The 72089-nt window shown below is 34.6% G+C and overlaps 2 protein-coding genes and 1 long non-coding RNA gene across 3 annotated transcripts; 2 read left to right on the top strand and 1 right to left on the bottom strand.

The window, feature by feature from the left end:
* Positions 1-8273: 8273 nt before the first annotated feature.
* On the bottom strand, positions 8274-9942 carry LOC115989030. The gene is made up of 3 exons (XR_004091760.1): positions 9852-9942; positions 9621-9681; positions 8274-8514 (listed from the first exon to the last, which is right to left on the bottom strand). It is a non-coding gene; the product is annotated as an uncharacterized LOC115989030 (long non-coding RNA).
* A 12157-nt stretch (positions 9943-22099) lies between these two features.
* Positions 22100-33390, top strand: LOC115990291. Its single transcript, XM_031114139.1, has 5 exons — positions 22100-22163; positions 22260-24305; positions 24459-25006; positions 25052-25207; positions 33133-33390. The coding sequence occupies exons 1-5, from the start codon at positions 22100-22102 to the stop codon at positions 33388-33390; spliced, it is 3072 nt and encodes a 1023-aa protein (XP_030969999.1).
* Positions 33391-41846: 8456 nt separating this feature from the next.
* Positions 41847-44091, top strand: LOC115990290 (monocopper oxidase-like protein SKS1). The gene is made up of 4 exons (XM_031114137.1): positions 41847-41855; positions 43360-43469; positions 43552-43800; positions 43914-44091. Exons 1-4 carry the CDS (start codon positions 41847-41849, stop codon positions 44089-44091), a joined length of 546 nt encoding a protein of 181 aa, XP_030969997.1.
* The last annotated feature ends 27998 nt before the right edge of the window (positions 44092-72089 follow it).

Below are 72089 nucleotides of genomic sequence, written 5' to 3'. Positions count from 1 at the left end.
TGACCAAAATACCCCTAAAACCCAAAAAATGTCGAAAATACCCCCGAAACCTAAAAAATTACCAAAATAATCTCGAAGTCTAAAAATTAACCAAAATAACGCCAAAACCTAAAAATGACCAAAATACCCCCGAAACCTTAAAAATGGCCAAAATAACCCTGAAGCTTAAAAATTGACCAAAATAACCTAGAAACCAAAAAATGATCAAAATACTCTCGAAACCTAAAAAATGACCAAAGTGCCCCTGAAACCTAAATATGACCAAAATAACCCCTAAACCTTAAAGTGACCAAAATATCCTCAAAATCTAAAAAAATGACCAAAATACCCCGAAACCTATAAAATGACAAAAATGCCTCTTAAACCTATAAGTCGATAAAAATACACCCTAAACCTAAAAAAATTACCCAAATCCCTCCTAAAACTAAAAAATGACCAAAATACTCCCTAAACATAAAAAATGACCAAAATATCCCCTAAACCTAAAAATGACTAAGATAGCTCGGAAACCTAAAGAATGATTGAAATATCCCCAAAACCTAAAAAGTTATTAAACGACCTCCAAAACTTAGAAAATTACAAAAAATAATGGCCCCAAAATCTAAAAGTTAACGAAACAACCCTAAAACCTAAAAAATTAGTGACATTCCCTCAAAACCTGCAAAATGACTGAAATACTCTTAGAACCTTTAATTTAACGAAAATACCCTCGAAACATCCAAAATACCCCAAACCCCTATTTTGGTAATTTTAGAGGCTTCGGGTGTATTTTGTTCATCTTATAGGATTAGTGGTATGTTGGTCATTTTAGATATTTTGATGGGTATTTTGGTCGTTTTATAGATTTAGAGGTATTTTGGTCGTTTTAGGGGTTTCAGGGTATTTTTGGTAATTTTAGAGGTTTCAGGTTGTTTGTGGCCATTTTAGAGGTTCTGGGTTTATTTGGGTCATTTCAAAGGTTTAGGGGTATTTTTGTCACTTTATAGGTTTAAGGGTATTTTGGTCATTTTTTAAGTTTCATGGGTATTTTAGTAATTTTTTAGGTTTAGGGGGTATTTTGGTCATCTATAGTTTTAGGGGGGTATTTTGGTCATTTTCAGGTTTCTAGATTATTTGATCAATTTTTAGGCTTTGGGGTTATTTTGGCCATTTTTTAGGTTTCGAGGGTATTTTTGTCATTTTTTAGGTTTCAGGGGTATTTTAGTCATTTTATAGGTTTTGGGGTTCTTTTTGTCATTTTTTAGGCTTTGGGGGTATTTTAACCATTTTTTGGATTTCAAGGGCATTTTGGTAATTTTTAGGTTTCGGGGGAGATTTTGGTAACTTTTTGGGTGTCGGGGGTATTTTGGTCATTTTTTTGGGTTCAGGGGTATTTTGGTAATTTTTAGGTTTCGGGGGTATTTTGGTAATTATGTGTGTCAGGGGTATTTTGGTCATTTTTTGGGTTTCTGGGGTATTTTGGTAATTTTTTGGGTTTTGGGGGGGGTATTTTGGTAATTTTTAGGTTTTGGGGGTATTTTCGTCATTTTGTAGGTTTTGGGGGGTATTTTGGTAATTTTTAGATTTCGAGGGTATTTTGGTCATTTTTTGGGGTTCGGGGGTATTTTGGTCATTTTTTTGGGTTTTGGGGGGTATTTTGGTAATTTTTTGGTTTTGGGGTTATTTTGGTAATTTTTTAAGTTTAAGGGGTATTTTGGTCTTTTTTTTTTAGGTTTTAGGGGTATTTTGGTCATTTTTAGGTTTAGGTGTTATTTTAGTTATTTTTTAGGTTGAGGGGGTATTTTGGTAATTTTAGTGATTTTGGGGCATTTTAAAGTTGGGTGATTTGTAGAAATGATAATTGGATCATAATTGGGTCAATTGGGTACCCAATTAAAACCCAATAAACATTAATGTTAATTTGGTTAATACCCATTTAACCCAATTAATAATTGGGTGGGTTTAGGTCTAATTTAAGTTGGTGGGTTTGGGTGGGCAAATGAGTTTGGGTTGATTTTGCCACCCCTAATATATAGCTAATATAATATAAAACAAACAAAAACAAATTGGTGTACTTGAGAAGAAAAAAAATCCAGCTCACCAGATTGGCCAAATGTCTTGAATAAGTATGAAAGGTTTTTTAGTAGCATTAGAATGAGTCCAAGAACTTGGCTAAACCAAAATACTATTCCTAAGCCTGTTGGCTCTTTTTATATAGTTAACAGATATCTTTCAATTGATAGAGTGAGGAAAGTTGCCCCTGCACTTCACGCAATGTTATTGGATTGGCTCCTATCCATTCAACGCAGTATCATCGATGATAGATGTTTAATCCTGCACTGCAATTAAAATTGCATATTAAATTCTACTGCCATTCTGCCAACCCTTGAAGTAGCTACAGAAAATATTTAAATCATTCTCAGAGAACCCATTATTGTGTCTGAACAATTGGAACTTGGTGGAAGCACAAAATGATGGGTTATTCTATAGCAAGAGCATTATACATAATCTATTTGTTGGATATACACATACGAGTGAAGTCTTATATTAAATAATGATGAGAAAAATGAGTGGTTAATATAACATAATTGAGTACATGCTCATTAGGCTTAGGTCTTTTAAGTTAGATTGTGTGTGCCAAAAAAAAAAAGGTTTAATTAAAATTCCACCCACTACAAAAAAAAAAAAATAAATAATAATAATAATAAAGAAAAGAAAAGAAAAGAATACGTCAATAGTATTTTCAGGTTAGAAAAAATATAAGTCATTCAAATTCAACCCACTACCAAAAAAAACAAAAGTTTCATTAAAATTCCACCAACTGCCAAAAAAAAAAAAAAAAAAAAAAGTCAATAGTATATTCAGGTTAGAGAAATTAATGTGTTTCATGGGCATTTACAACTCATTCTACACACTTAATCGCGACTCCAGGATATATTTTTAGGGGATCAGTAAAAGGATACACTTTGGGTAAAAAAAAAAAAAAAAGGTGAATTTTACGGTTTACGTGACCTTTTTATTACAAAATTTTTCATAGCACGTACTAGTAAGAGAATAAAAGATGAGAAGTACTACACATACAATATTTTCATAACACTTTTCCAACAAATTTTAGGTTATAAGTTGTTATTAGTTCTAATTTAAACTCACTATTGAAATTACTTTTTTTCTCATCAGTTACAATTTGCCACGTAGGCTTTATTATGAGCGTATTATGGACATAGCGTTTCTCATATAAAATAAACTATAAGTTCATTGCATATTGTTTATTAATATGATGAAGAAAATAATTATTGTTGCTAAGATTAATCTTTAAAATCATCTATTGTTTTTAAATACAATCAACATATGAATTATTGTTGTTAAGTGAGCTCCAAGTGAGATCTAAATACAATAAACTTTTATGTATTAGTTTATTTCAAATTTGTTAAGATCTAAATGATTTTTTTTTTTTTTTTTAGATTTAGATGAACAAATTTATGCTTTTGTTGTTAGGCTTACTATTTTTTCCTCCATATTTTAGATCAAATTGGTTTTTTATTGGGGTTTTTTTTTTTTGGTTAAAAAGACCAAGATATTGTCAAGATGATCATATTAAAATTCATTTCAACTAGGCTTAAAAAAAATTTAGGTCTAGGTGGTTCAAAATTAATTTTAGGAGGGTCAAATAAAAAAAATTAAAGAATTTATATATATATATATATATATTTATATATTGGCCTAAAACCTAGAGCCGCCCTTGAACCCACTATATATATATATAATATAAATAAATTTATTAAAATTCAACCCACTAGAGAAAAAAAATGGTTTCATTAAAAATCCGGCCACTAACTACAAAAAAGAGTCAATAGTATTTTCGAGTTAGAAAAATTAATCTGTTTCATGGGCATTTTTATAACTCATTAATGAGTTTCTAAAAAAAAAAACTCATTAAAATTTCACCAACTACCAAAAAAAAAAGAAAAAAAAAGAGTCAATAGTACTTCCGGGTTAGAAAAATTAATGTCTGTTTCACGGGCATTTATATAACTATTAAAACCTCCACCTACTACCAAAAATATGTCATGTTGGTTCTCGTGCCTTGAATTTGTCCACTTAATGTCAGGATTCTAGATATAGGAGTACTTTTCTTGTAAGGCTACATATATTGGTTTATATATGAAGGCCAGTTGGTTTGCTTTGTTGAACTATAGACACCCAGAAATGGCTATGCAAGTGGTAATGCGAATTACTTTCTTTCTTCTACTGACCACCTATGAGTTAGCAGAAGTTGCAGCACCTATAGCAAAACCCAATTGAAATTACTTTTTTTCTCATAAGTAACAATTAATAACAATCTATCACTTAGGCTTTATTATGAGCGTATTATGAACATAGTGTTTTTCATATAAAATAAACTATAAGTTCATTACATATTGTTTATTAATACGATGAAGATAATAATTATTATTGCTAAGATTAATATTGAAAATCATCTATTGTTTTTAAATACAATCAACATATGAATTATTGTTGTTAACTGAACTCCAAGTGAGATCTAAATACAATAAACTTTTATGTATTAGTTTATTTCAAAATTGTTAAGATCTAAATGATTTTTTTGTTTTTTTTTAGATTTTAGATGAAGAAATTTATGCTTTTGTTGTTAGGCTTACTATTTTTTCCTCCGTATTTTAAATCAAATTTGTTTTTTAATGGGGTTTTTTTTGTGTTTAAAAAGACCAAGATATTGTCAAGACGATCATATTAAAATTCATTTCAACTAGGCTTAAAAAAAAATTGGGTCCAGGGGGTTCAAAATTAATTTTAGGAGGGTCAAATAAAAATAAATTAAAGAATTATATATATATATATATATATTTGGCTAAAACCTAGAGCCGTCCATGAACCCACTATATATATATATATATATATGTATATAAATAAATTTATTAAAATTCCACCCACTAAAGAAAAAAGAAAGTTTCATTAAAAATCCGGCCACTAACTACAAAAAAGAGTCAATAGTATTTTCGAGTTAGAAAAATTAATCTGTTTCATGGGCATTTATATAACTCATTAATGAGTTTCTAAAAAAAAAAAAAAAACTCATTAAAATTTCACCAACTACCAAAAAAAAAAAAAAAAAGTCAATAGTAACTTCCGGTTAAGAAAAATAATGTCTCATTTCACAGGCATTTATATAACTATTAAACCTCACCACTACCAAAAAATTGTCATGGTTGGTTCTTGTTGCTTGAATTTTGTCCATTAATGTCGATTCTAGACATAGGAGTCTTTTCTTGTATAGGCTCCATATATTGGTTTATATATGAAGGCCAAGCTGTTGTTTGTGAACTATAGACACCAGAAATGGCTGTGCAGGTGGTTAATGCGATATTTCTTCTTCTACTAACCTATGATCGTGAGCAGGCTGCGCACCTATAGCAAAACCCATTGAAATTACTTTTTTTCTTCATCAGTATTAATATACCAATCTGTCCTAGATTTATCTGCTGATGCGTATCTATAAACTAGTGTTTCTCATTAAAATAAACTATAAGTTCATGCATTGTTTATTAATATGCGAAGAAATAATTTATTGTTGCTAAGGATTAATCTTTAAAGATCAATCCTATTTGTTATTTAAATACATTCACATCATGTTATTGTATGTTAAGTGAGACTCCAATTTGAGACTCCTAATCAATAAATTTTTATGTATTAAGTTTTATTCAAATTTGTTAAATCTAAATGATTTTTTTTTTTTTTTAGATTTAGTGAACAAATTTATGCTTTTGTTGTTAGGCTTACTATTTTTTCCTCCATATTTTAGATCAAATTGGTTTTTTATTTGGATTTTTTTTTTTTTTGTTAAAAAGACCAAGATATTGTCAAGATGATCATATCAAAATTCATTTCAACTAGGCTTAAAAAAAATTTAGGTCTAGGTGGTTCAAAATTAATTTTAGGAGGGTCAAATAAAAAAAATTAAAGAATTATATATATATATATATATTTATATTGGCCTAAAACCTAGAGCCGCCCATGAACCCACTATATATATATATAAATAAATAAATTTATTAAAATTCAACCCACTAGAGAAAAAAATGGTTTCATTAAAAATCCGGCCACTAACTACAAAAAAGAGTCAATAGTATTTTCGAGTTAGAAAAATTACTCTGTTTCATGGGCATTTATATAACTCATTAATGAGTTTCTAAAAAAAAAAAAACTCATTAAAATTTCACCAACTACCAAAAAAAAATAAAAATAAAGAAAGAGTCAATCGTACTTCCGGGTTAGAAAAATTAATGTTTGTTTCACGGGCATTTATATAACTATTAAAACCTCCACCGACTACCTAAAATATGTCATGTTGGTTCTTGTGCCTTGAATTTGTCCACTTAATGTCAGGATTCTAGACATAGGAGTACTTTTCTTGTAAGGCTACATATATTGGTTTATATATGAAGGCCAGCTGGTTTGCTTTGTTGAACTATAGACACCCAGAAATGGCTGTGCAAGTGGTAATGCGAATTACTTTCTTTCTTCTACTGACCACCTATGAGTTAGCAGAAGCTGCAGCACCTATAGCAAAACCCAATTGAAATAAGTTTTTTTCTCATAAGTAACAATTAATAACAATCTATCACTTAGGCTTTATTATGAGCGTATTATGAACATAGTGTTTCTCATATAAAATAAACTATAAGTTCATTGCATATTGTTTATTAATACGATGAAGATAATAATTATTATTGCTAAGATTAATATTGAAAATCATCTATTGTTTTTAAATACAATCAACATATGAATTATTGTTGTTAACTGAGCTCCAAGTGAGATCTAAATACAATAAACTTTTATGTATTAGTTTATTTCAAAATTGTTAAGATCTAAATGATTTTTTTGTTTTTTTTTTTAGATTTTAGATGAACAAATTTATGCTTTTGTTGTTTGGCTTACTACTTTTTCTTCAGCATTTTAGATCAAATTGGTTTTTTAATGGGGTTTTTTTTTGTGTTTAAAAAGACCAAGATATTTTCAAGTCGATCATATTAAAATTCATTTCAACTAGGCTTAAAAAAAAATTAGGTCCAGGAGGTTCAAAATTAATTTTAGGATGGTCAAATAAAATAAAATTAAAGAATTATATATATATATATATATATATATATATATTTGGCTAAAACCTAGAGCCGCCCATGAACCCACTATATATATATATATATATATATATATATATATGTATATAAATAAATTTATTAAAATTCCACCCACTAGAGAAAAAAAATGTTTCATTAAAAATCCGGCCACTAACTACAAAAAAGAGTCAATAATATTTTCGAGCTAGAAAAATTAATCTGTTTCATGGGCATTTATATAACTCATTAATGAGTTTTTTTTTATAAAAAAAAACTCATTAAAATTTCACCAACTACCAAAAAAAGAAAAAAAAGAAAGAGTCAATAGTACTTCCGGGTTAGAAAAATTAATGTCTGTTTCAAGGGCATTTATATAACTATTAAAACCTCCACCTACTACCTAGAATATGTCATGTTGGTTCTTGTGCCTTGAATTTGTCCACTTAATGTCAGGATTCTAGATATAGGAGTACTTTTCTTGTAAGGCTACATATATTGGTTTATATATGAAGGCCAGCTGGTTTGCTTTGTTGAACTATAGACACCCAGAAATGGCTGTGCAAGTGGCACTACAAGAAATTTGGTCTTTAGCGATGGCATATAGTCGTCACTAATGCTTTAAATATCGTCGCTAATTATATTGGCGACGAAAAATGTCGTCGCTAACTTTCGTTAAACGAATTTGGTTACAAAAGAGTTTTTTAGTGATGATATTAATGTCGTCGCAAATACAATACTATTAACGACGACAAAGTCATTGCTAATAGTGACAATTGTCGTCATAAATAACTCAAGAACCCAAGACGAAATGTCGTCGCTACTAGCTCATTAGTAGTGACGAATTTTTTTGTCATCGCTAGTAGATTATTATTAACAACGACATTTTTGTTGTCGCTTATATGTCATTACTAGCGACAACGCTTGTTGTCGTCATAGATAATAATATATTACTAACCACAAACATGTCATCACTAAAATTTGCATGTTAGCGATGATATTGTTTGTCGTCACTGATGATATGATAAAATATTAGCGACGACAATGTCGTCACTAATAACATTTTACATTTTTTTTAATTTTTCTATAAAATTTACATTTTGAATTTTACATGGGTACCCGATGGAAAATAATAAATCACAATCCCACACATCACAAATTTTCAATCACAAATACTCATATAAGCATAATAATTGCTCAATCAATAACTACTAATAAGGGAAAACATACCCAAGTTCAATATCATATACATAATTTAAGTTCCAATTTATTCTCTCAAATACTAATCAAATAATAACATATTGCTCATGAAGATATGCTGCCAAGCTAAAACTTGTTGCAATGAAATGTATCTCCCCTCGACATCATATGTAAGATTGTAACCCAAGGCACGAGACATTTTAACCTGAAATAATGAGCATAAACCAATGTAAAGGTCAACTAAAATAGATGACAAAAATACTTACTAAATAGTTTTAACATTCAAGTAAAATTTTTACATTTATATTTTTCAAAAATATCATAGATGAAAAGATATGAAAGCTTTATGTATTTAACAAAACTTAATCTGCATCAAGACTCATTCTACAAAAGAAATAAGTCCAAATTAACAGTCATAACAAGGAACATATCAAAAGATATTAGGCAAAATATGATATTATGGTCAGTAACATTTTGGTAAAGTAATTTATTCAAAGTCTATACAATGATAAAGATAACTACATAAAAGATTATACTAACTACTACAAAAGTGGACTATGGGGACGAAACATATTCCCAGCATATGCAAGAAACATAGTTATCCAGACTAAGCATCTTGAACTTTTTTTGTGATGGAAGTTTTGCAACTTGGATAGCTTCAATTAGCTTATGAGAAATAGAATAGATTTACAATATATCAATTATGTATACAAGCTGACTCACAAAGCCATTTTCACTATTAGAGCTTCTCTGCCCCTAAGTTAGTCAAAATCTACCATTATTGGAGATTCTTCATATGATTTGTTACTTATAGTCCATTAGTCCTACTATTGCAGTGCCTTGTAGCTAGCTACTTAATGACATGCAAAAAATTTCACTCACTTTTATTTTAAAGAAGCGAAGATTCCGTAAGAACACAACACTTCCCTTCCCATTATTTTGCTAAATTCATATCTAATAAAATAAGCAATAGAAGTCATCTTCCTCACCATGTTAATAATAATAATAATAATAATAATAATATAGAATATTATATTATATTATAAGGACCCACAATATAAAAACTAAAACTATGGTGCCCATGTTCTTTCAAATCCAAATAACAGAGTGTACGAATAGCTTACTGTGCCCATGGCTTCAAACCCAAAAACTCACAATATCAAAATTAAAATTAAAAAAAAAAAACTGAAATAAAGAAAAGAAAGAGCTTTTAATCACAGGGTTAGTTCATGCTTTCTTAACATGAAAGTATAGATCATTGAAAATTTAAAATTTAAAAAAAAAAATCAAAATCAAAATCTCTAAAATTACCTTTGAGAGAGAACAGCAAAGAGGGAACAACGAAAGTATAGATCCAATTAATCTTTTAGAACTGAAAAGAAAAGCTTTTGTTATAGATGAACATTCAGAATTGGAAAAAAAAAAAAAAATCAATCACAATTTTCATTATGAAATTCTAGAACTACACAAGAAAGAGAGAAAATAAAAATTAGGGAATGGAGAAGAAACAAAGACTGACAATGAGAGAGAGAGAGAGCTTACCGATTTGTGGAGATTGAGTCATGAGGAGAGGAGAGAAAGAACGTGAAAAAAAAAAAAAAAAAACTGTATATTTGGGTTTGTTTACAGGTTCCAAAAAAAAGGGGGCCTGTTTACATTTTTTTTTTTTTAATTTGGGTACTTTAAAAAATTTCAATTCACGCCTAATAAGTAAAAACTAGAAGAAGAACTGAATAAGTAAAAGGAAAATGTTAGGTACACAAAAAATTTCATAATTATTGTAACAATTTGTCACATGGCAAATTGTGAAGGGTGAAGGTCAAATGGTGGGTCCAAACTTCCACCACTTATAACTCACTACATGATAAATTGTGACAAAAATTGTGAAATTATTTGTGTCCCTAACATTGCTCTAAGTAAAAACTGAGAAGCTATTAACGTGTCTGAGTGGAAAACTTAAAAAGCGGTTGGGAGAAGTGAAAAAACAGTAAAAGTAGGTTGTCATTTTTTGGGTTTTATCACCCTCTTTTTTTTTTTTTTTTTTTTTTTTTTTTTTTTTGCTGAAATCCTCTTTGACTAATTAGTTTTAAATATAGGCGAAACTACACTATTGGTCCCTGAAGTTTACCCTGTGTGCGCAATTGATCCCTCAAGTTTAAAGCGAGCACAATTAGTCCCTTACGTTTTAAAACTGAGTTGTATTGGTCTTTTTACTAACTGCTGTTAACGGTGTTACTTACGTGGTTAACGGAACAATGACTTGACATTTTTTTAAATGATGTGGCATATTTTTAATTAAAAATTAAAAAAAATAATTTCCGCGTTAGATGAAATTGAAAAATCTTATTGAATGAATTAAAAACAAATATGAAGTGTCAATCGAGTCTCAGTCTCATCAGTTTTGGTATGAAAAGTCAGACCTCTAAGTGTGTGGGTTCTATCAGTTTGTCACACACCGGCGGCTATCTAAAAAATAGACACAGTAAAAAATCAGGAAATAGAGAGGAGAAAGACTCACTAGCCTGGTATAGATTTCTCAAAAAAAAAAAAAAAAAAAAAAAAAAAAAAAGCCTAGTATAGCAAGAAGCAATTTGCAGACTGCAGAGACTTCCTTCCACGCATTTTATTCCATTATATATTCCAATCTTTTGTCATCCTTTTGTGGAATCTTTCCTTTCTAAATCTGAGAAAATGCTTTTGGAGACTGTGGGAGGGGCATGCCTTTCTCCACTGGTTCAAGTGCTGTTGGACAGGTTGGCTGTTCCCCTGATCATTAACCTTTTCCAAAACTGGGATTTCGATGAGACACTCCTGGAGAGGCTGAAAACGGTTCTGCTGACTGTTAATGCAGAGATCAGTGATGCAGAAGAGTTGGAGATCATGAATTTGGTGGTGAAAGACAGGGTCAACGAGCTCAAAGATGCTGTCTACGATGCCAATGAAAAAAAAAAATAGTTTCCACATTAGATTTGTTTTTAATCCGGCCAATGTGATTTTTCAATTTCATCTAACGTGAAAACTATTTTTTTTAATTTTTAATTAAAAACATGCCATATCATTTAAAAAAATGTCAAGTCATTGTTCTGTTAGCCATGTAAGTAACACCGTTAACAGTAGTTAGTAAAAAGATTAATACAACTCAGTTTTAAAACTTAAGGGACTAATTGTGCTCGCTTCAAACTTGTGGGACTAATTGCGCACACAGGGTAAATTTCAGGGACCAATAGTGTAGTTTCGCCTTAAATATATATATATTTAATACTATTTTGCTAACCAAGGCAAATCCCAACGTCCCTACTAACTATCTCATTTACTAATTTTAATTGATATTTTGTGGTTTTGTTTAACTTTTTAATAAAAGTTACAAGTCCTTTACTTTATTTATTATTTTTTTATTTATTTTTAACTTATAAACTTGTAAGTGTTGTAACATGTATTTGTAAAGATCCATAATAAAATATACGGTTTCTATCAAATAATTAAATCTATAAATATGAAAGTGTGTGTGTGTGTGTATATATATATATACACACTTTCAAATTTATGAATATATAATTTTTTTTAAATAGCAGTAATTCTGAAATGGTACACTGATATTGACTAGTACCAAAATATTTTGTTTCTTTGACTAAACCTTAACGGCCATGGATAATGAATTAAACTCGATGAAGAATAAGTAAAAGTGTGTTTTCACATGGTCCACAGACACACTTTTGTCAATCACAATTCATTATATAGTAAGTTGTGGTACAAAATTATGTCTATTTATGTGGTCTTAGCATAATTCCAAAATAAAATCAAATGTCTAAATGGATAAATTATAAAGAGAGAAGTGGAAGAATCCCAAAACATGTGGAGGAGAAACAACTAGAGAAAGAGTTTTTGGATTTCCATCCACAAATTTCTAATTTTTTTAATCATTTTTTTACTCCCAACGTGTCCATCAATGTATCATTTACCATTTCTTTTTTAATGTTGTCATGTCTTGTCTCATGGTCTTTTCTTTCACTTTTTTTTTTTAATTATATATATAACTTATAAGCCCGTTGGGTTAGATATAAACTAACTAGTTACTTTTTTTGCAAAATATAAACTAACTTCTTACTTTTATCATTTATAAAGATGCATAACATATTACATGGATTGTTACCAAAAATTAAATTTATAAACATTCAAATATATATATATATATATATACTATTAGATTCATTAATATTATAATTATATAATTTTTTTTGTTTAAAAATAGTGGCAATTCTAAAATGGTACACCGGTATACATGTGTGGAGAAGAAAAAAACAAGAAAAAAGAAACGTATGGATGAAAGAAAGGAAAAATAATATAAAAAATAAGAAATCACAATTGAGAAATGCTACAACAATATATGAAAAATAATTAATTTATTCTAAATCTAGTATGTATTTCAAGTTTTCAAAGACAATAAAAACACACATTTTTATTATGAGAAGTGCTACATATAGAAACTAAATTAATTTATTCTAAACCTAGAATGTATTTCAAGTTTTCGAAGACAATTAAAAAAAAAAAAAAACACACACACACACACACACACACACATTTTTTTATGACAAGTGTTACATTCACAACATTTTCGCAACAAATCATAGGTGGTTTGTTGTTATTGGTTCAAATTTGAACCTAACACTAACATTACTTTTTTGCCCTAACAATAACAATCAGTAACAACCTATCACTTAAAATTTGTTGTAAAAATGTTAATAAAATTTGAGAACAATTGATGGTCAGATTGAGAGAACATTGCCATAAAGGTACACAACACACGTCCATCACATGCCATCCTTAGATTTGAAATCTAATCGTTGGATTCAAAGAGTGTAAAGAAAGGTTAATTCTAGTAAATTATGGTCACAATCAAATGGTTGGATTTAGAGAAATACGAGGTTAAAGTTTAGTTAAAATTGGTCAAACCCGGTCAAACTTAATAGATGGTCCCAAGACCACTAGACTTTGTGAAATTCATATTCGAATCTTGATCACTAGGATTGAAAAGTATGTGACATATTGGTGTTTGTGAAATTTGAGACCAATTGGATGGTCAGATTCAGAGAACATAGCCATACAGATACACAACACATGTCCATCTCACACCATACTTAGATTTGAAATCTAACCATTGGATTTCAAGAGGGTAATGAAAGGTTAATTCTAGTAAATTATGGTCACAATCACAATCAAATGGTTGGATTTAGAGAAAGGTGCAGTCAAAGTTTAGTTAAAGTTGGTGAAACCCGGTCAAACTTAATAGATGGTCCTGAGACCACTAGATTTTATGAAATTCATATTCGAATCTGGATCATTAGGATTGAAAAGTATGGTGACATATTGGTGTTGGTGAAATTTTAGAACAATTAGATGGCCAGATTGAGAGAACATTGCTATGAAGGTACACAACACACATCCATCATACACCAACCTGAGATTTGAAATCTAATCGTTGGATTCAAAGAGTGTAATGAAAGGTTAATTCTAGTAAATTATGGTTACAATCAAATGGTTGAATTTACAAAAAGGCGCGGTCAAAGTTTAGTTAAAATTGGTCAAACCCGGTCAAACTTAATAGATGGTCCCGAGACCACTAGACTATGTGGAATTCATATTTGAATTTGGATCATTGGGATTGAAAAGTATGGTGACATATTGGTGTTGGTGAAATTTGAGAACAATTGGATGGTCAGATTGAGAGAACATTGTCGTAAAAGTACACAGCACATGTCCATCACGCACCATCCTTAGATTTGAAATCTAACCGCTGGATTCAAAAAGTGTAATGAAAGGTTAATTCTAGTAAATTATAGTTACAATCAAATGGTTGGATTTAGAGAAAGGCACGATCAAATTTAGTTAAAATTGTTCAAATCCGGTTAAACTTAATATATGGTCTCAAGACCACAAGAATTTGTGAAATACATATTCGAATTTTGATCATTGGGATTGAAAATTATGGTCACATATTGGTGTTGGTGAAATATGAGAACAATTGGATGGTCAGATTGAGAGAACATTGTCATAAAGGTACACAGCACACGTCCATCACGCGCCGTCCGTATATTTGAAATCCACCCATTGGATTCAAAGAGTGTAATAAAATGTTAATTCTAGTAAATTATGGCCACAATCAAATAGTTGGATTTAGAGAAAGGCGCGGTCAAAATTTAGTTAAAGTTGGTCAAACTCGGTCAAACCTGGTCAAATTTAATAAATGGTCCCGATACCACTAGACTTTTTGAAATTCATATTCGAATCTGGATCATTGGGATTGAAAAGTATAGTGACATATTGGTGTTGGTGAAATTTGAGAACAATTGGATAGTCAGATTGAGAGAACATTGCCGTAAAGGTACACAACACACGTCAATCATGCGCCATCCTTAGATTTGAAATCTAACCGTTGGATTCAAAGAGTGTAATGAAAGGTTAATTTTAGTAAATTATGGTTACAATCAAATGGTTGGATTTAGAGAAAGGCGCGGTCAAAGTTTAGTTAAAATTGGTCAAACCCGGTCAAACTTAATAGATGATCTCGAGACCACTAGACTTTGTGAAATTCATATTCGAATCTTAATCATTGGAATTGAAAAGTATGGTAACATATTGGTGTTGGTGAAATTTGAGAACAGTTGGATGGTTAGATTGAGAGAACATTGCCATAAAGATACACAACACACTTCCATCACGTGCCATCCTTAGATTTGAAATTTAACCGTTGGATTCAAAGAGTGCAATGAAAGGTTAATTCTAGTAAATTATGGTCACAATCAATGGTTGGATTTAGAGAAATGCATGGTCAAAGTTTAGTTAAAGTTGGTCAAACCCGGTCAAACTTAATAGATGATCCTGAGACCACTAGATTTTATGAAATTCATATTCGAATCTGGATCACTGGGATTGAAAAGTATGGTGACATATTGGTGTTGGTGAAATTTGAGAACAATTAGATGGTCAGATTAAGAGAACATTGCTATGAAGGTATACAACACACGTCCATCATGCGCCACCCTTAGATTTGAAATCTAACCGTTGAATTCAAAGAGTGTAATGAAAAGTTAATTCTAGTAAATTATGGTTACAATCAAATGGTTGGATTTAGAGAAAGGCGTGGTCAAAGTTTAGTTAAAATTGGTCAAACCCGGTCAAACTTAATAAATGGTCCCGAGACCACTAGACTTTGTGAAATTCATATTTGAATCTTGATCATTGGGATTGAAAAGTATGGTGACATATTGGTGTTGGTGAAATTTGAGAACAATTGGATGATCAGATTGAGTAAACATAGCCATAAAGGTACACAACATATGTCCATCACGCGCCATCCTTATATTTAAATTCTAACCATTGGATTCGAAGAGTGTAATGAAAGGATAATTCTAATAAATTATGGTCACAATGAAATGGTTGGATTTAGGAAAAGGCACGGTCAAAGTTTAGTTAATGTTGGTCAAACTTAATAGATGGTCCCGAGACCATTAGACTTTGTTAAATTCATATTTGAATCTTAATTAGTGGGATTGAAAAGTATGGTGACATATTGGTGTTGGTGAAATTTAAGAACAATTGGATGGTTAGATTGAGAGAATATTGTCGTAAAGGTACACAACACACATCCATCATGCACCATCTTTAGATTTGAAATCTAACCGTTGGATTCAAAGAGTGTAATGAAAGGTTAATTCTAGTAAATTATGGTCACAATCAAATGGGCGGATTTAGGGAAAGGCGCGGTCAAATTTAGTTAAAGTTGGTCAAACTCGGTCAAACTTAATAGATGGTACCGAGAACAGTAAACTTTGTGAAATTCATATTCGAATCTTGATCATTGGGATTGAAAAGTATGGTGACATATTGGTTTTGGTGAAATTTGTGACCAATTGGATGGTTAGATTAAGATAACATAGTCATACAGATACACAACACATGTCCATCTCACATCATACTTAGATTTGAAATCTAACAGTTGGATTTGAAGAGTGTAATGAAATGTTATTTCTAGTAAATTATGGTCACAATCCAACTTTTAGAAATAGAGAAAGGCACAGTCAAAGTTGGTCATACCTGGTCAAACTTAATAGATGGTTTCGAGACTACTAGACTTTGTGAAATTAGGTTCAGTGGGAAGGTCTTCAGTGGATTATTGAGTATTGGAGTAGTTGTTAGAAAAATTTAATAAATAAATAATTTTGAAAGATGATGAACGTCATGTTATCATTGACTTAGATAAAGTTGATTAGGCAAAATGATGAAAATTTTTATTATTTTCGCTCATACATCATGTATTATCACCTCTGATTTTAATTAATTTGAATATGTATGTTATAAATATATTTTAATTTGATTTATTTACTTACTTTTGGTAAATATTATTACATAATTGATGATTGAATTGGTTATTAATTGAATATATTATGAATTTATAATGAATGTACCTTTCATATTGACTAATACCTTTCTTATGACACATGATACAGAAAAATAAAAAATTGCTTCGCGATACGATTCACATTTTGATAACTATGAGAATTAGTCAGTATTTTGAGTGGAATCAGAACTTTCTCAATTTTTATTATTTTATTGATTTCAAGTTTCAGATGGGTAACATTATGATTTGAGAGTATTTTGAAGCAACAAGCCCTCCGTTATCTCATATATATATATATATATATATATATATTTTAACGGATTTGAAAGTTTTATGTTACTTTGGAGGTTTCAAGTTTATTTTGGTCATTCGATAAGTTTGGGGGTATTTTGGTCATTTTGATGAGGTTAATGGTATTTTAATCATTTCAAATATTTTAAAGGAATTTATGTGATTTTAAATATTTTAAGAGGCATTTGGAGGATTTGATAAAAAAAAAAAATCATATTTTATCAAAATTGTTTTAGCCACATATTAGTGACGACAATCTTTGTCTTCATTAAAAGATCCCTTATAGCGACGACCGAATTCGTTGCTAATATATAATCTGCTTCCCTCCAATAATTCCCACCACTTTTTGAGAGTGAAAATTTTACCCTCCATTATATTTAGGTAGATATATTTGCGATGACATGTTGTGTCATCGCTAATAGCCTTCTAATAGCGACCACTAATGTGTCATCGCTAATAAATAAAGCATATATATAATATACTTACTATATATTTTTGGCCACATATTTGTGACGAAACATAAGGTCGTCACTAAAGATGATTATTAGCGACAACAGATGTCGTTGTTAAAATAAACCTTATTTTAGCGACGTAAATGTCGTCGCAACAAAATTTATTGTCGTTGCTAAAAGTTTCCCTCCATTTTCCAAAAGTAAATAAAATTCCCTCCATGGCGTTAGTGACGACTTTTTAGCGACTACCTTAGTGTTGTCGCTACAATACATTTATTAGCGATGACCATTTATTATCGTCGCTAATGTATGCCTAATAGTGATGACTTTTTAGTCGTCGCTAAAACATTGGTCGCAAAAGACCAAAATTCTTGTAGTGCCAGCCAGCCCCAAATCCTTAATAAAGCAAAAATTTTCTCCTCTAAACTAAGCACACTTCCAGCCCAGCCTAACCCCAAATCTAGAATACCTAATCAAACAAAACAAAGGCATCTTCCATCCTCACCGTTTGAAAAAAAGAGAGAACAATTTGACTGTCATGACTACACCCGCTCGCCGTGACGCTGCAGCCTCCACTGCCTGTTGACTTGTTCATCACCTCAACCTCAAGCCCTCACCTCAATTCCTCAAGGTATCTCATTCAATCATTCTCATCTCACTTCTCTCTCTTTTTCTCAACAACTAAACTAAATATTGAAGTCTGATTAGCAGAATAGAAATATCAAATATTTGTAAGTGAATGTGTGATATCCCTTTGCCAGCACAACTATTTATGCATATTTGACTTTGTTTTTTTTTTTTTTTTTTTTTGTGTTTATTGTTATTGTATTCTTTATTCTTGACCCACTAACTCCATTGACTCTATGACTTTACCTTTTGGCTTTTGTGTTGTTTGTCTCTTGAGTGGGGGCAGGGCAGGGCTTGCATTTTGTAGTTGGGTAGTAAAGTAAGTAAATTATAAATTAAAAAAATAATAATAATCTATGGAAGGCAATTGGGATGAGGGCCATGAGTCTGTGTATTTTGTTTTCAACCATTACATTATGCAAGGTAGCAGGGCGTTGTTAATTTATTTGGTTTATGTTGTTTGTTTATACTTTTGATTGATTTGTTTATTTAATTTTTTTATCCTAAAAGGCCATTACATAATTAAATGTGTATTTATATTATAATTCATGTAAGAATGAATTTTATATGATAATTTATTATAAGTTAGTTTATCATTTTTTAAATTGATTTTTTTTTTTTTTGGATTGAAATTAGGTGCCAAATAATGAGCAAACGACAAACAATTGATGCATTCTTTAAGAAAAAAGATATTAGTCGCCAATAATATGATAGTTTATATAGAGAAGGAAATTGCAGGGAATTTCACTGTAGAGATGATAATGGATGAACTTTATTCCATGAAAAATTGTCGCCAAGCATGATTTGAGGTGAATATTCTTTTTTGTATGTCTACATTGAACTAGCTAGATAGTTTTTCATGTTCATAACGTACAAAAATATGATGATATATGAAAGTTGATAATTTTGTATTTAATAGACTTATGAATTATATTTAGTATATCTCAACTACAACCCGGCCCTCCCAAGTAATTATTCCTGGCTACACCCCTGATTGCAACCCATCACCACCCCTCCAACCCATTTCAACAATTGATAATCCACCACAAAATCAACCCAAAAGCAATAGAAAATCAAACCAAAACATCAGAAAACCCAACTCAAAATCAAGAAAAACTAAAATCCACCAAAATCCATCGAAAAGCCCAACTCGAAAACAAACCAAACCAGTTGGATTTGCCATTGCTGCTGCCAGATCTGCCGCTGTTGTTGCCGCCGAATCTTCTGTTGCTACTGCTGCCACCGTTTGTGAGTGTTGGGTTTGAGATATGAGAGAGGAAGAGAGTTAAGGGAGGTCTGGTGTGGATGTTAGATAAACTGAGAAACGGCGGTGTTGATATACTAAGAAAGAGATGTACATTTTGAGGAAAATTAAATTGCTACCTTAAATATTTGCAGTTTTTTCTCTCGTGGGCTCTCGTGCGCGAAACCTACGTAGATGAAACCTTACTGCCTATCTTCATATAGGCCTCTCTTTTCCCCACGACGGTGAAAACCCAGGATTTCTATGTCCATCCCCTCTTACCTCCCTTCCCTCTCCCCCTCTCCAGCCTTACTCTGCCTTCGAAGCCATGGAAGAACTCACAAGTAAATGGGCTCGTCTCTCACTCAACACAAGAGAGTGTCAAACGATCCCTTTGGCTCCTGGTGTGGAAAATAACAGCAAAATCTTAGTGGCCAAACTGTTCACTAAGCGACGGGTCAGCATGGAAGCATTGTCACGCACCTTGAAGAGCATGTGGCGGTCTATAAAGGATTTTGAGGTTCGCGATCTCACTTCCAACACGGTACTCATTCTTTTCTCCGACGAAGCCGATGCGGTGAAAATCATCTCTCAAGGACCATGGTCCTTTGATAAATATTTGATTGGGCTCTATAAACCAAGTGTGTCGGAATCCGTTGACGATGCCAGGTTTGACACCGCCACCTTTTGGCTTCAAATCCACAATCTTCCACTCAGTCGCATGAACAGAGCTAATGCAGAAGCCATTGGATCCTCGCTTGGTCGGGTTGAACAGGTAGACACCTCACCAAATGGGGAGTGTCGGGGCCGCTGCATTCGGATCCGAGTCACGATTGATATTACACAACCACTCTACCGTGGCCGCTTCGTGGACTTGGGGGATTCCGAACCGCTCTGGGTCTCGTTCCAATACGAGCGCATGCCGGTGTTTTGCTACTGGTGTGGGCTCATGAACCACGATGAGAAAGACTGTAAACTGTGGACGGACATCGACGAAACATTGTCCAAGGACACCCAGCAATATGGACCATGGCTGAAGGCTGCCATGATAAACCCCCAGCAACCTCAGGTTGTGCACACCAAGACCACACCCTCCACGGCTCCGCCGTCCACCCACCGCCCAACACCATCCCCTACCTTGCGACCCTCACCACTGATGGACAGTGCCCAAAACCTACCGAAAAATCCTCCATCATCCTCACCGATGGACAGTGCCCAAAACCCGCCGAAAAATCCTCCATCCTCCTCACCAATAGAAAATCTCGTGATCTCAGCCCCACACCCTGAAAACGCGCCGACAAATAAGGACATCCTATCTGACCCAAATCTCTTCCGTACACACCTTACAGAAATTGACCAAGCATTAAATTCCTTCCAAAATTTAAACAAACAAACACCACCCACCCAGCTAGCAAACACCTCTGTCACAAATATTCCAAAATCTCCATCAACTTGTCCTCCAAAGTCAACTACCACTGAAAAGGAAACCAATATTGCATTAATGACCCACCAGCCTGACACTTTATCCACCATAACTGACCATGTTACCTCTTCGGTACACAAAAATTTCAGCAACTCCACAACATCCACTTCCCTTGACCCGGTGGGCCCACAAACTGGTTCTTGGCGCAGACTTGGGCCGCCTCGGCAGATAATGGACACTAATGGGCCCAATATAGATATTTTGGGCTCAAAACGTAAAAACTCAGATGAAGTGATCATGAGGGACACTCTTGACGATAAGAAGCAAAAGATACTCGATGATGAAGCACGTACCTTGGGCAAGCTCAAGGCAGACAACTTAGGATCGGCGGTGGCTGCTTGGCAGCACCATCGGACACAATGAGTATCCTAAGCTAGAACTGTCGGGGGCTTGGGAACCTCTGTACAGTAAACGCTCTCCAGAGAAGAGAGCATTGAATAAACAAGCTCCCATTTGTGTCTTCTTAATGGAGACCAAACTCACTACTGAGCAGCTGAACAACATGAAGCAAAACTGGAAATATAACCAAGGCTTGGTGGTTTCTAATGACGGTTCCAGTGGTGGCTTAGCGCTATTATGGAAACCGGGCACTCAGGTACATGTCAAAAATTTTTCCCGTTGGTATATTGACGCCCATATAGTTTGTGATTCAACAGGTGCAAAGTGGAGACTGACCAGATTCTATGGTTACCCCGATACAAGCAAACGGGAAGAGACGTGGGCATTACTAGAATCCCTTGGGCGTTCAAATACTCTACCGTGGCTATGTGTAGGAGACTACAATGAGATACTCAGCCAAGCGGAAAAGGCAGAGGACGCCTACGACCAGCCAGGCAGATGGACCATTTTCGCATGGCAATCTCACACTGTGGCTTCCTGGATCTAGGTTATCGTGGCTCTCCATTTACATGGTCACGAAACCACCCCACTGAAGGTCGCATTCGCATACGCCTAGACAGGGCGCTTGCTACTGCTGCATGGAAATCAAAGTTTCCCGGAGCATTGGTCCAACATCTCTCCATGTCCACCTCGGACCATTCCATGATTGTTGTTAGTATGCCATCTACTAAGCCCCGCTACAAACGCCCCAGGCCACCTTTCCGCTTTGAAGCAATGTGGCTTCGTGACCCACGTTGTGCTGAAATAGTTGAAGATGCTTGGATGGAAGGACTTTACCAACCAAATGGGGCCCAGATTAGAAACTGCCTTGACAGTTGCCGAACACGTTTATCTGCATGGAATAAAACTGAATTTGGGCATGTTGGAAGGTAGATTTCTAGGTTGGAAAAAGAACTACAAATGCTAGAGCAACATCACCGACCAAATCATAAGCACATTGAGGAGGTCCGCAAAGCTCTGAACTGTTGGCTTGATGCTGAAAATACAATGTGGCACCAGAGGTCCAGGCACCTATGGATCACTGATGGCGACTGAAACACTTCTTTTTTCCATCAAAAAGCATCGAACCGCAAGGACAGAAACCTCATTAGAGGTATCACAGATCAAAATGGGGTATGGCAAGAAGATGATCAAGCCGTGGAAAGTATTGTTCTGGACTATTTCAACTCCATTTTTCGTTCCAATGACCCTACTGACACAGCACCCATAACAGCAGCAGTACGTCCTGTGGTCACTAACCAAATGAATGAGTACCTTTGTCAGACTTTCCAAGCGGATGAAGTTCACAAGGCATTGAAGCAGATGCACCCCAAAAAATCTCCAGGTCCTGATGGTATGCCTCCACTTTTCTACCAACACTTCTGGTCTCTAACGGGTGAGTGTGTTACAAAAGCTGTCCTTGATTTTTTAAATTTGGGAGTCATACCCCCTAAATTTAATGACACTCATATTATTCTCATCCCGAAGGTGAAAAATCCTACAAAGATAACACAATACAGGCCCATAAGCTTAAGCAATGTCATCTCTAGACTAGCCTCCAAAGTTATTGCAAATAGACTCAAACGCTTCCTACCGGATATCATCAGTGAAAACCAAAGTGCTTTTATGTCCACTCGCCTTATTACTGATAATGTATTGGTAGCTTTTGAAACTATACACCATCTAAATCAAAAAAGAAGCGGACGGGTTGGGGAGATGGCTTTAAAACTTGATATGAGTAAGGCATTTGATAGAGTGGAATGGGGCTGCCTTCATGATATAATGTTGAAAATGGGCTTTAGCACTAAATGGGTGAACCTCATAATGCTTTGTGTTACCTCTGTTACTTATTCCATCAGGATCAATGGTAAGCCTCATGGCCACATTACCCCCACGAGAGGCTTGCGGCAAGGAGACCCTATTTCCCCATTCCTTTTCTTGTTTTGTGCAAAAGGATTATTAGCTCTCCTCACTCAAGCCACTATGAATGGAGCTATCCAGGGTGTTGCTGCATGCCCACGAGGCCCACGGATCTCACACCTCTTTTTTGCAGATGACAGCATAATATTTTGCCGAGCCACTAGTGATGATTGTGCCCATTTGGAACAAATCTTGGAGACCTATGAACATGCAACGGGTCAACAACTCAATCGTGAAAAGACTTCCTTATTCTTCAGTCAGAACACACCTCTTGAGACTCAAGAGGACATAAAAAACCGTTTTGGGGCTGAAATTATCAGGCAACATGAAACTTACTTGGGATTACCTTCCCTTGTAGGTCGTTCAAAGAGAAATACCTTTAGGGCGCTAAAGGAAAGACTCGATAATAAGCTTTCGGGGTGGAAGGAAAAGCTGCTCTCACAAGCTGGGAAAGAAATACTCATTAAAGCCGTAGCACAAGCCATCCCCACCTATACAATGAGTGTTTTTAAACTTCCGGACACCCTCTGTGATGAGATGACAAGTATGGTCCGAAATTTTTGGTGGGGTCAAAAGGAAGGTCGGAACAAAATAGCTTGGTTGAGTTGGGATAAAATGTGCACGCCCAAAAAAGATGGTGGCTGGGGGTTTCGCGATCTCAAGGCTTTCAACAAGGCTCTCTTGGCAAAACAAGGCTGGCGCCTCCAAACCAATACACATTCCCTACTCCACCGTGTTTTCAAGGCACGTTATTTCCCTAACCATGATTTCCTTCATGCTAAACTTGGACAAAAACCCTCCTATGCTTGGAGAAGTATAATGTCCACTCAGGATGTCGTTAAAGCTGGACATAGATGGCGGGTGGGTGATGGCACTTCGATACAGATTTGGAGGGATAAATGGCTCCCAAAACCTTCTACATTCCAAGTTATCTCTCCTCAAAACACTCTGCCTGCTACTGCAACTGTTTCGGAGCTTATTGATGAAGGCACAGGAGAATGGAAGATCGACCTGGTCAAAAGTGTCTTCCTCCCTGATGATGCTCAAGCCATACTCGGCATCCCACGGAGCAATAGATGCACAAAAGACTGCATGATATGGGCTTACACACCTAAGGGTACTTTCACTGTCAATAGTGCTTACAAAGTTGCCTTATCTCTAACTCCATTGAAGACGATGGAGGGAGCCTCACACACCAAAAACCAGGGTCAGTTCTGGAGAAAAATTTGGAGCCTCAATGTCCCGAACAAGTTGAAAACCTTTGCTTGGAGAGCGTGTAGTAACATTCTCCCCACCAAGTCAAATCTATGCTCTCGCTAGGTGCTGAATGATCCCACCTGTGATGCATGTGGAGTGGCAGCTGAAACTAGCGGACATCTCTTTTGGGCATGCACATGTGCCCGAGATGTGTGGGATGCCACAGGTATCTCCTTTGACAACAACGGTGTACACTACAGGGACTTCATTGACTTACTATGGTATCTCATTTTCATGCAACACGTCAGCCAAGATGTGCTTGAGCTTGTCGTCGCTATTGCATGGTGTATGTGGTACAGTCGAAACAAAGCACGACATGGTTCTCCAAGGCAGTCCCCTAATGAAATCTTACACAAAGCTCGCACCACTCTTGAAGACTTCCAGGCAGCCCACTTCAAGCGCCCTCAACTCACAAGCCCATCAGATGCTCGTTGGGTCCCACCCTCATACCCATGGTTCAAGATTAACACTGATGTAGCTCTCTTCAACGACCTCGGAACAGTGGGCATCGGTGCTGTGATCCGTGACCATGAGGGAGCAGTCATTGCCGCCCTGAGTCAACACATGCACCTACCTTTGGGTCCCTTGGAGGCAGAAGCAAAAGCCTTGGACGTGGCTGTCTCGTTTGCATGGGATATAGGCATACGTGAGGTGATTTTTGAAACTGATTCCAACATAGTTTTTACTATTCTATAGGGCTCCACCACACCACTTGCTGCAATTGTTGACATCATGGAAAGCATTCAACAAAAGTTGCTTAACTTTAGGCACTTTCAAGTTCAACACGTGCGAAGGCAGGGGAACAAACCGGCACATGCTTTAGCACACCGTGCCAAGGGTATTCATGACTTTGTAACTTGGATAGAGGAATGTCCACAGTTTATTGAATCTTTTGTGTTTCATGATGCTATGTACCTATCCTCTTCATAAATAAAAGTTACAGTATTTCTCATAAAAAAAAAAAAAAAGAAAGAAAGAGATGTACATTAAAGAAAGATATAGATATTAATAAAATAATAATAATAAAGAATAAAAAATATTATTTAAATAAATCAAAGTGTATAATAGATAAACTGATGTGAATGTTTTGGAAAAATTATGGTGTAAAACAGAAAAAGTAGGTTTTTATGGTAAAATATACAGAATATTTTTGAAGTACTGGTGTGGATGCTCTTAGATGAAGGTTTTTTTTTTTTTTTTTTTTTTTTTTTTAGTTTTAAGATTTCATTTAGATGAGGTCTTAGTTTCACACTACGGGGTTAAAACTACCATATATTATGCTAGTAATCTAATTTTTAAGAATTGGTATGAATGACTATCATGAATTTTAATGAAAAACCAAATATTATGATAAATTTCACAACTATAAAACAATGTAATACTACTGGCTTTGATTGATTCGGTAGGAGATGAGTCAAAATAGATGAAATCAAGAATACTTGTTTTAGTGGAAAGACAAACTATAAATTTTTTTTATAAAAGTAATGACTAATTTGGATTGGTTTTCAAAAGGATCTTAAGCATTCACAATTTTCATTGTTTCCATTGCTTTTGATTAATGGTTAAGATGTATATTTTATAACTAAACTCTTAGTGAAAATTAAACATACATAAAATTTGTTCACTAGTGTTGACCATATATTGTAAAATTGTGACTTGGCTTTTGAAATTGTATTTATTTAGTTTATTAGAATTATATTACCAAATAGTTATAAATTAATGTTTAAATAAGAACAAGTGAGACAGTGAAAGATGAATTGACGAGGATGATCCTAGATTAGTGTAATTTCAAGAACAAACAAATATGAAATTTTCAAATGGGCACTTGACTAACCGGTCAAATACTATTTATGTTGAATGACTCACTTCTCTACTTGAACCGTCTTTGTTAACATGTACCTAAGGACTACCTTGTAAGGCTAAATACTCCTGACTAATTGATAGTAAGTTACCACTATGAGGGAAAGGTGATGAGAGTAAAATAAACATGAAACTGTAAGCTCCAAGTAGTAGGAAGAGCCCAAGGCTCTGATCACGTGCTTGTTGAAGAATGAGCTTGCGACTCAAAGACAATATCTTTGTTAAGGGAATCGATCAGAGTTATAGTAAAAATAAGTCTTCATAGGGCAATTGTCACTACTTATGGAATCAAAACTATTAAAAGAAAAGAGAAGATGAGATAACCAATCGAGTCTTCCACTAAGATTTCAAATAACACTTGCAGAGAACATTATATCTCATGGTTTAGAAATATCCATTGAGATAGATATGGAAACCCTCTGTGGATGGGTGAAGGAGATAAAGGAGAACCCAAAATAGCAAATATCCTAAAACCATCCTAAATCCCTTCATTAGGAAACAACTATAAGATGAGACTAATGCTTTCTATCATAATAAAGCTGGTAATAACAATGTGAAGTGAATTATTATAGATCCATCTCTTAAGGGAATTATTATATATTATAGATTATATATAGACGTAGAGTGTATGCAATAGATACCAAATATTATACTTAGTATATTTTCATAAAATCAATTTGTGAACTAGATGATGGTAAAAACTTAATAGTTTATGCAGTCTCTTTGAATACAAAGACACTTGAATGGTGTTCCATGCATTAAAAATGAAGATAAAAAAGTATTTATTAAAATATGGGCTTTAGTTAGCTCAACTGATAAAGTCTTTTATTGTCAAATACAAAATATGGGTTTAAAGACTGCATACACAAAAAATCAATTACTGTCTTGGTCTGATAATAAAATATAATTATCATAGAACAAATGCCATAGATTGATGAGAATGTTAAAAAATATAAGTGAAACTAAATAGAAAGATAAGATTCAAATGAGGAAATTTGCCTAAAATTAAGGGTGTCCCATATTGATGAAAAGATAACAGCTTGAACGGAGTCTAAAATTTCAGTTTGGTTTCGGTAATGTTTGATTTCGTTTTCAATTTCTTAAAACCAAATATTTTGGGTTTCGGTTTCGAGTTTAGAAAATAAAAATCTGAATTGAAACTGATCAATATGTATTAAATATTACTATGTACAAACTATTTCAAGATAGTACCACCAGTTTAGTGATAAGACAAGCGTCTAACAATATTTGGCCTAGGTTTGAACCATACCAGACCTATGTCATTTTATACATTAAATTAAAACAAAAAAACCATACTCTCTTCACTTGTTACTTTAGTTGCCACTTAGTCTTTCTTTTCTTCTCTGAGTTCCATGCCTCTCTCTTCTCTCTGTCACACACTCATGCCGCTCCATGCCTCTCTTTTCTCTTCTTCTCATTATCATGCCGCTTTTATTGTCAAATACAAAATATGGGTTTAAAGACTGCATACACAAAAAAGCAATTAGTGTCTTTGTCTGATAATAAAATATAATTATCATAGAATAAATGCCATAGATTGATGAGAATGTTAAAAAATATAAGTGAAACTAAATAGAAAGATAAGATTCAAATGAGGAAATTTACCTAAAATTAAGGGTGTCCCATATTGATGAAAAGATAACAGCTTGAACGGAGTCTAAAATTTCAGTTTGGTTTCAGTAATGTTTGATTTCGTTTTCAATTTCTTAAAACCAAAAATTTTGGGTTTCGATTTCGAGTTCAGAAAATAAAAATCTGAATTGAAACTGATCGATATGTATTAAATATTATGTACAAACTATTTCAAGATAGTACCACCAGTTTAGTGATAAGACAAGCGTCTAACAATATTTGGCCTAGGTTTGAACCATACCAGACCTATGTCATTTTATACATTAAATTAAAACTTTACTTTAGTTGCCACTTAGTCTTTCTTTTCTTCTCTGAGTTCCATGCCTCTCTCTTCTCTCTGTCACGCACTTATGCCGCTCCATGCCCCTCTTTTCTCTTCTTCTCATTATCATGCCGCTTCTCATTGCCGCTCCATGCCTTCATTGTTCTTGCTTTTTTTTTTCCACCTCTTTTTTGAATCTCTAATTCTCTTTTTTGTTAAAGTTCTTCATCAACTCTCTCATGGGTATGTTCTTTTGTGTTAAAGTGTGAGTTGTCTGTTTGATTTGGTTTGATTTTTGTGTTGTTTGTTTGCTGAAAAAGTGAAAATACATGATTTGAATTTTTCTTTTTTCTTTGATCTAATTGGCTAATAAGAAATTAATAGAAACCAACAGCTAACCTAATCGAATTGACTAAAATGTAGTTTGTTCGGTGTCAGTGTTCTTTCCCTAGGGTTCGGTGTCAAAGTCAAATAAGGCAAGATCGACAATTTCGGTTCGGTTGAAAAATTGCCATTCTCACCGACTGAAACCGATTGATTACACCTTTAAATTAAAACATAGAGAGAACAAAGAATATTATCAAATTACAAAGCTATTGGTAATTGAGTTTGGAACATTCAATCCAAACCTTGTCAAGATCTCATTTAATATGAAATCTTATCATAAATCAAATTTTCCCTAAAAATCAACCGCATTGATTTTGTAGTATTGCAAGCTAAAATTGGAAATGTGATTATCCTATAGATTATCCACCATTCTCGTCACAAATACTATGTAATCTCTAATTTCGCCATATGCATTAACTATTGGGTGCAAAAAATCCTGAAATTTATGTAACAACCAAAGAAATAGACCATAATATGTTACTTTTTGTAATTATAAAAAAAATCAGTTAAAGTTTTAAATGTCGTGAAAAGTTGACTAAAATATATTTACTATCAGTTACTACTTTATTATCCCCCATTTTGTGCACCGCCCAATTCATGAGGCCTCTTTATAACCGTCAGATCAGATCGATGCCACACGTAAGGATCCAATTTATTTGGGATTGAATAACGCATACCATAAATTTTGAGATAGAGACAATGAATTAGCCATTACTCTAAGCTACGTCGTCGTTTTGAGGCATGTGCTGGTCTATTTAAATTGTGTTGGCAAAAGTGGGCCAATTGGACCTATATGGGCCATATCTATCTTAATTTTTTTCCCATGCCCACAGGAATTATTTATTAATTACCATTAATCCCAATATTTTACCATAATCAAATCCACCCCAAGCTCTATATAAACACCCCCACCCTACACTCCAAGTTCATCACAAAAAAAACTATTCAGAGTACAAACTTTTCTTCTCTAGCAAACATAAATTTCCCGTCCTACACTCTTTCAAACCTTAAACTTAGACCCTTCTTCTAATTTTCCTAGAGAAACCATTTTTCTCTCTAGCCAAACACTCTAAATCCTTTTCAAACCCAATCCCAAAGTCTACAACCTTTTTTCAATTCACATTTTCTCCAAAAATCTACTTCAAATGGCTCCTAGCATCACCACCACCACTGTCACCATCGAACCTGTTAGCATGCCTAGCAAGGCCTATGTCACATTTTTGGCTAGTAACAGTGACTGTGAAAGGTGTGGTTGGCTTAGCAAAAGGCCTGAGAAAGGTCAAGACTAAGTACCCTCTTGTGGTTGCAATATTGCCTGATGTCCCTGAGGACCACCGTGAAATTTTGGTTTCACATGGGTGTATCCACCTGAGAATCAAACCCAGTTTGCCATGGCTTACTAAGTGATCAACGGAAAAAATTGGCAAATACCCTTTTTTGCACAAAAAAGTAGCATTCTGCCCTCTTTCCCAAACTAATTAGGGAAATGTCCTTCTCTTGTAACTCGATAATACGTAAGTCAAGATTCATTGAAGAACTCGATTATATTATAGTCGAGTTAGCTTCAGCTTTGTGCCACGCTGGCAAAGCAAGCGTGGCCTTTTCCAATTAAAAAATGGTTGTTTATAAACGCATAACTTGGTAAGTAGAAAATCGAGTTTGCTTTACATTTTCAAACCCAACGTATCACAACGCCTGTTCACTCTCCCTCGCTCTCTGCCATCACTTTCCCTCTACACTTTCCCTATACACTCTCCCTCGCTCTCTACGATCATGCTTCCTCACTCTCCCCCACCCTCCATCAGTCTTCCTCACCCTTTTCAATCAGTTGTCATTGCCAGTAACCTGGTGCTCTACTGTACCCTTTTCAAACCCTCACCATACCTGCTGCCGTTGATTACAGGTACGTTGCTCTGCCATTGATTACTGTTTTGTGCTGCATTTGTTTTGTGGGAAATGGATGATTATCAAAGGGGGATCTCGCATTACCAAAATCTTCAATTTTTTTCATTTGTTTTATGGGTATGACGCAGGTTCAGATTTTGCGTAGGGAAGAAAAGATGATAATAAGTGCTAGTTAAATTTTTTACTATTTGAAAATGGGTTGTATGAAAAAGTTATGTTTCATATTGCCAAAACAAATGGCTATTGTGGAAGGAGCAAAATAGCTGTATTTTTGAAGATACAAACTGATTAAAGACTCGGTTGGAATCATTGTTGATTAGAAACTGAATAAATTACCATTATTTATCATAAGACAAATGAACATGAAGTAACATGTTTTATTAATAAAATTTATTTATTAATATATGAAAGTATAATTTATATAAAGATTTTCCATTTCTGCGATAGGTGTGGACATTGAACTTCATGTTGATATCGTTTCCTGATTTCATTTATTGTAGAGTTTCTATTTGCTACAAACAGTATGAGTATATGCATTGACATCGAAAATAGAGAATATATTGCTGCTTTCATTAGAGTTCAAGCCATGACATGAATTTCATGATTTTCATCTTGTGAAGTTTCTTATATTAATCTATGCACTGACATTGAAAATAGAGACTAAATGCACATCAAAGTTTGTAACTTTTGTTTTATGATTATTAATCTTCAATTGTTTATATTAATCTTCAATGTTTTTCATTTGTTTTATGATTATCAGAGGGGGATTAATCTATCTTTGTCTTTCATTCTCTCTAAGAATGTGTGAGTTATAATATGTTGATTGTTACTTCAATCTATCTTTGCTTTTTCATTTGTTTTATGTTGACTGTGAATCATATACTTTTTATCTTTTTGTTAAATGCTGGTTCTCAAATCATCCATCATTCATTTGAATCTTGAACCAAATGAGAAAATCTCTTTTAAAATAGTAAGACAATTTGGTGATAAGATGTCTCAATGACTTTACTTTTGTTTGGTACCCTTTTGTTTGGTACCTTTTTGTTAGTTTCTGTTAATGTTAATTGAATTGCTTTTGTATTAATTCATTAGTGTGCTCTCCCACAAATTAAGATTAATCTTTCAAGTATGCTTTCTTTATTGCTAACACCAAACAATTTTCACACTTTTGTTAGTGTTTTGGAATTCTGTACCATCTTGTTTTATGTTCCTTTTATGGAGAGAGAGAGAGAGAGAGAGAGAGAGAGAGAGAGAGAGAGGAATAGAAGGATATTTTGAATGCCAAGAGTTGTCCATGTAGAGTCTTAAATTTCAATTAATAGGGTTGTTGTATTATTGGATGTCATTGAATGCGCCTAGACCTCCAAAGCTTTCTGTTCTCATAGTATTTGTAATTTGTAGTTTGTACTAGAAACTTAGGGTATACATCTTGTATACTTCATTGGATTTTGTTGTACTTGGTTTTTATTTGATGAAATTTAAGCCTTATGGTCTAATGTAGAATCCTAACTATTGCTTATAGTTAATACTGGACCTAGGTATAGTTTGGAGTCTGATAGAGTCATACTCATATAAATGGATCCAGAACTAACTCCTAAAATTTGAAAACGACTCACCAAGTAGGAAATTGAGTAGAATTAACTCCTAAAATGTTGAAAATAGACCTAACAAGTAGGGAAGTGGGCTGACTAAGTCATGGTATGCTTACATATCTAGTGAGTAGAAATGTAGAATAATTAGTATAGGTTTCTAGATATTAAGTTGAGAACTTGAGACCAAATGACCTGTAGCTATAGGGATCTTAGTGGTCCATTGTAAACGGGCGATTGCATAGGACATAAAATGGGGAGTTGTCAAGGATGACCTTATAGAGAGTGTTACTTTGTTGAAAAGACCAAGTTTGATTGAACAGTTCTAAGAACAGAATACCTAAACATTGAGTTGTTGCAATTTATATTTACTATGTCACTGCATTGGTCATAAGCCATAGAGTTGAATTTAAATGTCCTTAGGGGAAGATCACATATTGTGTGTTGCATGGTTAAATTTAATTGGAAACCTAATATATAGCTCCTAATAATTGTAATTGATATTTTCCCTGTTAAAATCACTCTCAAAGACATCATAAACCAAAAAGAACTATCACATTTAAATATTGCTCAGATGTTGAACATATAGGTATCAATCAAGTTTCTAGCACATTAATTAGTCATTTGTTTGTTTTTTTACTTCAATTACAGATAATAGAAAAAGAAAAAGTTTTTTTATGTAAAATTATGGCAAGTTCTTATTTTATTTATTTAAGCTTTAATTTGATTGCTTTTGGGTTGCATGTTAAGTAAGGGCAAGAAGTGATGTTGACAATCTTGTTGGGATCATAATATGTCTTAATGTATCCATGCTTTTATTTTATATTAATTGTGGTTTACTTGTCAGATAATTGCTAACAATCTATTTACTGTCATGTTAGATATGCAGGCACTAGATAAAGTGCAGCTTGGACCCAACGATCAGACCCAGTTGACCCGGTAGTCAAATCATCGGTCAACTCCGCTTTAGAGGCATGCCGCTGACGTGGTATGTAGTTGTATTATTAATACATGTCCGTTTTATAATTACCTCATGTACACTACCTAACACAATGCTCGTCTGTGTGCAAGAGGTGCCTGGCATCATAAAGGTTTGACGCTGTAAATGTGTATTACTGTAGGGTGGGCTAGACCCACGTATCATGCAATACATATATGCATCAAGTTTAATCGAGCTATTCAAGGTTCCTGATATAGAGGTCGACCATGCCTTAATCACAGCCTTGGTCGAGCGGTGGCGTTCGGAGACGCACACGTTCCACTTACCCCATAGAGAAATGGGTATCACCTTGCAAGATATAGAGGTGATGCTGGGGATTCTGGTGGATGTGTTGCCTGTCACTGGGAGGGCAGACCACCAATGGAACGTGGTGTGCTGAGACTTGTTGGGCCATGAAACTCCACCTGTGATACCAAACTCGAACAAGTCTACCCTTGTTGGGGCGAGGATAAAATACAAGTGGCTTGATGCACAGTTTGCTACTCCCCCAGCTGCGGACACTGGTGACGAAGTCGTGCAACAACATGCCTACTACCACCTACTTGTATGGATGGGGGCCCTATTGTTCATGGACAAGTTGGCGGACCGAGTCTTACTATTAACTCTACAGTTCTTCAACCCAACCAGCAATGCGAGATGATACAACTGGGGTAGTGCAGCATTGGCTTGGCTCTACAGGCAACTTTGTAGTGCATCGAAGAAGGATGCGATGTAGATTGGAGGAGCACTCTTGTTGGTGCAGCTATAGGCCTATTCAAGGTTCCCACGAATATGCCCTATTACGAGGCCGTCTCTACCGCCAGTGCACTCAGGCCCCCTTGCCATTAGGTACGTTCATTGAGTTCTCATTATTCAAGCTAAATGTCTCTTAGGAATAATTATTTATGTGTAATAGTATATTAGATTTTATTTGTCTCTTTGATATAATTAAAAATATGTCAAACTAACAAACAAAAGAAACTTATCAATGCTTAGTATATGGATGTGAAATAAAAAGCAAAGTTTGTTAAATGTAAAGTTCAGTAACAAGCATTTGTCAAAACCCCATGTTTGCTAGGTGAAGCGGGCCAAAGATCACCGCAAAGCATGCCACACACGTCCTTGCTGCGTACCAGACGTCGCTGGCTACATTACGGGCAGAGCAGGTATTCGGTTAATTTACGTCCTCAATTTGAGGTTTTTATTTTCGTTTCCCTCAATTGCATGACCACATTTTTATTTTTATTTTTGTTTGAATTCGTGGATTGTTGTAGGAATGAGTTGATTTAAGAATATTGGTTCCTTTCAAGGTTGGTTATGCTTTTTTTTGAAGCCTTCTGGTTTATTTAGGATCTATGCTTGGTATTGATGCTTTGTTAGATTAATTTGAATCATGGTGCTGATTGTCATCAAGTTTTGTATTGATGAATGCTGCCTTTAAATTCTACTCCTACACCCTAAATTACCTATATTAACAATAGACCAAAAAAAAAGAAAAAAAGGAAGGAATTGACTATGGTGATTCAAGGCTCTTATCCCCGATTAAGGAGTTGTATTGATGCAGAATACTACTATAGTGTTATGTTAAGAAGCTTAATACTTAAGATTAATATTAACTAGTTGTTAACCCGTGCTATGCACGGGAAAGCTATTAAGGGTCCGTTTGGATACAGTTGAAAATTGAAAACTGAAGACACTGTAGAAAAATAAATTGCAAATGTGTGAATAGTATCGTGGGCAGGGACGGAACTATGTTCAAGAAGAAGGGGGCTGTGCCCCCCCCCCCCCAAATTTTTTTAAAATATTAAATAATAGATATATATTTAAGATTTTAGAAAATAAGTCCATGAAAAATTATATTTGCCTCTCTCAAGAAAATTATATTTGCCCCCCTCGACTTCGAATCCTAGTTCCATCCCTGATCGTGGGACCCATTTTTAATGAAAAAATTGTTGAAAAGTGAAGTTTGTGGGTCTCGTGAATAGTGCACACATGTACTGTTCACGAGAGAAAAGTCAACAATCACAACTTAAAAAAATAAAAAATAAAAAGAAAAAAGAAAAAAGAGAGAGATACGCAAAACATGGACGTGGGAAGCGCAAAACGCACTTCCCAAATGCACACTAAATATGAGTTAGAAGATTATTCTAATCACGCACAAAATCTTCTCTTTTTCTTTCCCAATTTTCATACACTACCAACTCTGTCTTAGGCTTGAACTCAATATAATTTCATTTAGTTTTTTGTTGCGTAGGATTAAATGTGTTTTGTTTCCTATGTTCAACCTCCTTTGTTGCTGTTAATGTGTATTTCTAAGTTCTAACAGTTACATTGTTGTATTTCTTATATATCTCTCTAACTTTATCCATAACATGTACCACAAACTATATGATACATGAGAAAGAAATATAATTCATTGACCAAACATCCATTCAGCAAAAAAGAAAGACCAAACAAACACCTAATTAACCATGGTAGAAGCTAGTAAGGCATTTACAACAGAATGTGACTTGTGAATCATCTAAGAAACCTAAGACTTTACAAACGTAGTCCTAGTACAATACAATGGGCATTCATATTTGCTACCAACTACTAATTAATTATTACAGTATGTCAATGAGTATTTCAACACTAACTACAGTAGCAACACTTATTGATGCAGCCATAATGCTGCACTACCTCATCATTCTTTGCAATTTAGAACATGCAAATTATGAGTGGAACACACTGTGAAAGTCAAAATTAAAAGCCCACAAGTATATTAAAAACAATTAGACCTATTAGTGGTAATTTGAACTCTAGTAGAATAACCTACTACTAATTTCAGGAAATTGAATCCTAGAAGACATTTTCTAAACCTACCTGTGTTGATTGATCATTGTACTTTGGTTTCTTGATGTTTTTGCCTTTTTTGTACATTCCCTATGTACTGGGCGGAGTCTTAATGAAGTTTTTGTGTTACTTATCAAAAAAAAAAAAAAAAATAGGGAGCACAAAAAAGAAAAAGAAAAAAATAAAAACAAAAGCAATTTTGAAATTATAAGGAAAAGTTTCATGTACCTAGCATATGTTCAAGTTGTCTTTCCCACATTGGCTCTTGCATTTGCACATCCTTGAACTCACTCTAAGTTGAAACCCCTAAGCATTCCTAACCAAAAATAATATATTTTTTTACAAAATATTCAGTAAAATTGTTAACAAAATTGGAGTACAACCACCAATCCAAAAGAAGGTTCAAGTTTTGTACTCTTCTTGGCAGTAAAATACATAATAACATGGTTAGATTCAGTATAAGAGATGTTGTCACAGCAAATTTCATACCAAAAGCTCATTCTCGCATCATGTTTCAACTCATTCAAAGTTCAGTGCTAACTTAAACCAATTACAACAAAACTCAAATCTCACCATAAAACCATAACAGAACCAACCAAAAAAAAAAAAAAAAAACTAAAAACCCTAGTCTCTGATGGTGTCGCTTAGCTTTGAATGCTATGCATATGAACATGGGGTTGAAATTGGAATGTGGATCTCGGTCAACCTAGATCTTTTACTGCACATTGTGCAATTTAATGTTTGAACTGTAAATTGTTTTTTGTACAGTGGCATTAACATTACCAACACCGCGATGCACATGGGCCTGAATGCTAGTCATTGTTTTAATTGCTTATTGACTTCATTTTGTTAATATTTTGAACACAATGTTGTTGTTATTTTACTTTCTGCCCAATAATCCTTGAAGATTTTGTGTACGAATAGAAGCAAGAAATTCTATGCTTTCCATATTACATATCACAAACATAATCTTAAATTAGTATGATGTCTGACTATCACAAACATAATCCACTTATGCAGATTGTATGGGAGCCGTACACGCATACGTTGGGCTCCCTGCCTACATATTGCATCGCTGGGCAGCATATTTGAAGGGCCAAGGTGCCATTGATCTACTTTTGGATAGTTGAGGGGCATCATCCCGAGCAGGTCTTCCGTCAATTTGGGATGAAGCAACCAGTTCCACTTGTCATGGATACGTCAACTGACCTTCACAAAATATCCCTCCAAGGTAAATGGGAGAAGGATTGGGAGGCAGAACATGCAATCCATATTCAACAATAGGCCAACTGAGGGCATGAAGTTCACGCTGCCCTTCTCCTGGATGGTGATAATACGTACCTCGTTCAGTACATGAAGTAGTACAATTGCAGCACAAGGCGGTGCATAACACCAGAGTTTGCGTACTGGGAACTCATGGTGAGGCAACAATTCCTTCCCCTTTGTTGAAACCATTGTTCGATAAAATATCTTCAGCAGATTTATCATGCATGCAAAACTCCACAATAATTATTGTCGTTACATCTCTATGAGTTTATCTTTCATTATATTTTAAAGTCAAAAAATATTTTGATTTAAGTTCTTCATAAATAAGTGAATTTGTCTTGATCAAATTTGTTTGCGTGAGGAATGGTTAATTGGCAATGACAAGAAAGACCACACCTTTGTCCATATAATTACATTCAAATTTTAAAAAGGGTGGGTTGGGTTTTATTCTTTTATTTTTATTTTTTGTTTTTTTTGGTTTTTGGTTGGCTTGTAATTTCAAATGGACGGTGCAACTCTTTTTAGTAGTGATAATTAGACATTTCATGATAGTTTACAGTCACACTAGATAGCCTTACCTTCAGGACTGAAAGCTAATTACATATTTTATGATAGATATTACCTGTATAGTGCATAACTGTTTTATGGTTGTTCTCAATTTAAGGACTAAAATGTCTCAAGAAACACTGTAAAGTCCCAGTGAACTTGGAGGTTTTTGTTTTGGTATTTTCATAATTTTCTGTTGCTATAGAATTCGTCGAAAATAAATATAGTTTTGAATGTTCTTTTTGATGTTGTTTTGGTATTAAAGCATAAGAAACTTTTCACTACTAGGCCTAATTGTTTTATTATGCACATTTGAGTGAAAGTTGTCATTTATACTCTTTTATTTGTAAAATAATGAAAATATTATTTTTCCCTCACCTTTGCTTTGGAGCCAAACTCAAAGGTGCTACTTTTATGTTCTAAATTTAAGATCATATGCTCCTGTTAATATGGTTTACAAAGTGTTACCTTAGGTGGATAGGTAGGTTGTTTTGTATCTTGATATACTTGGTCCTTGGACCAAGTATGATAGTTCAATTGTTTTTAGTCTACCTTGGATTAAACCTACTGCAATAGTATGTTTTCCATAAACCTGTTAATTGCAAAAGGAGTAATTGAAAAATATTTTTTTAAGACTTGATAATTTGTGCAAATGCTTTGGAAAACATTAGAGAAAGCTGGTTGATTGACCACTCTAGTGCACTATTACCTTATATATTTCTCCTTGACTTGCCAAGCATGGCCCAATAATTTTAATCAATTGCCACATGTGTAAGTTTCTTCATAGGGCACTCTTCATCTGCAGCATTGCCTCATGCCTTAAATTAACAATAAAGTCTCGAAAATTACCATTTATGACGACTTTGTTTTGCAGGTTCAGACAATGCTTAGGTCTCTACAAAGGTGTGACGAAGGTTTTGACATGCACAATGACCTTAAGCTGACACTAGAATATGTTGATGAGCTGGGCCAACTTAAATTGGCGGTTGCACTTGCAGAAGCAGCCGACATTGGTACACAGGCCCCGGGTCATGGCGGGCGGGCAAAGTGGTGGGTCTCGAGGGGGTGGACGTCGTGGAGGTGGTCGAGCTGGTCGCGGCCATACGACCGAGCTAGATCCCATCTACGATGAAGGGGATGACTTGGGTGCAGAAGAGTCATGGCTTGGCACTGATTGGGTACTGTCTGACAACGGCAGCAGGACACTACGATGCACATCTGATGCTAGTACTAGGCCATCCCACACTGCTGGTCATAAGGACACTATTCCAGCCCATACTACGTCCCGTGGTGCTAGCACGGACTATGAGGACCCTCACCGTATGTCGCCCCTAGTTTTTAGTGGATTTGCCCATGATGGTGGATGCATATTTGTCCCCACACCAGGCATGCCCACCCCACCTCTAGTGCATGTGGAGTCCACCATGGCAACTTCATCTCCAACCCCCCACGAAGAGGCTGTACAGATTGAGCGGATACCAGCTGAGGACATTGAGCCGATGGAGGGTTTGTGGAGATCAGGACGCCCTCTTGCACATGCTCCCGATTGCAGGACCGATGATGGTATGTACTTCGTCTACACTTCCCATCTTCTTGAGCTACTTATACTATGCATTTGATTGAATATGTTAATTTAATTATGCTATTGTGTCTGATGAAACAGGTAACATTAGACCTATGAGGGCATATGGGCGGAAACGAAAAGATCATTAAATGCCTTAGTGTGTGCTTATACTTCCTGTCGATAGGTGACTAGATATTTTCGTTTCACTTTTCTTTTAAAGTTGTTTCTTTTTTTTAGTGCTCATATATAGTGGAAAAAATGGTATTACCCGTAAAAAATATTTTCAATATTTTCACAATTTATTAGAGTGAGTAGTTATAATTGGTACAATATCACTTTCTTTTGATTCCATACTAATACTATTTTTTTTTTGTACCCACTAAAATACAAGAGAGAGAAAGCATATTCATTACTTCATGGGATTTGGGAGAATGTGTGTCTATCATAATGCCATTATTGATCCTCTCTCTCTCTCTTTCTCAAACAAATTAAGAGAGGATGTTTGATATTTAATTTGGTCAAAATTGTCTCTCTAGGACCTTGGAAAGAACACTATGTTCGTCATTATATTCATGTACTCTCACACTCTCATGATCTGGGAAGAATATATGAACATTGAAGTTTTCCATTGCTTAATAAAAGCTAACAAACACACACACACACACAAAACTCACATTCTCTCATTCACTATCTAGACAGGCAGGTGATTACAAAAAAATGGGGATAAAGGCCATATAGGCTTTAGCACATTGCCTAAACCCATGTAAATTTGTTGATATTTGAGGCCTTTGTAGGGTGCTTTTTGTCTGACAGATATACCAAAAAAGAAGAAGAAGAAATTGTGGTGGTATCCCCCAAAAGCTGGTGATCAAAGTTGAATACGTTCACATAATGAATGAATGGGTTTGTTTGAGAGCTTGTGAATTTCTACGCAAGGCATGGCTGAAAACGAGTTGGCTTGTCATGCTAAAGATTCTCCCTTCCTTTGTGTTAATAATGCCACCTTCTGTAGGTGACTTAGCCTTCCAACCCATCCCCTATGTTCTTATGTTTTCATGAGGGTTGCATCTACCATATATGGTTTCAAAGGTAAAATAATAGTGCTCATGAAAGTCACAATCCATATGCATCTCTTATAGTTGAATGGATTTGAGAATAGTGTTTTTTATATAATTAACTTCGTGACAATAATGGCTACGGTAATGGGTTTATGAGGTTTAAGGCCTAAGAAGGTCCACTTAAAGTAAAATAAAGCATGATAGCACCATTGCTTATCCACGTCATTTGAATTAAAACTAAGTTCGTATGATATGAGCATGTTATTAGATAACATTTTGTATTGGGTGGATAAAAGGTCATAATGGTTTCTACTTTCTAACACTTTCTTTTCTTTGTTATAAGTGACAAAATCAGGAAATATATTTAGTGGTATTGTTACTAATTTATGGCTTTTCTTTGCAGATTCTTCATATATCAGATGTTGAAGTTAGAGAGACCAAAATGATGGGAAATTATCCTATTATTATCTTCGTAGTATGCATTATGTTTTTATTTGAACTCGATAGCAAGCATGTTTGACACATTTCTTGTGGAAAAAAACTTTGATACACATTATCTTCTTCTTGATGCAGGACAAAATTGAGGAATTTGCGTACGTGTGCTTGTGGTAGGTTCAGAGTTAGGAGAATTTATAGGTTTTGATTTATAATTGTTGAGGAGAAGGTTGTGGGGTTCTGTTAGGAATTAAAAGATAGTTTGATGAGTTTGTTGATGGCTATTTGGTAGAAGAAAGTTAGGGTTTTGATAGGTAACAGAAGGACTTAATTTGGGATTTGCATGAAAGAAGACAAAAGAGACAATATGGATATGTTTAGGGGCTGTATACTTGTACCCTTGAACAACTTATTAAAAAAAAATGTACTTATTAAAAAAAATAATGTACTTATTAAAAAAAAATAATGTACTTATCAAAAAAATAATAATAATAATGTACCCATGAACAATACCACAATAGAAAAATAAAAGAGAGAAGAGAACAGAGAAGAACAATAACGTAAATGTGCCCTACACTTTATCACTTTTTTTTTTTTTTTTTTAAAATTCTAGTTCCTTTCAATATTTATGCTATATGCATATACTCTTTTTTGTACTAATGGTAGGACTTCTATTTGGGGGTGAACTAAAAACCTAATAAAAGATTTAAATTTATTCTACTCTAAGAAATAAGCTTCGTGGTTAACAAGTAGTTAGTATGTCTGTATGTTGTGACTTATAAGGTCTTTTGTGCATTGCTTTTGCTCTTAGAAATAAGCTCCATGGTTGCAGTATGCAAGTGGTTAGCATAGATAAGACGTGTATTGCATTCTGAAAATTTCTAGAATATAAGGGCTTGAGAACATGGCAATTTCTCTACCTGGCCTAATTCTCTAAATATGTGCTATTGTTTGTGTTAATAATGCCACCTTCTGTAGGTGACTTAGCCTTCAAACCCATCCCCTATGTTTTTAGGTTTCATGAGGGTTGCATCTATCATATATGGTTTCAAAGGTAAAATATTAGTGCTCATGAAAGTCACAATCCATATGCATGTCTTATAGTTGAATGGATTTGACAATGGTGTTTTTTATATAATTAACTTTATGACAATAATGGCTACGGTAATGGGTTTATGAGGTTTAAGGCATAAGAAGGTCCACTAAAAGTAAAATAAAGCATGATAGCACCATTGCTTATCCATGTCATTTGAATTAAAACTAAGTTCGTATGATATGCGCATGTTAAAATCGCAATTTCTCTAGAATATAAAATTGCAGCTTTCTAATTTTGTAGTTTTTCTTCATGTTAGTTTTCCCTCCTGTGTTTTCAATGGCTTCTCATTGCGACAGCAATAATTAACACTGTTCCATACCACACTCTTACTTTGAACTGCTGTGACCTCACTTTAATTAGGGGAAAAAGATGTCTCATTAGTGCCCAATGTGCATTCAGGGTTAATTGTGTTGTGTGGCATGTGATGCATTTAACAATGCATTCAAACTTACCTTGTAAGAGTAACGTGGAGGGTGAGGTCGTGGGTTCAAGACCCACCGGCAGTGTATGTAACTTCAAATCAGAAAAATAATGTGTTCAAACTTTCTCTTATATTATTCATTATTTGTAATTTCATTGTTGATTGTTGCTCTTCATTACTAGCTCCTGAAGCAAATAACAATTTTACTTTAACAATCTGTGATCCGCATGTTTTGTGAGTTACTGTACAATTAACCCTATATTATTGTTTACTATTTCTGTTTATCATGGCTGCCCAAACTCTTAAATTGAAGCACATAATATTTTTCTTTAGAAATCTGTGAATGACATATTTCGTGAGTTATGGTACAATATAGATGAGACGAACTTCATACTGATAGAATAAGTTTTGAACTAGTTTCATCTTGAAACAGTTATGCGCTGTGAGTTACACTATTAGTAGGCTTAGATGCAAAATATTGACTGTAGTAATGGAGTCCCTAACTCTGAGTAATCAAATGATGAAGCATTTAGCTGTTGACTTTTTTAATTCTTCTGAATCCTTGAACCTTCTTCTATTAAAGATTTTACATCATCACTTTTCCCATGTCAAGCTCATATTACTCATTCCATTCTACAGTGGACTGCTGTTAGATGTGGAAAGTCCCATAGTTGTTCATTGAATAAGAAAATCAAACAATTATACTTGTGATGATAGATCACTTCCTTTTCCACAATGTACAAATCTCCAAAATGTTCTTCTCCATTTGGAGATTGAGGGACACCTTTGTTTGGTTGTAGTCTTCCTGCCATATGATTTGCACTATATTTATATGTCACTCATAGAGATTTATTCTTTGCCTACCCATCAATGTTTGATTCCTATTAATTTGTGTTAATGTGACTTCGGCTTCTTCATACCTGTTAATATGACAGTTAGTCTTTGGCTATGAAAATTGGAGTGGAGAGTCTTTGCTTGTCTTTTCTTCTTTGATATTGTACATTAATTTATTTTAGTATTTAACTGTCTATACATTGGTGATTTATATACCACAAAGTGCTCAAATGTCTTAGCTGCTTCCCTCCCCCAAACCTCACAGGTGGGTGGACCCACAATATCTCATGCAAATTCATTTATGCTAATAATTTCAGGTGATTGGGATCAATGGGCAATTTCCAGGACCAATTCTCAATGTTACTTCAAATTGGAATGTTGTTGTCAATGTCAAAAATGGCTGTGACGAGCCATTTCTTCTCACATGGTATATATATTTTTTATAGCAAGAATAATAAAAATAGCAAGTAGTGATTTTTTTAGTGTTAATGTTGTCTAGTTTAATGCAGGAATGGCATAGAACATAGGAAGAACTGTTTGCAAGATGGTGTTTTAGGTACAAATTGTCCCATTCCTGCTGGTTGGAATTGGACATATCAGCTTCAGGTCAAACATCAGATAGGGAATTTCTTTTACTTCCCGTCCCTTAGCTTCCAGAGAGCTGCGGGTGGATATGGGGAAATCATCATAAACAACAAAGAAGTGATTCCAGTACCCTTCGGGATGCCAGATGGAGATACAATCTTCATTAGTGACTGGTACTCTAAGAGTCATAAGGTCAATGTAAATTTTGTTTTGCTCACTGACTCTGGTGACTGGTGAATACTAGTTACCTTTTTAGGTTTCCTCGCTATTGACCAATGCTTATTAGGAAACAAGAACTAAGGCAGGATGTTGAAAAAGGAATCAATCTTGGAGTTGTTGATGGTATCCTCATTAATGGATTGTGTCCCTATCGCTTTGATGGGGCAGTTGTTCCAGATGGTACTACTTACCTGAAAATAAATGTTGAACCAAGTGAATTTTTGAAATGTATATGTTATACTTAGTTTGCTGCCCCTTCTCTTTAAACTCCATTAACTTGCTCAAATGAACTAATATTTATAACAAATATGCCTATGACTTTTCCATTGAAAATGTGTTTTGAAAGTTGTAACTAAAAAGTAATCTATATATTACTAAAAGTTGAAGCGTAGCGTTTAATGTTGCTGCTCTCACGTTGCGCCACATCAGCTGCCACGTCATTTTTTTTTTTAAATATAATTTGTCCTACAATTTTAAAATGGTTTTTACAATTTTTAGCTCTATAAATGCAGCCCACTACTTATTTATTTACTTCCACTATCACCCTATAATAAATCCAACCTACTATTTATTTATTTATTTCCATTATCACCCTATAATAAATCTATATAATTAATCCAACCCACCTCTTATTTATTTAGTTCCACTATCAAACCCAACCCAAAACTTTTTCAGTTCAATTTTAGGGTTTTGTGTGAGCCTTTTCAACTTAAAGGAGGAGGAAAAAAACAAACAAACAAACATTGAAGCCTTTCAAGCTTTAGGGTTTTTTTTTTTTTTTTTTTTTTTTTTACATTTATTTTTTTAATATTTATACTTCTCCAACCTTTTTCTCTCCTTTACCATTTCATCTCCCCACTACTTTTTCAATCTTTCTCCCTTCCTTACCTTTTCATCTCCTCATTACCCTCTAAATTAATATCATTCTTCCTCTTTCCCTTCATCTTCCTTTATTTTTGTCTCTTCTTATTCACACCCTCTTACTATAAATTTGTCACTATCTCTTTTATTCTATGCATAGTTTTCCCTTACAAAAAAATGGTTCTCTCTCTCTCTCTCTCTCTAAATTTTTTGGTGGATTTTTTTTTCTTGCAACTCTACTTTAGGTTGATAATTTTTTATATTCCTTAAAACTCTATTTTGGGTGAAATTTAGTTTTGTTTTTTAAATTGTTGTTGTTGTTTTATTTTTATTTTTTATTCTCTTTGATTGTTAAATGTTATCCTATTACAATCTAAAGAATTAAATATAACATATAAAAATATAATATTATTCTATTAAATAGCATGGTTTGGATAATTTGCTATTTATTCTTTTACATAGCATGATTTTTTTGTGATGGAAGTTTTGCAACTTGGATAGCTTCAATTAGCTTATGAGAAATAGAATAGATTTACAATATATCAATTATGTATACAAGCTGACTCACAAAGCCATTTTCACTATTAGAGCTTCTCTGCCCCTAAGTTAGTCAAAATCTACCATTATTGGAGATTCTTCATATGATTTGTTACTTATAGTCCATTAGTCCTACTATTGCAGTGCCTTGTAGCTAGCTACTTAATGACATGCAAAAAATTTCACTCACTTTTATTTTAAAGAAGCGAAGATTCCGTAAGAACACAACACTTCCCTTCCCATTATTTTGCTAAATTCATATCTAATAAAATAAGCAATAGAAGTCATCTTCCTCACCATGTTAATAATAATAATAATAATAATAATAATATAGAATATTATATTATATTATAAGGACCCACAATATAAAAACTAAAACTATGGTGCCCATGTTCTTTCAAATCCAAATAACAGAGTGTACGAATAGCTTACTGTGCCCATGGCTTCAAACCCAAAAACTCACAATATCAAAATTAAAATTAAAAAAAAAAAACTGAAATAAAGAAAAGAAAGAGCTTTTAATCACAGGGTTAGTTCATGCTTTCTTAACATGAAAGTATAGATCATTGAAAATTTAAAATTTAAAAAAAAAAATCAAAATCAAAATCTCTAAAATTACCTTTGAGAGAGAACAGCAAAGAGGGAACAACGAAAGTATAGATCCAATTAATCTTTTAGAACTGAAAAGAAAAGCTTTTGTTATAGATGAACATTCAGAATTGGAAAAAAAAAAAAAAATCAATCACAATTTTCATTATGAAATTCTAGAACTACACAAGAAAGAGAGAAAATAAAAATTAGGGAATGGAGAAGAAACAAAGACTGACAATGAGAGAGAGAGAGAGCTTACCGATTTGTGGAGATTGAGTCATGAGGAGAGGAGAGAAAGAACGTGAAAAAAAAAAAAAAAAAATGTATATTTGGGTTTGTTTACAGGTTCCAAAAAAAAGGGGGCCTGTTTACATTTTTTTTTTTTTAATTTGGGTACTTTAAAAAATTTCAATTCACGCCTAATAAGTAAAAACTAGAAGAAGAACTGAATAAGTAAAAGGAAAATGTTAGGTACACAAAAAATTTCATAATTATTGTAACAATTTGTCACATGGCAAATTGTGAAGGGTGAAGGTCAAATGGTGGGTCCAAACTTCCACCACTTATAACTCACTACATGATAAATTGTGACAAAAATTATGAAATTATTTGTGTCCCTAACATTGCTCTAAGTAAAAACTGAGAAGCTATTAACGTGTCTGAGTGGAAAACTTAAAAAGCGGTTGGGAGAAGTGAAAAAACAGTAAAAGTAGGTTGTCATTTTTTGGGTTTTATCACCCTCTTTGACTAGTTTTTTTTTTTTTTTTTTTTTGCTGAAATCCTCTTTGACTAATTAGTTTTAAATATATATATATTTAATACTATTTTGCTAACCAAGGCAAATCCCAACGTCCCTACTAACTATCTCATTTACTAATTTTAATTGATATTTTGTGGTTTTGTTTAACTTTTTAATAAAAGTTACAAGTCCTTTACTTTATTTATTATTTTTTTATTTATTTTTAACTTATAAACTTGTAAGTGTTGTAACATGTATTTGTAAAGATCCATAATAAAATATACGGTTTCTATCAAATAATTAAATCTATAAATATGAAAGTGTGTGTGTGTATATATATATATACACACTTTCAAATTTATGAATATATAATTTTTTTTAAATAGCGGTAATTCTGAAATGGTACACTGATATTGACTAGTACCAAAATATTTTGTTTCTTTGACTAAACCTTAACGGCCATGGATAATGAATTAAACTCGATGAAGAATAAGTAAAAGTGTGTTTTCACATGGTCCACAGACACACTTTTGTCAATCACAATTCATTATATAGTAAGTTGTGGTACAAAATTATGTCTATTTATGTGGTCTTAGCATAATTCCAAAATAAAATCAAATGTCTAAATGGATAAATTATAAAGAGAGAAGTGGAAGAATCCCAAAACATGTGGAGGAGAAACAACTAGAGAAAGAGTTTTTGGATTTCCATCCACAAATTTCTAATTTTTTTAATCATTTTTTTACTCCCAACGTGTCCATCAATGTATCATTTACCATTTCTTTTTTAATGTTGTCATGTCTTGTCTCATGGTCTTTTCTTTCACTTTTTTTTTTTTAATTATATATATAACTTATAAGCCCGTTGGGTTAGATATAAACTAACTAGTTACTTTTTTTGCAAAATATAAACTAACTTCTTACTTTTATCATTTATAAAGATGCATAACATATTACATGGATTGTTACCAAAAATTAAATTTATAAACATTCAAATATATATATATATATATATACTATTAGATTCATTAATATTATAATTATATAATTTTTTTTGTTTAAAAATAGTGGCAATTCTAAAATGGTACACCGGTATACATGTGTGGAGAAGAAAAAAACAAGAAAAAAGAAACGTATGGATGAAAGAAAGGAAAAATAATATAAAAAATAAGAAATCACAATTGAGAAATGCTACAACAATATATGAAAAATAATTAATTTATTCTAAATCTAGTATGTATTTCAAGTTTTCAAAGACAATAAAAACACACATTTTTATTATGAGAAGTGCTACATATAGAAACTAAATTAATTTATTCTAAACCTAGAATGTATTTCAAGTTTTCGAAGACAATTAAAAAAAAAAAAAAACACACACACACACACACACACACACATTTTTTTATGACAAGTGTTACATTCACAACATTTTCGCAACAAATCATAGGTGGTTTGTTGTTATTGGTTCAAATTTGAACCTAACACTAACATTACTTTTTTGCCCTAACAATAACAATCAGTAACAACCTATCACTTAAAATTTGTTGTAAAAATGTTAATAAAATTTGAGAACAATTGATGGTCAGATTGAGAGAACATTGCCATAAAGGTACACAACACACGTCCATCACATGCCATCCTTAGATTTGAAATCTAATCGTTGGATTCAAAGAGTGTAAAGAAAGGTTAATTCTAGTAAATTATGGTCACAATCAAATGGTTGGATTTAGAGAAATACGAGGTTAAAGTTTAGTTAAAATTGGTCAAACCCGGTCAAACTTAATAGATGGTCCCAAGACCACTAGACTTTGTGAAATTCATATTCGAATCTTGATCACTAGGATTGAAAAGTATGTGACATATTGGTGTTTGTGAAATTTGAGACCAATTGGATGGTCAGATTCAGAGAACATAGCCATACAGATACACAACACATGTCCATCTCACACCATACTTAGATTTGAAATCTAACCATTGGATTTCAAGAGGGTAATGAAAGGTTAATTCTAGTAAATTATGGTCACAATCACAATCAAATGGTTGGATTTAGAGAAAGGTGCAGTCAAAGTTTAGTTAAAGTTGGTGAAACCCGGTCAAACTTAATAGATGGTCCTGAGACCACTAGATTTTATGAAATTCATATTCGAATCTGGATCATTAGGATTGAAAAGTATGGTGACATATTGGTGTTGGTGAAATTTTAGAACAATTAGATGGCCAGATTGAGAGAACATTGCTATGAAGGTACACAACACACATCCATCATACACCAACCTGAGATTTGAAATCTAATCGTTGGATTCAAAGAGTGTAATGAAAGGTTAATTCTAGTAAATTATGGTTACAATCAAATGGTTGGATTTACAAAAAGGCGCGGTCAAAGTTTAGTTAAAATTGGTCAAACCCAGTCAAACTTAATAGATGGTCCCGAGACCACTAGACTATGTGGAATTCATATTTGAATTTGGATCATTGGGATTGAAAAGTATGGTGACATATTGGTGTTGGTGAAATTTGAGAACAATTGGATGGTCAGATTGAGAGAACATTGCCGTAAAAGTACACAGCACATGTCCATCACGCACCATCCTTAGATTTGAAATCTAACCGCTGGATTCAAAAAGTGTAATGAAAGGTTAATTCTAGTAAATTATAGTTACAATCAAATGGTTGGATTTAGAGAAAGGCACGATCAAATTTAGTTAAAATTGTTCAAATCCGGTTAAACTTAATATATGGTCTCAAGACCACAAGAATTTGTGAAATACATATTCGAATTTTGATCATTGGGATTGAAAATTATGGTCACATATTGGTGTTGGTGAAATATGAGAACAATTGGATGGTCAGATTGAGAGAACATTGTCATAAAGGTACACAGCACACGTCCATCACGCGTCGTCCGTATATTTGAAATCCACCCATTGGATTCAAAGAGTGTAATAAAATGTTAATTCTAGTAAATTATGGCCACAATCAAATAGTTGGATTTAGAGAAAGGCGCGGTCAAAATTTAGTTAAAGTTGGTCAAACTCGGTCAAACCTGGTCAAATTTAATAAATGGTCCCGATACCACTAGACTTTTTGAAATTCATATTCGAATCTGGATCATTGGGATTGAAAAGTATAGTGACATATTGGTGTTGGTGAAATTTGAGAACAATTGGATAGTCAGATTGAGAGAACATTGCCGTAAAGGTACACAACACACGTCAATCATGCGCCATCCTTAGATTTGAAATCTAACCGTTGGATTCAAAGAGTGTAATGAAAGGTTAATTTTAGTAAATTATGGTTACAATCAAATGGTTGGATTTAGAGAAAGGCGCGGTCAAAGTTTAGTTAAAATTGGTCAAACCCGGTCAAACTTAATAGATGATCCCGAGACCACTAGACTTTGTGAAATTCATATTCGAATCTTAATCATTGGAATTGAAAAGTATGGTAACATATTGGTGTTGGTGAAATTTGAGAACAGTTGGATGGTTAGATTGAGAGAACATTGCCATAAAGATACACAACACACTTCCATCACGTGCCATCCTTAGATTTGAAATTTAACCGTTGGATTCAAAGAGTGCAATGAAAGGTTAATTCTAGTAAATTATGGTCACAATCAATGGTTGGATTTAGAGAAATGCATGGTCAAAGTTTAGTTAAAGTTGGTCAAACCCGGTCAAACTTAATAGATGATCCTGAGACCACTAGATTTTATGAAATTCATATTCGAATCTGGATCACTGGGATTGAAAAGTATGGTGACATATTGGTGTTGGTGAAATTTGAGAACAATTAGATGGTCAGATTAAGAGAACATTGCTATGAAGGTATACAACACACGTCCATCATGCGCCACCCTTAGATTTGAAATCTAACCGTTGAATTCAAAGAGTGTAATGAAAAGTTAATTCTAGTAAATTATGGTTACAATCAAATGGTTGGATTTAGAGAAAGGCGTGGTCAAAGTTTAGTTAAAATTGGTCAAACCCGGTCAAACTTAATAAATGGTCCCGAGACCACTAGACTTTGTGAAATTCATATTTGAATCTTGATCATTGGGATTGAAAAGTATGGTGACATATTGGTGTTGGTGAAATTTGAGAACAATTGGATGATCAGATTGAGTAAACATAGCCATAAAGGTACACAACATATGTCCATCACGCGCCATCCTTATATTTAAATTCTAACCATTGGATTCGAAGAGTGTAACGAAAGGATAATTCTAATAAATTATGGTCACAATGAAATGGTTGGATTTAGGAAAAGGCACGGTCAAAGTTTAGTTAATGTTGGTCAAACTTAATAGATGGTCCCGAGACCATTAGACTTTGTTAAATTCATATTTGAATCTTAATTAGTGGGATTGAAAAGTATGGTGACATATTGGTGTTGGTGAAATTTAAGAACAATTGGATGGTTAGATTGAGAGAATATTGTCGTAAAGGTACACAACACACATCCATCATGCACCATCTTTAGATTTGAAATCTAACCGTTGGATTCAAAGAGTGTAATGAAAGGTTAATTCTAGTAAATTATGGTCACAATCAAATGGGCGGATTTAGGGAAAGGCGCGGTCAAATTTAGTTAAAGTTGGTCAAACTCGGTCAAACTTAATAGATGGTACCGAGAACAGTAAACTTTGTGAAATTCATATTCGAATCTTGATCATTGGGATTGAAAAGTATGGTGACATATTGGTTTTGGTGAAATTTGTGACCAATTGGATGGTTAGATTAAGATAACATAGTCATACAGATACACAACACATGTCCATCTCACATCATACTTAGATTTGAAATCTAACAGTTGGATTTGAAGAGTGTAATGAAATGTTATTTCTAGTAAATTATGGTCACAATCCAACTTTCAGAAATAGAGAAAGGCACAGTCAAAGTTGGTCATACCTGGTCAAACTTAATAGATGGTTTCGAGACTACTAGACTTTGTGAAATTAGGTTCAGTGGGAAGGTTTTCAGTGGATTATTGAGTATTGGAGTAGTTGTTAGAAAAATTTAATAAAGAAATAATTTTGAAAGATGATGAACGTCATGTTATCATTGACTTAGATAAAGTTGATTAGGCAAAATGATGAAAATTTTTATTATTTTCGCTCATACATCATGTATTATCACCTCTGATTTTAATTAATTTGAATATATATGTTATAAATATATTTTAATTTGATTTATTTACTTACTTTTGGTAAATATTATTACATAATTGATGATTGAATTGGTTATTAATTGAATATATTATGAATTTATAATGAATGTACCTTTCATATTGACTAATACCTTTCTTATGACACATGATACAGAAAAATAAAAAATTGCTTCGCGATACGATTCACATTTTGATAACTATGAGAATTAGTCAGTATTTTGAGTGGAATCAGAACTTTCTCAATTTTTATTATTTTATTGATTTCAAGTTTCAGATGGGTAACATTATGATTTGAGAGTATTTTGAAGCAACAAGCCCTCCGTTATCTCATATATATATATATATATATATATATATTTTAACGGATTTGAAAGTTTTATGTTACTTTGGAGGTTTCAAGTTTATTTTGGTCATTCGATAAGTTTGGGGGTATTTTGGTCATTTTGATGAGGTTAATGGTATTTTAATCATTTCAAATATTTTAAAGGAATTTATGTGATTTTAAATATTTTAAGAGGCATTTGGAGGATTTGATAAAAAAAAAAAATCATATTTTATCAAAATTGTTTTAGCCACATATTAGTGACGACAATCTTTGTCTTCATTAAAAGATCCCTTATAGCGACGACCGAATTCGTTGCTAATATATAATCTGCTTCCCTCCAATAATTCCCACCACTTTTTGAGAGTGAAAATTTTACCCTCCATTATATTTAGGTAGATATATTTGCGATGACATGTTGTGTCATCGCTAATAGCCTTCTAATAGCGACCACTAATGTGTCATCGCTAATAAATAAAGCATATATATAATATACTTACTATATATTTTTGGCCACATATTTGTGACGAAACATAAGGTCGTCACTAAAGATGATTATTAGCGACAACAGATGTCGTTGTTAAAATAAACCTTATTTTAGCGACGTAAATGTCGTCGCAACAAAATTTATTGTCGTTGCTAAAAGTTTCCCTCCATTTTCCAAAAGTAAATAAAATTCCCTCCATGGCGTTAGTGACGACTTTTTAGCGACTACCTTAGTGTTGTCGCTACAATACATTTATTAGCGATGACCATTTATTATCGTCGCTAATGTATGCCTAATAGTGATGACTTTTTAGTCGTCGCTAAAACATTGGTCGCAAAAGACCAAAATTCTTGTAGTGCCAGCCAGCCCCAAATCCTTAATAAAGCAAAAATTTTCTCCTCTAAACTAAGCACACTTCCAGCCCAGCCTAACCCCAAATCTAGAATACCTAATCAAACAAAACAAAGGCATCTTCCATCCTCACCGTTTGAAAAAAAGAGAGAACAATTTGACTGTCATGACTACACCCGCTCGCCGTGACGCTGCAGCCTCCACTGCCTGTTGACTTGTTCATCACCTCAACCTCAAGCCCTCACCTCAATTCCTCAAGGTATCTCATTCAATCATTCTCATCTCACTTCTCTCTCTTTTTCTCAACAACTAAACTAAATATTGAAGTCTGATTAGCAGAATAGAAATATCAAATATTTGTAAGTGAATGTGTGATATCCCTTTGCCAGCACAACTATTTATGCATATTTGACTTTGTTTTTTTTTTTTTTTTTTTTTTTTTGTTTTTATTGTTATTGTATTCTTTATTCTTGACCCACTAACTCCATTGACTCTATGACTTTACCTTTTGGCTTTTGTGTTGTTTGTCTCTTGAGTGGGGGCAGGGCAGGGCTTGCATTTTGTAGTTGGGTAGTAAAGTAAGTAAATTATAAATTAAAAAAATAATAATAATCTATGGAAGGCAATTGGGATGAGGGCCATGAGTCTGTGTATTTTGTTTTCAACCATTACATTATGCAAGGTAGCAGGGCGTTGTTAATTTATTTGGTTTATGTTGTTTGTTTATACTTTTGATTGATTTGTTTATTTAATTTTTTTATCCTAAAAGGCCATTACATAATTAAATGTGTATTTATATTATAATTCATGTAAGAATGAATTTTATATGATAATTTATTATAAGTTAGTTTATCATTTTTTAAATTGATTTTTTTTTTTTTTGGATTGAAATTAGGTGCCAAATAATGAGCAAACGACAAACAATTGATGCATTCTTTAAGAAAAAAGATATTAGTCGCCAATAATATGATAGTTTATATAGAGAAGGAAATTGCAGGGAATTTCACTGTAGAGATGATAATGGATGAACTTTATTCCATGAAAAATTGTCGCCAAGCATGATTTGAGGTGAATATTCTTTTTTGTATGTCTACATTGAACTAGCTAGATAGTTTTTCATGTTCATAACGTACAAAAATATGATGATATATGAAAGTTGATAATTTTGTATTTAATAGACTTATGAATTATATTTAGTATATCTCAACTACAACCCGGCCCTCCCAAGTAATTATTCCTGGCTACACCCCTGATTGCAACCCATCACCACCCCTCCAACCCATTTCAACAATTGATAATCCACCACAAAATCAACCCAAAAGCAATAGAAAATCAAACCAAAACATCAGAAAACCCAACTCAAAATCAAGAAAAACTAAAATCCACCAAAATCCATCGAAAAGCCCAACTCGAAAACAAACCAAACCAGTTGGATTTGCCATTGCTGCTGCCAGATCTGCCGCTGTTGTTGCCGCCGAATCTTCTGTTGCTACTGCTGCCACCGTTTGTGAGTGTTGGGTTTGAGATATGAGAGAGGAAGAGAGTTAAGGGAGGTCTGGTGTGGATGTTAGATAAACTGAGAAACGGCGGTGTTGATATACTAAGAAAGAGATGTACATTTTGAGGAAAATTAAATTGCTACCTTAAATATTTGCAGTTTTTTCTCTCGTGGGCTCTCGTGCGCGAAACCTACGTAGATGAAACCTTACTGCCTATCTTCATATAGGCCTCTCTTTTCCCCACGACGGTGAAAACCCAGGATTTCTATGTCCATCCCCTCTTACCTCCCTTCCCTCTCCCCCTCTCCAGCCTTACTTTGCCTTCGAAGCCATGGAAGAACTCACAGGTAAATGGGCTCGTCTCTCACTCAACACAAGAGAGTGTCAAACGATCCCTTTGGCTCCTGGTGTGGAAAATAACAGCAAAATCTTAGTGGCCAAACTGTTCACTAAGCGACGGGTCAGCATGGAAGCATTGTCACGCACCTTGAAGAGCATGTGGCGGTCTATAAAGGATTTTGAGGTTCGCGATCTCACTTCCAACACGGTACTCATTCTTTTCTCCGACGAAGCCGATGCGGTGAAAATCATCTCTCAAGGACCATGGTCCTTTGATAAATATTTGATTGGGCTCTATAAACCAAGTGTGTCGGAATCCGTTGACGATGCCAGGTTTGACACCACCACCTTTTGGCTTCAAATCCACAATCTTCCACTCAGTCGCATGAACAGAGCTAATGCAGAAGCCATTGGATCCTCGCTTGGTCGGGTTGAACAGGTAGACACCTCACCAAATGGGGAGTGTCGGGGCCGCTGCATTTGGATCCGAGTCACGATTGATATTACACAACCACTCTACCGTGGCCGCTTCGTGGACTTGGGGGATTCCGAACCGCTCTGGGTCTCGTTCCAATACGAGCGCATGCCGGTGTTTTGCTACTGGTGTGGGCTCATGAACCACGATGAGAAAGACTGTAAACTGTGGACGGACATCGACGAAACATTGTCCAAGGACACCCAGCAATATGGACCATGGCTGAAGGCTGCCATGATAAACCCCCAGCAACCTCAGGTTGTGCACACCAAGACCACACCCTCCACGGCTCCGCCGTCCACCCACCGCCCAACACCATCCCCTACCTTGCGACCCTCACCACTGATGGATAGTGCCCAAAACCTACCGAAAAATCCTCCATCATCCTCACCGATGGACAGTGCCCAAAACCCGCCGAAAAATCCTCCATCCTCCTCACCAATAGAAAATCTCGTGATCTCAGCCCCACACCCTGAAAACGTGCCGACAAATAAGGACATCCTATCTGACCCAAATCTCTTCCGTACACACCTTACAGAAATTGACCAAGCATTAAATTCCTTCCAAAATTTAAACAAACAAACACCACCCACCCAGCTAGCAAACACCTCTGTCACAAATATTCCAAAATCTCCATCAACTTGTCCTCCAAAGTCAACTACCACTGAAAAGGAAACCAATATTGCATTAATGACCCACCAGCCTGACACTTTATCCACCATAACTGACCATGTTACCTCTTCGGTACACAAAAATTTCAGCAACTCCACAAGATCCACTTCCCTTGACCCGGTGGGCCCACAAACTGGTTCTTGGCGCAGACTTGGGCCGCCTCGGCAGATAATGGACACTAATGGGCCCAATATAGATATTTTGGGCTCAAAACGTAAAAACTCAGATGAAGTGATCATGAGGGACACTCTTGACGATAAGAAGCAAAAGATACTCGATGATGAAGCACGTACCTTGGGCAAGCTCAAGGCAGACAACTTAGGATCGGCGGTGGCTGCTTGGCAGCACCATCGGACACAATGAGTATCCTAAGCTAGAACTGTCGGGGGCTTGGGAACCTCTGTACAGTAAACGCTCTCCAGAGAAGAGAGCATTGAATAAACAAGCTCCCATTTGTGTCTTCTTAATGGAGACCAAACTCACTACTGAGCAGCTGAACAACATGAAGCAAAACTGGAAATATAACCAAGGCTTGGTGGTTTCTAATGACGGTTCCAGTGGTGGCTTAGCGCTATTATGGAAACCGGGCACTCAGGTACATGTCAAAAAAATTTCCCGTTGGTATATTGACGCCCATATAGTTTGTGATTCAACAGGTGCAAAGTGGAGACTGACCAGATTCTATGGTTACCCCGATACAAGCAAACGGGAAGAGACGTGGGCATTACTAGAATCCCTTGGGCGTTCAAATACTCTACCGTGGCTATGTGTAGGAGACTACAATGAGATACTCAGCCAAGCGGAAAAGGCCAGAGGACGCCTACGACCAGCCAGGCAGATGGACCATTTTCGCATGGCAATCTCACACTGTGGCTTCCTGGATCTAGGTTATCGTGGCTCTCCATTTACATGGTCACGAAACCACCCCACTGAAGGTCGCATTCGCATACGCCTAGACAGGGCGCTTGCTACTGCTGCATGGAAATCAAAGTTTCCCGGAGCATTGGTCCAACATCTCTCCATGTCCACCTCGGACCATTCCATGATTGTTGTTAGTATGCCATCTACTAAGCCCCGCTACAAACGCCCCAGGCCACCTTTCCGCTTTGAAGCAATGTGGCTTCGTGACCCACGTTGTGCTGAAATAGTTGAAGATGCTTGGATGGAAGGACTTTACCAACCAAATGGGGCCCAGATTAGAAACTGCCTTGACAGTTGCCGAACACGTTTATCTGCATGGAATAAAACTGAATTTGGGCATGTTGGAAGGTAGATTTCTAGGTTGGAAAAAGAACTACAAATGCTAGAGCAACATCACCGACCAAATCATAAGCACATTGAGGAGGTCCGCAAAGCTCTGAACTGTTGGCTTGATGCTGAAAATACAATGTGGCACCAGAGGTCCAGGCACCTATAGATCACTGATGGCGACTGAAACACTTCTTTTTTCCATCAAAAAGCATCGAACCGCAAGGACAGAAACCTCATTAGAGGTATCACAGATCAAAATGGGGTATGGCAAGAAGATGATCAAGCCGTGGAAAGTATTGTTCTGGACTATTTCAACTCCATTTTTCGTTCCAATGACCCTACTGACACAGCACCCATAACAGCAGCAGTACGTCCTGTGGTCACTAACCAAATGAATGAGTACCTTTGTCAGACTTTCCAAGCGGATGAAGTTCACAAGGCATTGAAGCAGATGCACCCCAAAAAATCTCCAGGTCCTGATGGTATGCCTCCACTTTTCTACCAACACTTCTGGTCTCTAACGGGTGAGTGTGTTACAAAAGCTGTCCTTGATTTTTTAAATTTGGGAGTCATACCCCCTAAATTTAATGACACTCATATTATTCTCATCCCGAAGGTGAAAAATCCTACAAAGATAACACAATACAGGCCCATAAGCTTAAGCAATGTCATCTCTAGACTAGCCTCCAAAGTTATTGCAAATAGACTCAAACGCTTCCTACCGGATATCATCAGTGAAAACCAAAGTGCTTTTATGTCCACTCGCCTTATTACTGATAATGTATTGGTAGCTTTTGAAACTATACACCATCTAAATCAAAAAAGAAGCGGACGGGTTGGGGAGATGGCTTTAAAACTTGATATGAGTAAGGCATTTGATAGAGTGGAATGGGGCTGCCTTCATGATATAATGTTGAAAATGGGCTTTAGCACTAAATGGGTGAACCTCATAATGCTTTGTGTTACCTCTGTTACTTATTCCATCAGGATCAATGGTAAGCCTCATGGCCACATTACCCCCACGAGAGGCTTGCGGCAAGGAGACCCTATTTCCCCATTCCTTTTCTTGTTTTGTGCAAAAGGATTATTAGCTCTCCTCACTCAAGCCACTATGAATGGAGCTATCCAGGGTGTTGCTGCATGCCCACGAGGCCCACGGATCTCACACCTCTTTTTTGCAGATGACAGCATAATATTTTGCCGAGCCACTAGTGATGATTGTGCCCATTTGGAACAAATCTTGGAGACCTATGAACATGCAACGGGTCAACAACTCAATCGTGAAAAGACTTCCTTATTCTTCAGTCAGAACACACCTCTTGAGACTCAAGAGGACATAAAAAACCGTTTTGGGGCTGAAATTATCAGGCAACATGAAACTTACTTGGGATTACCTTCCCTTGTAGGTCGTTCAAAGAGAAATACCTTTAGGGCGCTAAAGGAAAGACTCGATAATAAGCTTTCGGGGTGGAAGGAAAAGCTGCTCTCACAAGCTGGGAAAGAAATACTCATTAAAGCCGTAGCACAAGCCATCCCCACCTATACAATGAGTGTTTTTAAACTTCCGGACACCCTCTGTGATGAGATGACAAGTATGGTCCGAAATTTTTGGTGGGGTCAAAAGGAAGGTCGGAACAAAATAGCTTGGTTGAGTTGGGATAAAATGTGCACGCCCAAAAAAGATGGTGGCTGGGGGTTTCGCGATCTCAAGGCTTTCAACAAGGCTCTCTTGGCAAAACAAGGCTGGCGCCTCCAAACCAATACACATTCCCTACTCCACCGTGTTTTCAAGGCACGTTATTTCCCTAACCATGATTTCCTTCATGCTAAACTTGGACAAAAACCCTCCTATGCTTGGAGAAGTATAATGTCCACTCAGGATGTCGTTAAAGCTGGACATAGATGGCGGGTGGGTGATGGCACTTCGATACAGATTTGGAGGGATAAATGGCTCCCAAAACCTTCTACATTCCAAGTTATCTCTCCTCAAAACACTCTGCCTGCTACTGCAACTGTTTCGGAGCTTATTGATGAAGGCACAGGAGAATGGAAGATCGACCTGGTCAAAAGTGTCTTCCTCCCTGATGATGCTCAAGCCATACTCGGCATCCCACGGAGCAATAGATGCACAAAAGACTGCATGATATGGGCTTACACACCTAAGGGTACTTTCACTGTCAATAGTGCTTACAAAGTTGCCTTATCTCTAACTCCATTGAAGACGATGGAGGGAGCCTCACACACCAAAAACCAGGGTCAGTTCTGGAGAAAAATTTGGAGCCTCAATGTCCCGAACAAGTTGAAAACCTTTGCTTGGAGAGCGTGTAGTAACATTCTCCCCACCAAGTCAAATCTATGCTCTCGCTAGGTGCTGAATGATCCCACCTGTGATGCATGTGGAGTGGCAGCTGAAACTAGCGGACATCTCTTTTGGGCATGCACATGTGCCCGAGATGTGTGGGATGCCACAGGTATCTCCTTTGACAACAACGGTGTACACTACAGGGACTTCATTGACTTACTATGGTATCTCATTTTCATGCAACACGTCAGCCAAGATGTGCTTGAGCTTGTCGTCGCTATTGCATGGTGTATGTGGTACAGTCGAAACAAAGCACGACATGGTTCTCCAAGGCAGTCCCCTAATGAAATCTTACACAAAGCTCGCACCACTCTTGAAGACTTCCAGGCAGCCCACTTCAAGCGCCCTCAACTCACAAGCCCATCAGATGCTCGTTGGGTCCCACCCTCATACCCATGGTTCAAGATTAACACTGATGTAGCTCTCTTCAACGACCTCGGAACAGTGGGCATCGGTGCTGTGATCCGTGACCATGAGGGAGCAGTCATTGCCGCCCTGAGTCAACACATGCACCTACCTTTGGGTCCCTTGGAGGCAGAAGCAAAAGCCTTGGACGTGGCTGTCTCGTTTGCATGGGATATAGGCATACGTGAGGTGATTTTTGAAACTGATTCCAACATAGTTTTTACTATTCTATAGGGCTCCACCACACCACTTGCTGCAATTGTTGACATCATGGAAAGCATTCAACAAAAGTTGCTTAACTTTAGGCACTTTCAAGTTCAACACGTGCGAAGGCAGGGGAACAAACCGGCACATGCTTTAGCACACCGTGCCAAGGGTATTCATGACTTTGTAACTTGGATAGAGGAATGTCCACAGTTTATTGAATCTTTTGTGTTTCATGATGCTATGTACCTATCCTCTTCATAAATAAAAATTACAGTATTTCTCATAAAAAAAAGAAAAAAGAAAGAAAGAGATGTACATTAAAGAAAGATATAGATATTAATAAAATAATAATAATAAAGAATAAAAAATATTATTTAAATAAATCAAAGTGTATAATAGATAAACTGATGTGAATGTTTTGGAAAAATTATGGTGTAAAACAGAAAAAGTAGGTTTTTATGGTAAAATATACAGAATATTTTTGAAGTACTGGTGTGGATGCTCTTAGATGAAGGTTTTTTTTTTTTTTTTTTTTTTTTTTTTTTTTGGTAGTTTTAAGATTTCATTTAGATGAGGTCTTAGTTTCACACTACGGGGTTAAAACTACCATATATTATGCTAGTAATCTAATTTTTAAGAATTGGTATGAATGACTATCATGAATTTTAATGAAAAACCAAATATTATGATAAATTTCACAACTATAAAACAATGTAATACTACTGGCTTTGATTGATTCGGTAGGAGATGAGTCAAAATAGATGAAATCAAGAATACTTGTTTTAGTGGAAAGACAAACTATAAATTTTTTTTATAAAAGTAATGACTAATTTGGATTGGTTTTCAAAAGGATCTTAAGCATTCACAATTTTCATTGTTTCCATTGCTTTTGATTAATGGTTAAGATGTATATTTTATAACTAAACTCTTAGTGAAAATTAAACATACATAAAATTTGTTCACTAGTGTTGACCATATATTGTAAAATTGTGACTTGGCTTTTGAAATTGTATTTATTTAGTTTATTAGAATTATATTACCAAATAGTTATAAATTAATGTTTAAATAAGAACAAGTGAGACAGTGAAAGATGAATTGACGAGGATGATCCTAGATTAGTGTAATTTCAAGAACAAACAAATATGAAATTTTCAAATGGGCACTTGACTAACCGGTCAAATACTATTTATGTTGAATGACTCACTTCTCTACTTGAACCGTCTTTGTTAACATGTACCTAAGGACTACCTTGTAAGGCTAATTGATAGTAAGTTACCACTATGAGGGAAAGGTGATGAGAGTAAAATAAACATGAAACTGTAAGCTCCAAGTAGTAGGAAGAGCCCAAGGCTCTGATCACGTGCTTGTTGAAGAATGAGCTTGCGACTCAAAGACAATATCTTTGTTAAGGGAATCGATCAGAGTTATAGTAAAAATAAGTCTTCATAGGGCAATTGTCACTACTTATGGAATCAAAACTATTAAAAGAAAAGAGAAGATGAGATAACCAATCGAGTCTTCCACTAAGATTTCAAATAACACTTGCAGAGAACATTATATCTCATGGTTTAGAAATATCCATTGAGATAGATATGGAAACCCTCTGTGGATGGGTGAAGGAGATAAAGGAGAACCCAAAATAGCAAATATCCTAAAACCATCCTAAATCCCTTCATTAGGAAACAACTATAAGATGAGACTAATGCTTTCTATCATAATAAAGCTGGTAATAACAATGTGAAGTGAATTATTATAGATCCATCTCTTAAGGGAATTATTATATATTATAGATTATATATAGACGTAGAGTGTATGCAATAGATACCAAATATTATACTTAGTATATTTTCATAAAATCAATTTGTGAACTAGATGATGGTAAAAACTTAATAGTTTATGCAGTCTCTTTGAATACAAAGACACTTGAATGGTGTTCCATGCATTAAAAATGAAGATAAAAAAGTATTTATTAAAATATGGGCTTTAGTTAGCTCAACTGATAAAGTCTTTTATTGTCAAATACAAAATATGGGTTTAAAGACTGCATACACAAAAAATCAATTACTGTCTTGGTCTGATAATAAAATATAATTATCATAGAACAAATGCCATAGATTGATGAGAATGTTAAAAAATATAAGTGAAACTAAATAGAAAGATAAGATTCAAATGAGGAAATTTGCCTAAAATTAAGGGTGTCCCATATTGATGAAAAGATAACAGCTTGAACGGAGTCTAAAATTTCAGTTTGGTTTCGGTAATGTTTGATTTCGTTTTCAATTTCTTAAAACCAAATATTTTGGGTTTCGGTTTCGAGTTTAGAAAATAAAAATCTGAATTGAAACTGATCAATATGTATTAAATATTACTATGTACAAACTATTTCAAGATAGTACCACCAGTTTAGTGATAAGACAAGCGTCTAACAATATTTGGCCTAGGTTTGAACCATACCAGACCTATGTCATTTTATACATTAAATTAAAACAAAAAAACCATACTCTCTTCACTTGTTACTTTAGTTGCCACTTAGTCTTTCTTTTCTTCTCTGAGTTCCATGCCTCTCTCTTCTCTCTGTCACACACTCATGCCGCTCCATGCCTCTCTTTTCTCTTCTTCTCATTATCATGCCGCTTTTATTGTCAAATACAAAATATGGGTTTAAAGACTGCATACACAAAAAAGCAATTAGTGTCTTTGTCTGATAATAAAATATAATTATCATAGAATAAATGCCATAGATTGATGAGAATGTTAAAAAATATAAGTGAAACTAAATAGAAAGATAAGATTCAAATGAGGAAATTTACCTAAAATTAAGGGTGTCCCATATTGATGAAAAGATAACAGCTTGAACGGAGTCTAAAATTTCAGTTTGGTTTCAGTAATGTTTGATTTCGTTTTCAATTTCTTAAAACCAAAAATTTTGGGTTTCGATTTCGAGTTCAGAAAATAAAAATCTGAATTGAAACTGATCGATATGTATTAAATATTATGTACAAACTATTTCAAGATAGTACCACCAGTTTAGTGATAAGACAAGCGTCTAACAATATTTGGCCTAGGTTTGAACCATACCAGACCTATGTCATTTTATACATTAAATTAAAACTTTACTTTAGTTGCCACTTAGTCTTTCTTTTCTTCTCTGAGTTCCATGCCTCTCTCTTCTCTCTGTCACGCACTTATGCCGCTCCATGCCCCTCTTTTCTCTTCTTCTCATTATCATGCCGCTTCTCATTGCCGCTCCATGCCTTCATTGTTCTTGCTTTTTTTTTTCCACCTCTTTTTTGAATCTCTAATTCTCTTTTTTGTTAAAGTTCTTCATCAACTCTCTCATGGGTATGTTCTTTTGTGTTAAAGTGTGAGTTGTCTGTTTGATTTGGTTTGATTTTTGTGTTGTTTGTTTGCTGAAAAAGTGAAAATACATGATTTGAATTTTTCTTTTTTCTTTGATCTAATTGGCTAATAAGAAATTAATAGAAACCAACAGCTAACCTAATCGAATTGACTAAAATGTAGTTTGTTCGGTGTCAGTGTTCTTTCCCTAGGGTTCGGTGTCAAAGTCAAATAAGGCAAGATCGACAATTTCGGTTCGGTTGAAAAATTGCCATTCTCACTGACTGAAACCGATTGATTACACCTTTAAATTAAAACATAGAGAGAACAAAGAATATTATCAAATTACAAAGCTATTGGTAATTGAGTTTGGAACATTCAATCCAAACCTTGTCAAGATCTCATTTAATATGAAATCTTATCATAAATCAAATTTTCCCTAAAAATCAACCGCATTGATTTTGTAGTATTGCAAGCTAAAATTGGAAATGTGATTATCCTATAGATTATCCACCATTCTCGTCACAAATACTATGTAATCTCTAATTTCGCCATATGCATTAACTATTGGGTGCAAAAAATCCTGAAATTTATGTAACAACCAAAGAAATAGACCATAATATGTTACTTTTTGTAATTATAAAAAAAATCAGTTAAAGTTTTAAATGTCGTGAAAAGTTGACTAAAATATATTTACTATCAGTTACTACTTTATTATCCCCCATTTTGTGCACCGCCCAATTCATGAGGCCTCTTTATAACCGTCAGATCAGATCGATGCCACACGTAAGGATCCAATTTATTTGGGATTGAATAACGCATACCATAAATTTTGAGATAGAGACAATGAATTAGCCATTACTCTAAGCTACGTCGTCGTTTTGAGGCATGTGCTGGTCTATTTAAATTGTGTTGGCAAAAGTGGGCCAATTGGACCTATATGGGCCATATCTATCTTAATTTTTTTCCCATGCCCACAGGAATTATTTATTAATTACCATTAATCCCAATATTTTACCATAATCAAATCCACCCCAAGCTCTATATAAACACCCCCACCCTACACTCCAAGTTCATCACAAAAAAAACTATTCAGAGTACAAACTTTTCTTCTCTAGCAAACATAAATTTCCCGTCCTACACTCTTTCAAACCTTAAACTTAGACCCTTCTTCTAATTTTCCTAGAGAAACCATTTTTCTCTCTAGCCAAACACTCTAAATCCTTTTCAAACCCAATCCCAAAGTCTACAACCTTTTTTCAATTCACATTTTCTCCAAAAATCTACTTCAAATGGCTCCTAGCATCACCACCACCACTGTCACCATCGAACCTGTTAGCATGCCTAGCAAGGCCTATGTCACATTTTTGGCTAGTAACAGTGACTGTGAAAGGTGTGGTTGGCTTAGCAAAAGGCCTGAGAAAGGTCAAGACTAAGTACCCTCTTGTGGTTGCAATATTGCCTGATGTCCCTGAGGACCACCGTGAAATTTTGGTTTCACATGGGTGTATCCACCTGAGAATCAAACCCAGTTTGCCATGGCTTACTAAGTGATCAACGGAAAAAATTGGCAAATACCCTTTTTTGCACAAAAAAGTAGCATTCTGCCCTCTTTCCCAAACTAATTAGGGAAATGTCCTTCTCTTGTAACTCGATAATACGTAAGTCAAGATTCATTGAAGAACTCGATTATATTATAGTCGAGTTAGCTTCAGCTTTGTGCCACGCTGGCAAAGCAAGCGTGGCCTTTTCCAATTAAAAAATGGTTGTTTATAAACGCATAACTTGGTAAGTAGAAAATCGAGTTTGCTTTACATTTTCAAACCCAACGTATCACAACGCCTGTTCACTCTCCCTCGCTCTCTGCCATCACTTTCCCTCTACACTTTCCCTATACACTCTCCCTCGCTCTCTACGATCATGCTTCCTCACTCTCCCCCACCCTCCATCAGTCTTCCTCACCCTTTTCAATCAGTTGTCATTGCCAGTAACCTGGTGCTCTACTGTACCCTTTTCAAACCCTCACCATACCTGCTGCCGTTGATTACAGGTACGTTGCTCTGCCATTGATTACTGTTTTGTGCTGCATTTGTTTTGTGGGAAATGGATGATTATCAAAGGGGGATCTCGCATTACCAAAATCTTCAATTTTTTTCATTTGTTTTATGAGTATGACGCAGGTTCAGATTTTGCGTAGGGAAGAAAAGATGATAATAAGTGCTAGTTAAATTTTTTACTATTTGAAAATGGGTTGTATGAAAAAGGTATGTTTCATATTGCCAAAACAAATGGCTATTGTGGAAGGAGCAAAATAGCTGTATTTTTGAAGATACAAACTGATTAAAGACTCGGTTGGAATCATTGTTGATTAGAAACTGAATAAATTACCATTATTTATCATAAGACAAATGAACATGAAGTAACATGTTTTATTAATAAAATTTATTTATTAATATATGAAAGTATAATTTATATAAAGATTTTCCATTTCTGCGATAGGTGTGGACATTGAACTTCATGTTGATATCGTTTCCTGATTTCATTTATTGTAGAGTTTCTATTTGCTACAAACAGTATGAGTATATGCATTGACATCGAAAATAGAGAATATATTGCTGCTTTCATTAGAGTTCAAGCCATGACATGAATTTCATGATTTTCATCTTGTGAAGTTTCTTATATTAATCTATGCACTGACATTGAAAATAGAGACTAAATGCACATCAAAGTTTGTAACTTTTGTTTTATGATTATTAATCTTCAATTGTTTATATTAATCTTCAATGTTTTTCATTTGTTTTATGATTATCAGAGGGGGATTAATCTATCTTTGTCTTTCATTCTCTCTAAGAATGTGTGAGTTATAATATGTTGATTGTTACTTCAATCTATCTTTGCTTTTTCATTTGTTTTATGTTGACTGTGAATCATATACTTTTTATCTTTTTGTTAAATGCTGGTTCTCAAATCATCCATCATTCATTTGAATCTTGAACCAAATGAGAAAATCTCTTTTAAAATAGTAAGACAATTTGGTGATAAGATGTCTCAATGACTTTACTTTTGTTTGGTACCCTTTTGTTTGGTACCTTTTTGTTAGTTTCTGTTAATGTTAATTGAATTGCTTTTGTATTAATTCATTAGTGTGCTCTCCCACAAATTAAGATTAATCTTTCAAGTATGCTTTCTTTATTGCTAACACCAAACAATTTTTACACTTTTGTTAGTGTTTTGGAATTCTGTACCATCTTGTTTTATGTTCCTTTTATGGAGAGAGAGAGAGAGAGAGAGAGAGAGAGAGAGAGAGAGAGGAATAGAAGGATATTTTGAATGCCAAGAGTTGTCCATGTAGAGTCTTAAATTTCAATTAATAGGGTTGTTGTATTATTGGATGTCATTGAATGCGCCTAGACCTCCAAAGCTTTCTGTTCTCATAGTATTTGTAATTTGTAGTTTGTACTAGAAACTTAGGGTATACATCTTGTATACTTCATTGGATTTTGTTGTACTTGGTTTTTATTTGATGAAATTTAAGCCTTATGGTCTAATGTAGAATCCTAACTATTGCTTATAGTTAATACTGGACCTAGGTATAGTTTGGAGTCTGATAGAGTCATACTCATATAAATGGATCCAGAACTAACTCCTAAAATTTGAAAACGACTCACCAAGTAGGAAATTGAGTAGAATTAACTCCTAAAATGTTGAAAATAGACCTAACAAGTAGGGAAGTGGGCTGACTAAGTCATGGTATGCTTACATATCTAGTGAGTAGAAATGTAGAATAATTAGTATAGGTTTCTAGATATTAAGTTGAGAACTTGAGACCAAATGACCTGTAGCTATAGGGATCTTAGTGGTCCATTGTAAACGGGCGATTGCATAGGACATAAAATGGGGAGTTGTCAAGGATGACCTTATAGAGAGTGTTACTTTGTTGAAAAGACCAAGTTTGATTGAACAGTTCTAAGAACAGAATACCTAAACATTGAGTTGTTGCAATTTATATTTACTATGTCACTGCATTGGTCATAAGCCATAGAGTTGAATTTAAATGTCCTTAGGGGAAGATCACATATTGTGTGTTGCATGGTTAAATTTAATTGGAAACCTAATATATAGCTCCTAATAATTGTAATTGATATTTTCCCTGTTAAAATCACTCTCAAAGACATCATAAACCAAAAAGAACTATCACATTTAAATATTGCTCAGATGTTGAACATATAGGTATCAATCAAGTTTCTAGCACATTAATTAGTCATTTGTTTGTTTTTTTACTTCAATTACAGATAATAGAAAAAGAAAAAGTTTTTTTATGTAAAATTATGGCAAGTTCTTATTTTATTTATTTAAGCTTTAATTTGATTGCTTTTGGGTTGCATGTTAAGTAAGGGCAAGAAGTGATGTTGACAATCTTGTTGGGATCATAATATGTCTTAATGTATCCATGCTTTTATTTTATATTAATTGTGATTAAGGCATGGTCGACCTCTATATCAGGAACCTTGAATAGCTCGATTAAACTTGATGCATATATGTATTGCATGATACGTGGGTCTAGCCCACCCTGCAGTAATACACATTTACAGCGTCAAACCTTTATGATGCCAGGCACCTCTTGCACACAGACGAGCATTGTGTTAGGTAGTGTACATGAGGTAATTATAAAACGGACATGTATTAATAATACAACTACATACCACGTCAGCGGCATGCCTCTAAAGCAGAGTTGACCGATGATTTGACTACCGGGTCAACTGGGTCTGATCGTTGGGTCCAAGCTGCACTTTATCTAGTGCCTGCATATCTAACATGACAGTAAATAGATTGTTAGCAATTATCTGACAAGTAAACCACAATTAATATAAAATAAAAGCATGGATACATTAAGACATATTATGATCCCAACAAGATTGTCAACATCACTTCTTGCCCTTACTTAACATGCAACCCAAAAGCAATCAAATTAAAGCTTAAATAAATAAAATAAGAACTTGCCATAATTTTACATAAAAACACTTTTTCTTTTTCTATTATCTGTAATTGAAGTAAAAAAACAAACAAATGACTAATTAATGTGCTAGAAACTTGATTGATACCTATATGTTCAACATCTGAGCAATATTTAAATGTGATAGTTCTTTTTGGTTTATGATGTCTTTGAGAGTGATTTTAACAGGGAAAATATCAATTACAATTATTAGGAGCTATATATTAGGTTTCCAATTAAATTTAACCATGCAACACACAATATGTGATCTTCCCCTAAGGACATTTAAATTCAACTCTATGGCTTATGACCAATGCAGTGACATAGTAAATATAAATTGCAACAACTCAATGTTTAGGTATTCTGTTCTTAGAACTGTTCAATCAAACTTGGTCTTTTCAACAAAGTAACACTCTCTATAAGGTCATCCTTGACAACTCCCCATTTTATGTCCTATGCAATCGCCCGTTTACAATGGACCACTAAGATCCCTATAGCTACAGGTCATTTGGTCTCAAGTTCTCAACTTAATATCTAGAAACCTATACTAATTATTCTACATTTCTACTCACTAGATATGTAAGCATACCATGACTTAGTCAGCCCACTTCCCTACTTGTTAGGTCTATTTTCAACATTTTAGGAGTTAATTCTACTCAATTTCCTACTTGGTGAGTCGTTTTCAAATTTTAGGAGTTAGTTCTGGATCCATTTATATGAGTATGACTCTATCAGACTCCAAACTATACCTAGGTCCAGTATTAACTATAAGCAATAGTTAGGATTCTACATTAGACCATAAGGCTTAAATTTCATCAAATAAAAACCAAGTACAACAAAATCCAATGAAGTATACAAGATGTATACCCTAAGTTTCTAGTACAAACTACAAATTACAAATACTATGAGAACAGAAAGCTTTGGAGGTCTAGGCGCATTCAATGACATCCAATAATACAACAACCCTATTAATTGAAATTTAAGACTCTACATGGACAACTCTTGGCATTCAAAATATCCTTCTATTCCTCTCTCTCTCTCTCTCTCTCTCTCTCTCTCTCTCTCTCTCCATAAAAGGAACATAAAACAAGATGGTACAGAATTCCAAAACACTAACAAAAGTGTAAAAATTGTTTGGTGTTAGCAATAAAGAAAGCATACTTGAAAGATTAATCTTAATTTGTGGGAGAGCACACTAATGAATTAATACAAAAGCAATTCAATTAACATTAACAGAAACTAACAAAAAGGTACCAAACAAAAGGGTACCAAACAAAAGTAAAGTCATTGAGACATCTTATCACCAAATTGTCTTACTATTTTAAAAGAGATTTTCTCATTTGGTTCAAGATTCAAATGAATGATGGATGATTTGAGAACCAGCATTTAACAAAAAGATAAAAAGTATATGATTCACAGTCAACATAAAACAAATGAAAAAGCAAAGATAGATTGAAGTAACAATCAACATATTATAACTCACACATTCTTAGAGAGAATGAAAGACAAAGATAGATTAATCCCCCTCTGATAATCATAAAACAAATGAAAAACATTGAAGATTAATATAAACAATTGAAGATTAATAATCATAAAACAAAAGTTACAAACTTTGATGTGCATTTAGTCTCTATTTTCAATGTCAGTGCATAGATTAATATAAGAAACTTCACAAGATGAAAATCATGAAATTCATGTCATGGCTTGAACTCTAATGAAAGCAGCAATATATTCTCTATTTTCGATGTCAATGCATATACTCATACTGTTTGTAGCAAATAGAAACTCTACAATAAATGAAATCAGGAAACGATATCAACATGAAGTTCAATGTCCACACCTATCGCAGAAATGGAAAATCTTTATATAAATTATACTTTCATATATTAATAAATAAATTTTATTAATAAAACATGTTACTTCATGTTCATTTGTCTTATGATAAATAATGGTAATTTATTCAGTTTCTAATCAACAATGATTCCAACCGAGTCTTTAATCAGTTTGTATCTTCAAAAATACATTGGCAATATGAAACATAACTTTTTCATACAACCCATTTTCAAATAGTAAAAAATTTAACTAGCACTTATTATCATCTTTTCTTCCCTACGCAAAATCTGAACCTGCGTCATACCCATAAAACAAATGAAAAAAATTGAAGATTTTGGTAATGCGAGATCCCCCTTTGATAATCATCCATTTCCCACAAAACAAATGCAGCACAAAACAGTAATCAATGGCAGAGCAACGTACCTGTAATCAACGGCAGCAGGTATGGTGAGGGTTTGAAAAGGGTACAGTAGAGCACCAGGTTACTGGCAATGACAACTGATTGAAAAGGGTGAGGAAGACTGATGGAGGGTGGGGGAGAGTGAGGAAGCATGATCGTAGAGAGCGAGGGAGAGTGTATAGGGAAAGTGTAGAGGGAAAGTGATGGCAGAGAGCGAGGGAGAGTGAACAGGCGTTGTGATACGTTGGGTTTGAAAATGTAAAGCAAACTCGATTTTCTACTTACCAAGTTATGCGTTTATAAACAACCATTTTTTAATTGGAAAAGGCCACGCTTGCTTTGCCAGCGTGGCACAAAGCTGAAGCTAACTCGACTATAATATAATCGAGTTCTTCAATGAATCTTGACTTACGTATTATCGAGTTACAAGAGAAGGACATTTCCCTAATTAGTTTGGGAAAGAGGGCAGAATGCTACTTTTTTGTGCAAAAAAGGGTATTTGCCAATTTTTTCCGTTGATCACTTAGTAAGCCATGGCAAACTGGGTTTGATTCTCAGGTGGATACACCCATGTGAAACCAAAATTTCACGGTGGTCCTCAGGGACATCAGGCAATATTGCAACCACAAGAGGGTACTTAGTCTTGACCTTTCTCAGGCCTTTGGCTAAGCCAACCACACCTTTCACAGTCACTGTTACTAGCCAAAAATGTGACATAGGCCTTGCTAGGCATGCTAACAGGTTCGATGGTGACAGTGGTGGTGGTGATGCTAGGAGCCATTTGAAGTAGATTTTTGGAGAAAATGTGAATTGAAAAAAGGTTGTAGACTTTGGGATTGGGTTTGAAAAGGATTTAGAGTGTTTGGCTAGAGAGAAAAATGGTTTCTCTAGGAAAATTAGAAGAAGGGTCTAAGTTTAAGGTTTGAAAGAGTGTAGGACGGGAAATTTATGTTTGCTAGAGAAGAAAAGTTTGTACTCTGAATAGTTTTTTTTGTGATGAACTTGGAGTGTAGGGTGGGGGTGTTTATATAGAGCTTGGGGTGGATTTGATTATGGTAAAATATTGGGATTAATGGTAATTAATAAATAATTCCTGTGGGCATGGGAAAAAAATTAAGATAGATATGGCCCATATAGGTCCAATTGGCCCACTTTTGCCAACACAATTTAAATAGACCAGCACATGCCTCAAAACGACGACGTAGCTTAGAGTAATGGCTAATTCATTGTCTCTATCTCAAAATTTATGGTATGCGTTATTCAATCCCAAATAAATTGGATCCTTACGTGTGGCATCGATCTGACGGTTATAAAGAGGCCTCATGAATTGGGCGGTGCACAAAATGGGGGATAATAAAGTAGTAACTGATAGTAAATATATTTTAGTCAACTTTTCACGACATTTAAAACTT

The sequence above is a fragment of the Quercus lobata genome, chromosome 5, assembly GCF_001633185.2.
Source record: "Quercus lobata isolate SW786 chromosome 5, ValleyOak3.0 Primary Assembly, whole genome shotgun sequence".
Classification (NCBI taxonomy): domain Eukaryota; kingdom Viridiplantae; phylum Streptophyta; class Magnoliopsida; order Fagales; family Fagaceae; genus Quercus; species Quercus lobata.
This window is presented reverse-complemented; position numbering and strand designations above follow the sequence as displayed.

What these genes read in the sequence shown, in the direction of transcription:
- LOC115990290 (XM_031114137.1), top strand. An exon ending in GAGCCATTTCTTCTCACATG is followed by an intron (nt 43,470 to 43,551) that starts GTATATATATTT and finishes AGTTTAATGCAG; the next exon opens with GAATGGCATAGAACATAGGA. An exon ending in ACAATCTTCATTAGTGACTG is followed by an intron (nt 43,801 to 43,913) that starts GTACTCTAAGAG and finishes AATGCTTATTAG; the next exon opens with GAAACAAGAACTAAGGCAGG.
- LOC115990291 (XM_031114139.1), top strand. Translation starts at nt 22,100, where the DNA reads ATGCTAGAGCAACATCACCGACCAAATCATAAGCACATTGAGGAGGTC. An exon ending in GGGATATAGGCATACGTGAG is followed by an intron (nt 25,007 to 25,051) that starts GTGATTTTTGAA and finishes ACTATTCTATAG; the next exon opens with GGCTCCACCACACCACTTGC. An exon ending in CCAAGGGTATTCATGACTTT is followed by an intron (nt 25,208 to 33,132) that starts GTAACTTGGATA and finishes GTATTACTGTAG; the next exon opens with GGTGGGCTAGACCCACGTAT.